The sequence below is a fragment of the Nuphar pumila genome, chromosome 10, assembly GCF_984573655.1.
Source record: "Nuphar pumila chromosome 10, dmNupPumi1.hap1.1, whole genome shotgun sequence".
In the NCBI taxonomy this organism is placed as follows: Eukaryota; Viridiplantae; Streptophyta; class Magnoliopsida; order Nymphaeales; family Nymphaeaceae; genus Nuphar; species Nuphar pumila.
The window spans coordinates 2,338,387-2,410,475 of record NC_143258.1 but is presented as its reverse complement, the minus strand read 5'-3'; the positions used below and the strand labels follow the sequence as shown (position 1 = coordinate 2,410,475).

At 38.5% G+C, this 72,089-nt stretch overlaps 2 protein-coding genes across 3 annotated transcripts; both read right to left on the bottom strand.

Annotated features, from left to right (window-relative positions):
• Nucleotides 1-24,507: 24,507 nt before the first annotated feature.
• LOC149823232 (mannose-1-phosphate guanylyltransferase 1-like) lies at nucleotides 24,508-28,823 on the bottom strand. 2 transcript variants are annotated; one of them, XM_090019993.1, is made up of 5 exons: nucleotides 28,692-28,823; nucleotides 26,248-26,426; nucleotides 26,065-26,127; nucleotides 25,690-25,929; nucleotides 24,508-25,420 (listed from the first exon to the last, which is right to left on the bottom strand). In XM_090019993.1, exons 2-5 carry the CDS (start codon nucleotides 26,356-26,358, stop codon nucleotides 24,749-24,751), a joined length of 1,086 nt encoding a protein of 361 aa, XP_089876119.1. In that variant the 5' UTR covers nucleotides 26,359-26,426; nucleotides 28,692-28,823; the 3' UTR covers nucleotides 24,508-24,748. The 2 variants fall into 2 exon arrangements, with proteins under 2 accessions (XP_089876119.1, XP_089876120.1); XM_090019994.1 differs by lacking the exon at nucleotides 28,692-28,823 and having other exon boundaries at nucleotides 26,248-26,437.
• An 8,050-nt stretch (nucleotides 28,824-36,873) lies between these two features.
• On the bottom strand, nucleotides 36,874-42,517 carry LOC149823231 (uncharacterized). The gene is made up of 5 exons (XM_090018724.1): nucleotides 42,203-42,517; nucleotides 38,410-38,524; nucleotides 38,231-38,320; nucleotides 37,351-37,449; nucleotides 36,874-37,214 (listed from the first exon to the last, which is right to left on the bottom strand). Exons 1-5 carry the CDS (start codon nucleotides 42,268-42,270, stop codon nucleotides 37,116-37,118), a joined length of 471 nt encoding a protein of 156 aa, XP_089874850.1. The 5' UTR covers nucleotides 42,271-42,517; the 3' UTR covers nucleotides 36,874-37,115.
• Between the last annotated feature and the right edge of the window lie 29,572 nt (nucleotides 42,518-72,089).

Sequence of the window (72,089 nt, the reverse complement as noted above, 5' to 3'; positions counted from 1 at the left end):
GCATTGAATGTATGATTGATGTAAAACAAAACAATATTTTTTAAATCCATAGCTTGGTAACCCCTAATCAATTGAATCGTGACTTAGAGATCTCATTGTCTAATATGAAACATTATTTTAGTTGCCATTTCATAAAGAATGTGTTGAAGAAATATCACCTCTAATGAACTAACTGGTGCATGGTCTGAAGAAATATCATCAAATAAACCTAAGGTTTGAATTGATCTCACTTGTTATGGAATTATCATAATCATTACCGATTGTTTCATTTGCACGTAAGACTATGAAACACAAGAGTTAGTTTGAATAATTCTATTCCTATTTCTCCTCTTTAAAAAAGAAATTCTATGCCCATTTTGATCACTAAGCCTCAAAGCAAACAAACTTCTAGATACTGCAATGGATCCTAATGTGGGTATGAGGTCTCTTTCAAGGTGCAATTAATGCACAATGAGGCACCGTTTGTTAGTTCAGCAATAATTGAGGTCCGATAAGCTTTGGTCACAGAAAACTAGGAAGAAGTCTAATTTTTAATGATCATTAAGTGCAAACCTGTCTAACCATTGGTCATTAAGATGGGGCGTTTTTTTCATGCTCTTTCTTATGAAATAGGCTTTCTTTCCTAAGAAGAATGAAACAAACATGTCTACCAGAAATCTTCCAAAGCGGCTTTCTTATGAAATAGGCTCTCTTTCTTAAGAAGAATGAAACAAACATGTGTATGAGAAATATATGGTGTGACCCACATAACAAATGCAAAAAATAGCTTTCCTTTTCAAATGGGTTCATACCTCCCCCCTTGGGAAAACACTTTCCTTCCAAAGTGGCACTTTTAAAAGAAAGAGACTTCCCTTGAGTGCAAACGCCCTGGGGAGTTTGAATGCCTCCAGAGATCCATGGATTTCATCGCTTGAGTTAAGAAGTCATGAGGCCTATGCCAGATCCAACCTTCATGCAAATGGGGGATCTAAGATCCTCCAGTATGAGACCCCAAAATGGCCCAAATGTAGTGGGTCGGACCTGATGCAGAAAACCTTGAGTTGAGATCCTCAGATATGAGATCAAAGGCTCAATCACACCCTAAAAAGTGTGGATTGTTTACCATGGTTGGCTCAGTCTTTTTTTTTTTGAAAGACAAGCTGGGGTTAGGCAGTCTCCTACCAGTTATACAACTACACCATTGGGTTTTAATCCTGCAACTGCCCGACATAAGGTGATGTGCATGAGCTGCTCCTACCAGACAAGCGGAGGCCCGGTTGGTTGGCTCAGTCTTAGAGACTATGTCACAATGATTCATGGACTCGAGAATGCGGGATTTGGATTTGACTCAAAAGTTCAATTTTATTTTTTAAAATGGGACACAAGCACACGGTTTTTTATTTTATTTTCAATCAATAAAAAAACTATTTGTTAAATATTTTAACATTAAAAAATAACTTTTTGAAATAAAATTTAAATATAATAAAATATTAAAATAATATAATCGGTGTCCGAGCTTGTCCGCTCATGTCACCAGAGACATGGAGCCAAAATGGCATGTCCCTGTGACATAACTTAGAATACATTGGCTGGCCTCCAGTTTTTTATTTTTCTTTGAATGACAATGATCCCTCACCGAAGCGAGGAAAACCCCTGGTGCGCTAAAGGCTACGGTTACACTCATGTGCCAGTGTGGTTTGATCCAGTGACCTTATCTCAACACCCTCACAACCACCCCTTTGTCCACCCTCCTGCCCAGAGGCGGAGCTGGGGGGGGGGGCAGGACGGGGTTACAGCCCAGTCCTGCCTCCCGAAACAGTTATATATATATATATAAATATATATATATATATATATATATATTTTAAAAGCCCAGTCCTAGCCCAGCCCTGATTCCATATGAAATAGATTTTTATCCATTTTTTTAGCCCAGTCCTAGCCCAGCCCTGACTGCAGCAAATAGTTTGATTTGTCTATATGAAATAGATTTTTATTAATAATTGTAGCCATTTTTTATTTTATCTCAATTTTTTTTTCGGGGGCTCCGCCCCAGAACCCCCGACTATCACACCATATTTTTTTTTACACCCCTGTTTGCCCACACCCCTGTGATGTCAACCTGGTGACCAGGGGCGTAGCTAGGATTCATGTGAGGGGGGGGGGGGGGGGGCAAACAGGGATGTAGCAAAAACAATTTTATTTGTGCGATAGTCGGGGGCAGCGCCCCGAATTTTTTTATTTTGAGATAAAATAAAAAATGGCTACAATTATTAATAAAAATCTATTTCATATGGACAAATCAAACTATTTGCTGCAGTCAGGGCTGGGCTAGGACTGAACTGGGCTAAAAAAATGGATAAAAATCTATTTCATATGGAATCAGGGCTGGGCTAGGACTGGGCTTTAAAAAAAAAATTAACTGTTTCGGGAGGCTGGACTGGGCTACAGCCCAGTCCTGCCCCCCCCCCCCCTAGCTACGCCCTTGCTGGTGACATTCACGAGTTGCCCTACCAGATGAGAGAAGCCTTGTGGACTGAATCCTGCTATAAGTTTTGAGAGAAGATACAAACAATACTATAAAAAAAGTTAGATATTACTAGAAATTCATAATAAGAGTGCGTACGGGTAACTACGTGCTAGATCGACAACACAATGTTGCTCTTCACAAGAAAAAGATTGGTTGGTATCCCTTTCACATCACCTTGAGAGCCTCAAAGCTTCAAAGCCTCAAAGGGCATACAAAAGAGTATCATTTTGTATTTTGTATGCAAAATAATGTCATATACAAGAAACTAAAATGCACTTCCAATGGATAATTGTATCAGAGGCCTCATCTTCGGACCCCCTTTATCCAAAGAAAGATATGGCAGATGATATGAAGATGGTGGATCACTTCTGTTTGATGGTACTTTTGGAAGGAACACAACTCAAGGATTTTTAGAGATACATCATCTACTCTGTTGGCAATCCATTTCAAAGCCATGAATGACATTTCTGCCTTTGCTTCTATCAAGTGGCCTAACAACGACCTTGCTTGGATCAACAATGCAAACTCTAGGTCAAGAAGATTAACCGGGTCGATCGGTTGAATCTCTGTTTCTCTTTGAAACATTTTTGCTGCATGGTTGATGTCTTATCATCCTTATTCCACTCAATGAAATTTTGCAGTTTCTTCTTAAAAAAACCTAAAATGCACTTACAAGCCAATTCAATTATTGCTGCTGCAATGTTTGGAAGTGTGAACTCAGGGCATTTGGAGCTCATACCAATCCAAAAGCATTGAATTTGCATTCCCATTTCCCAAAAGAAATCTAGAAAATTGACATTTGACCTCATTTAATTTAATGTAACAATCACACATCACAATATAGCATCATTTGAGCAACAACAACAACTACAACTACAACTACAACTACAACTACAACTACGCCTTCATCCCAAAACAATTGGGGTTGGCGATATGAACCAACAAAGAAAATCATTCTGGGTCTTCCACATGAATCCTTCTCCTCCATTCATTTATATCCAATGCCATGTCCTCGGTGAGGTTCAAAGCATTCATATCCTTTCCTATCACCTCCATCCATGTCTTCCTAGGCCTACCCCGACCTCTTTTAACTAATATATTTTCCCATCATTTGAGCATTTATACAAAAATTCCTAGCCCAAAGAAGGTGGTATTCCACATACGCACCTATATTTTATTTCATTCCCATAAGTTTGTTGTACAAAATCTTGAAGTTGCACTTAAATAAGTGACATTCAGACCAAGCTTTCTTCATAAAAATAGAAGATAAGTTGTATCTGTCGGTCTTTGTTCGCAAGTTTGTCTCATGCACCTTTTTTTTTAATTTAATTTTGTGTATGGTACTTCTTCATGGGATGATAGAAAACCAGTGGCTGCAAGAAAGTTTGTAATTACAACAAAAAAACTGTGGGTGCAGTTGAATGCCCTCAGAAATCCACTGATTGGTCGTTCACACAAACAGGGGATCTTAGATCTTGGATCTGAGATCCTCAAGAGCTTTCAAATGTTTGATCAAGGATCTTGAAATGACCTTTGGGATTTTAAATCTTGGATCTTGAATCTTAGATCTTAAATCTGAGAAAAAAACCTTGGATTTGAGATGCTTGGATCTCAGGCGCTCAAATGCATTTCATCTTTTTTTATTAAGCATCACTTTCAGCAGTCACCTCAATCGAGACTCTATCAGGTCAGAGGCACTTTCAGCAATAACATAGTCAGAGGTGCCTTGGATGCAGTTCAACAACCCAAACATCACCATTTTTTCTTTTTTTTTTAGCTGTTCATTTTTGTGCTTTAGATGCCGTCCATCTACAAGATAAATGAATCTGAAATTTTTTGTGGGACCTATATGAGAGGTAAAGTATCTAACCATGGTGTTAGGTTTTGCCGTTCATCACATGGATGAAAGGAATCCAAGGTACCTCTGACCTGATCCTGTCAAACTCAAATTATGGTTATATGGAAGTTGTGATCTAAACCTAAAACTATGTGATTCAGAAGGGATTAAAGCAATACCGAATCCAATGTAGTGGGATGTGGCCTAATATGATCTGGGCTCAGTTGATAAAGTCTGTTACCAGTTGTCTCTTACTGTATCCCAATCCAATTAGCTTACCCGTATTCAGTTTCAGATGTCAACTGGATTTGGATTTAGATATAAAACTTTAAAACTCAATCTGACCCATTAAGTTAAATTGGATCTGGATTGCTTCACCTACTAAATTGCAATCAGTCGGTCAAATATCGGAATCAAACCCGATCCATTGATCTCAAATTTAAGTATGAGTCCAACAATAAAAGACATCCAAATCCATATCCAAGCCCAACCAATACTCACCAAACTCACAAGCTGAACAGATTGTGCACCACAGGGGCGGAGCCAAGAATTTAAACTAGGGTAGGCACAAATGAATAATAATAATAAAATTTCTATGTCAATAAACTATACAAACAACTGCAAAAGAAATTGAGGATTTACATAGTGTCATAGGAACCTTGGTTGAAACTAAACAATATGTTTTAAGAAATAAAGAAAATTATTTAAGAATTATAGAGTATCATAATAACATATACTCCAAAATTTAGCTTTGTTTGATATAAAGACCAAGAAAAATATCTTTCATGAATAATGCAATATGACTAAGCTCAACTTTTGATTTTTAAATGCATTCAACAAGACATGACAAATGAACACAAACATCCTACAAATAAATAACCAATTAATTAGTTAATATTTTAAAAAATATACAAAAGACATAATAAATATTTTATAAATAATTAAAAAAATACAAACCACTCAAAATAAAGAGGAACATAAAAAACATTTAATATATTTTATTCCATTCACCAATTTATCTTTATCATAAGTTCAATAAATGAAAGTACTAATCCAATGAATAGAAGATAATAAAAACAATAAGAAAGTACTAAATTTCTTATCTAAGCTAATTAAAAAAAATCCTAAAATTCTAAGTTCTAACCGAAGTTAAGTATTCATTATTCATATTTAATGATAATTAAAAGAATACATAACACCCAAAAAGCATAATTCAAAATTCATGTCATTTAAATAAATACAAAAGAAAAAATTATGCATTTATGCTAATCAAGCATGTTGAATCATATTTAATATTAATTTAAAAGATTAAAATACCTAAATTTAAAAATAAAATAAAATTTAAATGTTATTTGAATAAAATAAAAGAAAACTTTAAAACCTAATTAAATATTCATGCTATTTAAAAAAACAAAATTAAAACTTCAATCCTAGCAAACATCATTCGTAGTTTTCATACATAAGCTAATTGAAACAAAAAATAAAAACCCTCCAAATTTCTAACTAAATTCAAACATGTGGATCATATATAATGTTAATTAAAAAAATACAAAAATACCTAAATTAAATATTCATCTTATTTAAAAATAAAAAAACTAAATGATATTAAGAAAAAACACAAAAAACTCTAAAGTCTAATTACATATCCATGTTATTAAAAAAATTTAAATGAAAACTTCAGTCCTAGCAAACATCATTCATAGTTTTCATACATAAACTAACTGAAACAAAAAATAACAAAATGCCCAAATTTTTAACTAAAATCAAGCATGCGGATAATGTAAAATGTTGATTCAAAAAAATATAGAAATAACTAATTAATATTCATCTCATTAAAACGTTAAATACTAATTAGGAAAAAAACACAAAGCCCTAAACCCTAGTTATTAAAATGTAACTATTTAAGAAAAGTAAATAAAAGACCTAAATCCTAATGTGAAAGGACAACAATTATAATTTCATATGCAAATTGAAAAAGTCATAATAAAAATGCTAATTAAAAATATTAATCAAAGCATATAGAAATGATAGAGAGAGATGACCTTGCCCTATGCGCACTGCAGTGGCGTCGCACACAGTGTGTTGGATGATCGAAGGCTATCCCAATGCCTTTGGACAATGGCCGATGGGCTTGTGTTGTGCTCTATAGCTATGGGGTCTGGCTGCCGGGGGGGGGGGGGGGAGAGAGAGAGAGAGAGAGAGAGAGAGAGAGAGAGAGAGAGAGAGAGAGAGAGAGAGAGAGAGAGAGAGATGGGGCCCCGGCCCGGTGGTTCCTATAGGCTTGTGGCTATGTCGATGTGGGGTTGTGGGCAAGGGTGGAGGGCAAGAGAGAGTGGGGGGTTGAGGCCCTCTGTGCCTTATGGTTGTGGGGTCACAAGACGGGCCAAAGGGCGAGAGAGGGAGTGGGGGCAATGGGCCTTGTGAGTATGGCGATTGAGCATTGGGCATGTGGTGGTTGTGGGGTCACAGGGAGGGCTGGAGGGCAAGAGGGTTTGTGGGGCCCCTGTGGGCCAGCACAACCTGTGCTGCAGGGTCGTGGGGAGGGCCATAGGGTGAGGGTCTATGCAGTTGCATTGTAGAGAGAGAGAGAGAGAGAGAGAGAGAGAGAGAGAGAGAGAGAGAGAGAGAGAGAGAGAGAGGTTAGGTTAGGGTATCATGAAGAGCCAAAAGGGTAGGGGTCGTCGGCCCCCTTTGGGTTGGGCATGAGTGGCCACCCTGATCCACTATCCCTTAGGAGATTTTTGTGGGTCAGGGTGGGCACAACTAGGCTCTACCCTTGTTTACCACCACTCAATAGTCAAAGTTAGTTAAAAACCAAAATAGACCTAGGTCAAGATCCATTCTTATTGAGGGTAGACTCGTGTTGGACTTGGCTGTATGATGAGTGCTTACCTTTTTGTTGTTGGCTTGACCAAGGGAAAACCCTCTATCACCAATTGTACATTGGCAGACTCTCATTGATCAAACCTTTGACGTCCCCTTGCCCTTTGGGAAACCCATGTGTCATGATATCTTCATATTTGGTCAAAGCTTATCTTACCTCCTTTTTATCTCAATGTTGTCCCCTGCTTTATTTTTTTGGTGACTAGGAACCCTCGTCAAGAATCAAGTCACTTGATGGGCTTGCTCCCTATAAGGTAAACCTTGGGTGGGGTCATCAATACCCAAGCCTTTACGGAGACCATCAATTAAAGGCACTCATGCAATGAGAGTCCAACAGGAGACGAAGGGGGTTGGCCCTTGATTTGTTGGTTGCTTTCTCCTTACTTATTCAAGATACAATCAACTACCTATAATAATTACATAAGCCATAGAACTATATGCATATTGTATAAAACAAGAGGGAGGGAACTGATCCAACAATCCCAATCCTTTCATTTTCATATAGATAAAGAAAAATAGTTATCACTTTTTGTTTTAATATTTACATAGAGAAACCACCCCTTGGGATCAGAGACCTAGGTGCATTGGCTCTACCTGCAATACTTATGATCACTGTCTTGGAAGCGTAAAACTCGTTGGGCTTACCCCTTGCCCTCAAGGAGTCACCACTCTTTGACTTGCGTAAGGGGTGATGCCCATGAGATTTGAACCTAGATCGTCTGCCTAACAGCCTAGGCCCCATCCCACAATGCCAAACCTTTTTTAGGCAGATGAAAAACATTTATCACTTGTTGCTCATAATATGGCAATATATCTATTCTTTTTTTTATAGGCAAGCTAGGGCTAAGTAGACTCCCACTAGTTATAAAATGTACCATTGGGTTTTGAACTTGCAATATCCCAACAAAAGGTGTAGCTCCTACCAAACAAGCTGAGCCTATCTACTTAATAGAAAACATATATGGTGCATGTTAAACATGGTTTAGACTTGAATCTAGGGTCCAACAAAATCCTTATCCAGGTGTGGTCATGCTGATAAAAATATTTGAATGTTAGGAAGATGAGACATACTCGGATTATGCAAAATCCTTTTTCTGAATATGGGGACGCCGTTTGCAAGCTCTGACCATCCTTAGCCTAATAGGAAGGTAAAGATGGGGCATGTTTCTTAATTTTTGTAGCTCTAATCGCGCTGCCATGAATTTCAATATGAAAATAAAAATAAAATGTGTATAAGCACCTAATCCAAAGAATAAATAAATTAAAATAAACATATTAGGGATCTGAAAAATACTTTTTTGGGGTTTGAGGGTATGTTTTATCATTCAAGCTCCTTTTTATCCATTAGTACCTTCACATAGGTATCAATATTCTTCAATAACGTCAAGACAACATGTCGACAAGGCTTGAGTAGACTTTTTTCTTGCATGGTCAACACTTAGGTATTTAATTTCTAGATGATCAGTCTATCTTTGATGATGATAAGGCCTATCTAAGAGAGTTCTCTTGGATAAAACTTGTTCAAGAAGAGTCCTCCCACCCTTGAAGCAGTGCATTCAAAAGAGATAGGGATGAGCTATATGACTTATCCATATATTTAGTACAACAAATGATGAAAGGACTGTGCCATCTCATAGTGGACGATATTCTGTTCTGTCATCCCATAACAAACGATGTTTTGTTCTGCCATCCAGTAATAGACAACAATCGGTTCTGGTGTCCCATAATAGACGGTGGTTCATTTGGCCGTTCGAGTGTGAGGGGTGTCCAATTATCATTAGGTACCTGCAAACACTTGTCTTCAAAAGATATTAACAATTGGGCATCATAAAATTTTTGGGTAAGGCTTGAAACATTAGGCCTGCAAACATGATGTGATTTAATTTATGACAAAGAAGTAGATATTTAAGGCTCAAAACATTCGAATGTCAGGACTAAATTCAGTCCTGCCGAATGAGGTCGAGCTAGTGTTTGAAGAAAAACTGGGTTGTTGAGACTGTGACTGGTCTTGCCGAATGAGGTTGGTGCAAGCATCCAGAAGGAGTTGGACTGTTGAGACTGTTATAGAGATCACTTCGAAGTCAAATCAGTTCGAGGACAACTAGATTGCTAAGACTATTTGATGGTTTTGCCGAACGAGGTTGGTACCAGTGAAGGGATAACTGGATTGCCAAGACTATTTGATGATCTTATCGAGCGAGGTCGGTACTAGTATAAAAAATAAGAAAAAATTGAGATGTGAAGACCGTTGTGGGTCTCGCTGAATGAGATCGGGCTAGTTCAAGAAACACTTTATTTGTATTAGAGAGAAAATGTTGAGCTTTAGACAGGGGTAGCACAAGAGAAATATGACTCACTTTCATGCCTTTTAGGCCCATTTTGATTTTTGATGCCTTATGATGATTTTTTTTAATTCGTAGAGAGTGGGCGTCAAAAGTCTTACACCTCTTGTGGGTTCATAAATACGGTAGAGTTGCCCCAATAAGGCCTGATGGTGAAGATACCCTTCTTAAGATAATCAATTTAAACATAAGACTTCCTGCCCTAGTAAGAAAAATCGGGCATACTTCGATCAGGTAGTATCGAAAAGAGGGCAAATCTTTCTATGTACTCCTCAAACTCAAGATCTCTATGATTAGAATCTTCGATACATATAATAAACTTTTATGATATGTAGTGAGGCTCATACATTTCTAGCAGAGTTGGTAGCCTATGACAGTCATGGATGATTGATTATATAAAGTTAGAGATTTTTGTTTTTTTCTTCATTCTTCAAATTAGAACCTTCCTAACAAGTTGATTCTTGCACTTGAGATTCCTACACTGTAGACTTTCTTCCTCTCAAGTTGGTATAAGATAGCGACACTCAGTTGCACTAAAATTTTTCTCCTCTTATTCTGCATTGATTTTTAAGTAACTAGATGTAGGGATGTAAGTTTAAGTTTCAAGGCATTCTTGATAGGTCTAATAGTCCCCACTAAGACTTGAACTCTAAAGGGCTAGAACTTGATGAGAATGCATTCAAGTACATCTCTTACCCCTAGGTAGGTTTCTTAGAGCCTTTGTCGTTAGCTTGGGGGGACTTTATTCTTCACTTTTGTAATCCTTTGACCTGAGGTCTGACAACCATGGGTCCCATAGCTTCACGGTCCAAGAAGGATGCCACTATTTATCAAATCTTTGCCTCCAAAAGGCCTTCGAAGGAGTCCAGGCTGCCTTATAACTTTTTTTGTCCCAAGTTGAGTCCTTATAGAAGGAGAGTTAGTCCTGTGCTATCTGCTGTACCTGGTCATTTCACTGAGCTTATGATGGTGGCCCTTTTCTTGAGGTGGTATTTTAGGACCTAGGAGAGTTTTTCCTCTTTGTCATTTTCTTGTTTAGGCCCCTTGTAGTCGAGATCCTGAGTTATCATTCTAGGTATGACTGGAAGAGGCTCTCTTATGGCCTTGGGCCTTTTGGAGAGGTTTCTAACTGACACTTGGCTCGAACTGGATAACGCTACATTCACGTATGAGCTCGCCGATGGAGTCATTTTCCACGTTAACTGAATTGTTAGTAGGTCAATTTGCCTGTCAGATTTGGACAACATGGGCTGTATAAGGAGTCTACTCTTTTTTGTAAGGAACTTTTAATGATGGAATGCTAGGGGAGGAACCTTGGTATGATTGTTGTCTGGTAGAATCAGTTCTCTCTTTCTTCATAAGCTCAAACCACTTTTTTTGTGATAAATCATTGTTGCTCATCTTTGATTATTCTTCATTCACCACTAGTTTCTCACTGTTTATGTGGTCTTGGATGATGTGCCTAAGGATACAGTAGTCTTTGACGTCATGACCCACAACTCTATGATTTTTGTAGTTTTTGGCTGGTTTTTTGCCCTTTATCTGTGACAGATCTGACACCTTAGGCAACTTGATTAGGCCATCCTGGAATAGTAGATCCAGGACTTGCGAATGAGGCTATTCGAACTTGGTGAATGTTTAGTCTTTGGTCTACTTGGGATTATGCCTATATCCATTCTCATTCTGCTTTTTTTGGAAGTCTCTCTAGTTATTTGCATTATACTCTTGACTGCCATTTTTCTTGGCCTTTTGTCCCGTAGTCTACACTATGTTGACCTAAACTTTAGATGGGTCTGACTTCCTATATATGTAGTTGTCTTTAATGTTCTTTCGGAACCCATCATATACTCCTCTCTTAATGCGTACCTTGATGGTTGTAGTATTCTTGATGAGTTTAGCATATGTTTTAACCTAAGCCATTATGATCAGACTTCATAACTGCTGAAAGAAGTTGTCTATAACTATGACCTGAGCATGAGAGTCAGAGATCAACTACTTCATCCTACCGACCATGAACTACCATCAGTTTATGGACTCATGGACACCTTTCTATTTCTCCTTCTTTAGATCATACAATTGACTAATGGTAGGAAGGACATCTACATTAAAACAAAACTATTTCATGAACAAGTTGATGATCTGCTTGAATTTTTTAATATTTTGGATGCTTAGAGTGACAAACCATTCCAATGCCTCTCCTTTCATACTCTTGGGGAACCAATTAATTAGTCTTCCATCGTTGTTTCGATATTTAACCATACTTCCCATGAATAGGGACAAGTGAGTCTTTGGGTCTCCCTTTCCGCTGAACTTTAAGAATTTTGGAAGGGTCCCATCATCATCATATTCTTCTGTCAGAAAGTCATCCATGAAGTACTCTTTCTGATCCATATCCATATATCTCATCGTAGAGCTAAGGTTTTGGACCATGCTCTCGAGTAATTTGATCTTTCTATCGAATTCAGACGATATGGTTTAGACTGGATGGGTCAACTTAGATATGTGGACTCTCTTCTCTACATCAAACACTTGGGACTCTCTCCACTAACTGTACTCTTTGTCCTTTTCTAGCTTCGAAGTCCGTTTAGTCCTTCTTCTGGTCTCTCTGTCGGCCCATGCTCTTTCATATTCTGATTCATGGGCTCTTCTAGCTCTTCTTTTAGCTTGTGCTTGTTTTTGTCCCAAACTTTCTTGGATTTCTCTCATTTTCTAATCAATACTTTTCATATTCTGTCTTGCTTGTGCTAACATATCCCTTTCTTCGAATAAAGCTTTAAAGTGTGAGGTCTTAGGGGTTTGTCTCTTGATAGAATCACCTGTGCTAGAGCTATCCGTCTTGTAACATGTATACATGACTTTACAAGACTAATGCAAGTGCTAATTTTCAGACCAAACTTTTAAATATGTGGTCTTGGTGATTCATCTTTTGGTAAACTCATCACTGCTAGAACTACCTGTCTTGTAACCCATGTGAGGGACTTTATGAGACCGATAAGGGTACTGATGTGTGTTGGACTTAGAGAACATCTGGGCATTTTCTCTTTTTTCGGTCGTCTATAGACTCACTAGAAATGTCTATGTGGGTTATTTCTTCAGGATCCTTATCGATTATGATGTTTTGCATCATATGATGTGACATCCCGTTCGTGAGATTCTCTAAAAGTATTTTTTCTGGGATGGATTGGATTTGAAGTTTGCAAGCATTGGATCCAGTATGCATTATACCCCAAATAATTGGTTCACGTAGGCCCAAAACAAATAACAAAAGATTTTCAAAATAATGAGTACTCTAGAAAGTTGTATCCAATGATCCACAAAGTCTCTAAGAGTTTTAAGATTCTCTTCTGAGTTCACACCAATATACCCAAGCTAACAACTTAAGGGTACTAGTGTGAACGATTTGACTCCAATATACCACCATCGATATACGACCCAAGCTAACAACTTAAGGGTACTAGTGGGAGGATAAGAAGATCCAAATTATATGATAGAGTATTTTTCAAATTTTGTAATAAACAGAAGGACTCTTTTCCTAAAGGAGAAGGAGATAGAAAATGAGGAGTATACAATGAAATCAAACAATGTTTCAAACAAATCCTAACTTGCTTGAGGTTGTATTTTTTTTTCTATGTAACATGCAAGTCTCTAATAAGACTTTCTAAAATGTAATAAGCCTAAAATAATGTTATGCATGAATTTAATGAAAATGATCTTATTCACGAGATAAATCATCTAAGAAAAATTAAACATAAGATTTAACAAAAAGAAGCAAAAGAAATTTTTGATGCAAACACAAGGGTCTGCATAGGACGCGAGGGTCTGTAGACGGTGCAGACGACATTGCCTGTCAGCAGACATTGTTTGAGAGATGAAAGTGATAAGATTTATCCACTAAACTTATTATTTGCAAACCAACTATTTCAATCCTATGTTCTAAGTAAACTATATTACGTACAATATATCTAAAATGTATTTTTTGTTTCTTAACGAGTTCATACGAGTTGAGCCAAGCTGAATACCTATTGTTTATGTTCAACTTGCTGAGCCTATTTTATCAAGTTTTTTTTTGGATTTATAACCCAAAGAAACCAAACTCGATACAAAGACCTGGTCGTGTTGGCTCAGCCTATCATACTTACAGTCGTCGTGCCAACAACGTAAAACTCCAAGGCTAGGACCCTTGCCCCTTATGCCTATGCTACGCGTTGGCTTGCTCAGAGGGGCGACTCCCATGAGAATCAAACTTTGACTGCCCATCTAGCAGCCCCACCCACTATGCCAACCCCCCTTGGGGCCTATTTTATGAGTTTGAACCAGCTTTTTAAGAATTGAACATAAGCCGCTCAGCTTGTTTCTCAGCCCTACCTACACCAGTCTGGGTACCTGACGCCTAACCTAGGCCACTGGATCATGGTAGATACAAATCTGAATCCCAATATTAGACACCATGTCCAACTAAATCCCAAACTGAACTGCATCGGGTTTATTAGAATTGGATTTGAATCTGAATTTCAAATGTTAATACTGGATCTGGCAAGGGAAAAAGTGCAAATGTACTGGCTTGGATAAGGATCTGAATGTAGATCCTATACAATACGAATATATACTTTCAAGTCTTCTTTTAACATCCATATATGTAATAATGTGTTGGATTTGGATTGGAGGTCCAACCCATATGAACCATTTGCACAGATAATAGCTAGGATCCATTCAAATATCAACCTGGATCTGGGTATAGGTTAGAAATGGATCTGGACCCACCTTAATACAACTAGGATCCAATCAGTTTGCAGCTTGATATGCATATGAATTATGGAGCCAGCATGTGAAATAGATAAAATGGGTCAGGTTAGACCCAGTTTTGATTCAGTTCCGAATCTATTTATTTCACCCCACTAAACCTGCCGTTATATGTTTCAAATCCAAACCTTTTGAAAAACAGATTCTACCTTTATGTACTGTATCCACTCAAAAACAGTGGATCAGGTCAGATATTTGATCCGGACCCGGCCCACTTGTACCCCAACGTATGGTTGGTGAGTTCATCAATTTTCAGAATGGAAAATTTAGGATAAAAGGAAGCGATTGAAGCCTACGTCACAGTGACATGTCATTTAGTGAGCGTACCATGGGTGACACTAGTAGGACACGTTAACATGATTCTGACATGTGTGGATGTTATTTTTAATAAATTTAATATTATTGCTATATTTTTTTAATATTTTGGTCAAAAAATACATAATTTATATAATATATAACAAAAGTTAGTTTTTAACCGATTGAAAATAAAAAATCTGTATTCTTGTATTTTTTTTTTAAAAACAAATTCTTGAACTCACGTGTCAAACTCCAGTCATGTGTTGAGTTCTAGCCGTATCTTTGTGACATATATTGAAGCATAATGGAGAGAACCAACCAAGTTAAAAAGCGAAAAGTTGGAATACACTTTACCCTTTGCCCAAGCAAACTCAAAGAGGTGTCTATTTCCACCGAGGCAGAGTTTATACTTATTGTGTTTGATGCTACTCACTTTTGTTTGTCCTGATAAAGAGGAGACAACCATTGTCAGCCTTTGGCTTCTATATCTCTGTCACATGGTAGGCCAGACTACCCATGTGCTATGAGAGAGAGAGAGAGAGAGAGAGAGAGAGAGAGAGAGAGAGATGAGCAGATCCCGTAGGCCTGCCTACTCTTGTTTTTTCTTGTAGTCTCACTTCAAATTTTATATATGACAAGGGGATGATCCACGGACTGAATGGTTTACCCTTGTCCTTTCTTTCAAAATCTGTATGTTAGATATATTTTTAGTAAATCAGACAATATAGATGTAATCTCCAACATATGATTAAATTCTTGGATCAAAGTTTTTTGATGTGTAGAAAATTTTAAAAATGTTAGAACCATTGAATTTTAGATCATTGTAAAATTTCATCTATACATAAAAAAAAGTTTGACTCAAGAGAATTTTACGTGTGTTTTCATCCTATATGCCCCCCCTCTCTCTCTCTCTCTATATATATATATATATATATATATATATATATATATATATATAACTAAAGCAAATGAATAAAGGGGAGTATTGATTTAAAAATCATTTCTTTCAGACTTCGGTGTCTGTTTAGTTTCTTTAAGACTCCTCCTCGGTCCGGCAACACCTCCATGCAAGTACAATCATTGTTGCAACGATTTAGGCAAGACCTCCACTTAGGTATGATAGTTTAAGAATCAAGGTGAGAGAAGGTCACAGTGAAGGCAAGACTAGGGTAGGCATTCTTTCTAAGACCAACAATTAAACATGAGATTTTTCTTATTTAGGCTATAAGAATGAGCCTTTATATAGAAACCTTGAATGAAATATAAATTAAGGGTTTTGTGGATCTGAATCCAATCCAAATGCATCCATGCCTATCTAAATGAGGGATAAGGGTCATCCAAAAGATGAATCTAGTTTCTAGTTTGAACTTGGACACGCCTCTTCTTGAAACGTATCCATTTGGCCGACATATTAAACAACAAAGGGAGTTGGCCATCCGAGAGTGGGATAACAAAGAGGAGTGTCATCCCAATGTGGGACAACACTATGAGACTGTCGTCATGCACCACAATAGGGCTCTTTTGGTTTCTTTTTGAAGGGATTCTTTCCCCAAGTTCGAGGGCTTGCTGCCTTTGGAGCCTTGTGAAAATTTTGGGTGTCTACAAATCTCTAAATAAATCTCATAGGTGCGAGTTTGATTTGATGAATCTAACTCCACATATGCATTCACCATGGTCTATTTGTCAGGAAACACACTTTGGACCAATCAATTTAGACAAAAAAACATGATTTATTAATCATGAAATTTTGATGCTTCATGAACCATTGAATTTTGCATCCCTAAAAAAATTCAGCTTACACAACCCGATTGGTTGACCTAAAGCATGTTTTGTATTAAGCAAACCATATTGATCATATTTGGGTTTGATTCACAAAAACATCATGAGCATGTCAAGGAATGGGTGGTTTGTACTAGAGTGTGTGGTGCACTTCAGAGTAGTCAATAATTATCACATATATATATATATATATATATATATATATATATAGTCACTGAAATATGAGACCAAAAATAAGAGAATTAGAAAGTGAATTAGGCATTTTTTTTTTCACATCCCACCTTGCATATGCATTTAGCATGGTCCATTTTTGATAAAAAAAAGTATGATTTTTGGATGTTTGAATGTTTACTAAAATTATTAACTGTTGATTTTTAAGCCTTTAAAAACCTTGTTTATACATCACAATTGGATGATTCAAGAGTTGGTCCCTTTAAAACAAAAACTGTAGATCACATCCATATAGTCAGATTTAAAGAAAAAAATCCAATGAAAATGTAGGTTTACACTTTAGTTGTGTATTTTCAATTTTCATATTTTGGTGACATATATATAATCTAACATTAAATTAGTTGTATTTAACATTATATGGATTCAACCTTATTAAAATAACTAAAATATCCTTAAAAAATGATATTTTTTTAAATTTTATAATTACTTTTTTGAATATTATAGGTCTTTTGAACATGAAGGGAATTGAAATGTCAACACATTTTTCAAAAAAAATAACTTTAACTATAAAAGCAACTTTATGAAACTACGAAAGTTATTTTTTTACCTCAAAAAATAATCTTACATTTTAAAAAATATTATTATTTTAAAAGTATTTTAATTATTTTCATAAGGTTGAATCCATCTACGGTTAAAAACAACAAGATTAATATTAGATTAACCTATATATATATATATAGAGAGAGAGAGAGAAAGAGGTTCATACTAAATAAAATATGCTAGATGAAACATGTTAAATGGGGTTTTCTGCTCTCTCAGTGTTTTTTTCGCAGTTCTGACCCTATAAATGTGTTGGGCATGATCATTTTACGTGGAATCCATACCTGAATCATGTCATTTCAATGAAAAAAATGATATTTAGAGCCTAAAAAATTTACAAAGATTTTGGACCGTTGATTTTTTGAACACTATAAAAACCCACTAATGTGTTGGAATCAAACACTTCAAGGACAGATCCCTATAAAATCAAGTACATAGATCATATCTACCGTCAGAATTAAAAAATAAAAAACCTGAAAAACTCATTTAGGACATACCCATTAACCCCCCCCTCTCTCTCTCTCTCTATATATATATATATATATATGGAGAGAGACACCCACTCGGCCGGAGTGGCAGCAAGCTTGGAGAAAATGTACTGATCCCTTCTTCCCATGTTCAACTCCCACCAGATGTGTGGGTGCCTTTAATGGTAGGCTCAGTAAGGGTTTGAGTGTCGGTGACCCCACTTGGGGTTTTATCTTGCTGGGAGATAGGCTCATTGAGTGACCCTGATAAAAATATATATGGAGAGAGAGAGAGAGAGAGAGATGGCACATGCTGATGCTAATAATGGAGAAAAGAAAAGGTCTTGGTGGCCTTTCCTAAGGGAAGTTGATATGTTGTCGGTTGGGTGGGAATCTGTCATTCTACATTTGACATGGCATTCTCCTATTAGATCTTTAGTTTTGGAGCAAAAGGAACCCATCTGCCAAATTTAGTGCCTTGACGTGTTTAGACTTACCTGGATCCAGTGAGTGATTCTACACAAGATCTACAAGATGAATAGCTTTTCTTTTGAGGAATACGAATGATGGGGGAGAAGTCCAGGTGGACTTCTCTATAGAAAAACTATAGTTGGATTAAAGGGTTAACAATATCTTCAAACACTTCCATATGATCCCTTTCTATGTTCTTCCTTCTATTCATATACTTTCCTCTCATAAAAGCAACTTGGATCCGAGCATCCTTATAAACATAGCCAATATTTTGAAAATATCACGATTTTAACACAATAATGTATTTGTCACATGCCCATTTCTTTCAATGGGCCAGCGCGACGCGACGGTCTACTTGTCAGCTCGCTTGCCAGTCACGAAAGCTTGTAATCAGAATGCAATACAGCAAGAGAGAATAGAGGGAGAAGAATTGCAATCACAAAAATCAATCACAACGAGGGTGAACAAAAGAAAGCTCGACGCATTTAATTCATTCACAATTTTGTCCGCAGGAAATTATAGTTCAAGTATACGGACTGCCCATTTGGGGTATTGTAAGTCGCAAGGAAACATGCTCCGCCCTTTAAATCATGTGCCGTCCTCGACGCCATATGTTTCGTGCTAAGCCCTGACTTCAGTTGGATAGCGGTTGTTCATTCAGAATGCAGGCTCCTATGTTGGTTTCACTGTTTCCTCCTACTACAATAAGTATTTCTTTGCTTTCCCCAAGTAGTGCGAATGATCTGACTGAGGTGCTTCTCGGCCCGTTGTGCTGCCAGGGCCCTCTGCATGATGGAAGCGCGTTGTGGCACCCTGCGTTCCGAGTCTCTATCATCTGGATGAAACTGCTTGAGGATGCACACGTGGAACACCAGGTGCACCTTGAAGTATGGGGGTAACTCCAGCTTGCCCACCTTCTTTGTGATGGTGAAGGGTCCTTCATACTTTCTGAGTAGTCCGCGGTGCCGCCCGCGGAAGATGCCTGTGCGACCAGGATATAGTTTCACCAACACTTGGTCCCCAACTTGGAACCCCGCGGGCCAACGATGCTTGTCCGCCCACTTCTTCATTTTCTTTGCTGCCTTGTGTAAGAATGCTTTCGCCAACTCATTCTGCTCGTGCCAGTCACGAATAAACTGATAGGCGAAGGATGACCTTCTCTTTTCTTGTGCGGCAAGAGTGTGCGGGGTCAGTGGATGCTGCCCCGTGGCCATCTCAAACGAGCTGTGGCCTGAATACTCGCTCTTCTGCAGATTGTAACAAAATTGTGCCACATCAAGGAGCTTTACCCAATTTTTTTGATTGGCACTAATAAAGTGCCTAAGGTACTGCTCAAGTATCCTGTTGATGCGCTCTGTCTGCGGATCGAAGTTTGTTGAAAACAACAAATCAGAGCCAAGTACCCGAAATACTTCACGCCATAACTTGCCCGTGAAGCGAGCATCGCGATCACTCACAATGCTCTTTGGTATGCCCCAGTGCTTCACTACATGCTTTACGAACAACTCTGCAGTCTTCTCTATAGGGCACTCCTTGGAAGCTGGGATGAATGTGACATACTTTAAAAAATGATCCACCACAACCAAAATAAAGCGGAGACCCTCTACCTTTGGCAGACTAACAATAAAGTCCATGGAGATTCTATCCAAAGGACGTTCTGAAATTTGTAGAGGCTCAAGGAGACCGACAACTTTCTGGTTTGTCCTCTTATGTTGTTGGCAGATGGGGCATGTTCACACATACCCCTCAACGTCGTCTCTCATCTGCGGCCAATAGTAGCCGCACTCAAGGAGTGCTAAGGTTCGCTCCTGACCAGGATGACCAGCCTATAGTGTATTATGGTTCTCGACGAAGGCTTCCCCACCGCAACACAAAGATGCATCCTCCTTTTGTTACGAGGAGGCCATCCTGTAACCAAAATCATCGAATCTTTCCTGCCTGCGCCAGAGAAAAAAGGTATTGTGCAGTCAGATCCTACTGTGTACCTTCACGAATATCACTAAACAATGCATCCTCCAAGTGCACTTTAGAAGGCTCTGCGCGCGCAGCTGCTAGTTCAGCCCTACGGCTCAGAGCATCCGCCACAACATTGGTCTTTCCAACCTTGTACTCCAAGGCAAAGTCGAGCTCAGCTAAAAACATCTACCACCGAGCTTGTTTAGGCGCCAACTTATTTTGCGTTTGAAAATAGCTCGTAGCCACATTGTCTGTCTTGGCGATGAACTCAACACCCAAGAGGTAGTGCCGCCAGGTCCTGAGGCAATACACAATGGCGGTCATCTCACGTTCATGCATTGTGTAACGTCTCTTTGCATCCTTCAGCTTGCGACTCTCATATGCGATCGGATGACCATCTTGCATAATAACTCCGCCAATGGCAAAGTCTGAGGCATCCGTGTGGACTTCAATGAGTCTTGAATGGTCATGCAGTCACAACACTGACTCCCTCACTAAGGCTTTCTTTAAGCTATCGAAGGCATCTTGGCATGCTCCTATCCAAAGCCATACCCAATTCTTCTTTAACAAATCTGTGAGAGGCACAACAATGAGAGAATAACCTTCGATGAAGCGCCGATAATAGTTTGTCAAACCAAGGAATGACTGCAATTCTAACACTTTGCTTGGCGGAACCCATTCCTGGATGACCCTTATCTTCTACCCATCCATACGCAACACACCACGCCCCACAACGTGGCCAAGGAAGCTGATCTCCTCCTGCCCGAAGAGACACTTCTCCCGTTTGACATAGAGGTCATTCTTATTCAACACCTGAAACAATGTTCGCAAGTGCCTGACATGTTCCTCCATGTTGCTGCTCTAGATCACGATATCATCCAGATAGACTACCACGAACTTGTCTAAGTAAGGGTATAAAATCTGGTTCATTAAAGTCGTGAACGTGGCTAAAGCATTTGTCAACCCGAATGACATTACTAAAAATTTATAAGCACCATAGCGGGTGATGCAAGTTGTTTTCGGCTCATCACCTTCAGCAATTCTCACCTGCCAGTAACTCGATCACAAATCTAGCTTGGAAAAGATACGGGCACTGCCTAGCGGATCGAACAAGTCCGTTATCAGTGGCAATGGGTACTTGTTCTTTACTGTGACCTTGTTCAAAGCACGATAATCCACACATAACCATTTAGAGCCATCATGTTTTATATGAAAAAGGACTGGGGCACCAAATAGGGCTTTCGATGGACGAACAATGCTTGCATCCAACATCTCGTCTAGCTGCCTGCGCAGCTCCTTCAGCTCAGCTGGCCCCATACGGTATGAAACCATTGCAGAAGCCTTCGCTCCCAGGGTCAACTCAATATTGTGGTCGACCTCATGTCTTAACGGAAGACGCTTCAGCAATTCTGGAGGCATCACCCCCTGAAACTTCTCTAATAGTGGGGCTAGGTTCAGTGACACTACTGCTTTTACCTTCCCTTCTTCTGCGTGTACTGCAACTAAGAATGTTTGCACCCCATGCTTGACACACTTCTTCAGTTGCATTGCCGATAGCATTGAAGACTTGCCTTTCTGCATAAGGCACTGCACTGTGTGGGACAGGTCTGACCCCATGATCGTCAATACGTTAAACTTTGGCAACATCATAATATTATGGCTTCGCAGAAACTCCATACCCAAAATCACCTTGAAATCGTCCAGGGATACCATAGAGAAGTTGACTTTGTCGACCCAACTCCCCACTTGAATAACCACATCTCTTGCTTCACCAAGGATGTGTTTGGCCTCAGAGTTTACCGTTTTGATGGTCCTCTGCTTTGGCCCAGGCTTCAAGCCCAACCGCTCTGCCTCTTTTCGCGAGATAAAGTTATGTGTGACCCCGAAGTCTATCATTGCTGAAGTAGACTTTCCATTCATCATGACTTCCAAGTACATAAGTTCCTTACTAACCTACATGTTCTTAGCCGTGCAACTTCTAGCTGCGTTAATCGATCGCATGACCCCCATCCTTGGTTGCATCGTCTCACTGTCACTGCATTCAGTATCATTGCATTCTTTCTGTGCAGCGTTGGCTTGCCCGTCGTCCTTCACGAGGCGCTTTGGGCACTGCCTAGCGATGTGTCTATCACCACAGAACCAACATGTCACAACTGCACCCTTGTTGATGTTGTTATGCTTTATGTAGTTCTGTTTCTTTTCAGATTTATGGCGTGTCGACGCCTCACCTTTATCATCGCGCCACTTATCCTTCTTGCTTCCGTAGTCAGGCTTCTTCTCAACTTTGGTTAATGGAATGAAAGGCTTGTAGTGAGTGTCAACTAAGCGCTCAACCGTCACATATGCATCTTCTAAAATATGGGGGTTGCTTATTTCCACTTCAGACTCTACCAATGGCTGAAGTCCCACAATAAACCAGTTGAGCTTGTCATCTTCTAGCATGTTAGGTATCTCCAGCATAAGCTTCTGGAATGTTCTAACATAGTCTTGCAACGAACCAGAGTGTTTGAGCTCGCGAACCATCAGGTATGCCTGCCTCTACGCGTTTCTTGGCATGAAGTAGTTGTGTAACTCCATTTTGAAGTCGTCAAAGGTGTCTATCACGCATTGACCCTTCTTCATGCCACTGCGCTTCCGCCTCCACCAAGCAATAGCATCTCCATCAAGTAAGGCCGTTGTAGCCTTAATCCTCAGATCTTCAACGATCACATTTTGGATATCCAAGTAGTCTTCTACTTGGAACAAGAAATTTTCAATGGCCTTGTTGTCACGAGAACCATTAAATTTTGCGGGTCTTGGCACATTAATCCTTGATGGCCTCTCACCATTTCTACCATTTAGGATCACCGTCCGTTGCAACGTACGGTTCTTCAACTGAAGCGCCCCTACTTCAGTCTGCAAGTTAGCACTGTTGTTGTCAACGAAGTGATCTGCCTCATCTGTAAGTTCACCTGCTCTTGCAGACTCACCACCATATCATTCAGTCCACCAAATGATTCAACTGCGCGTGAGATCACTTCTTCGTGCGAAGTCACATCTTCCACCAGGCTATTGACAGTTGCAGCCAACTCCTCTTGGCCCCGTGGTGAACCCATCTCCTCAGCTTCAGCAACTGCCTTGCCTTTGGTGTTGCTCAAGTTTTGATAAGGCGTCACGATGTCTTGCTCACAAATCGCAGTTTGTCGGCGTGTCTGTCGACACTGACTCCGACGGCCCTTTCTCAGCATGAGAACGAGCTCTAGTACCACTTGTCCCAGGCCTATTTCTTTCAATGGGCCAGCGCGGCGCGACGGTCCTTCCTTACCGCCGCAAGCCTACTTGTCAGCTCGCTTGCCAGTCGCGGAAGCTTGTAATCAGAGTGCAAGAGAGCAAGAGAGAATAGAGGGAGAAAAATTGCAATCACAAGAAGCAATTACAACGAGGGTGAACAAAAGAAAACGCAACACATTTAATTCATTCATAATTTTGCTTGCTCGCAGGCCATTACAGTTCAAGTATACGGGCTTCCCATTCGAGGTATTGATTCACCTGAACCGGGCAACTTACACCAGACTCAACAAAAGCAAAACAGACTCTAAGTGCAACTGTATAATGTAAGTCACAAGGAAACAATATTAATCATTTTGAAAAACATGATGTATACACACATCGAGAGAAGGGAAACAACCACCACCACCATTATTAAGAAAAAGGCTACGACAACAAAAGGCCCTAAAGAACCCTCCCCAGCCTCCCTCCATGATGATGGAGAGTGGGGGGCAGAGGAGCACCCACCATCGCACTTGTGGGGAAGTTCGCCATCAACGCCCATCGTTCAGGTCATTAGTTCATCCCACATACCCGAGGATACTTGGGCAAAATGGTTAGTCACCCTTTTTGACATTAGAAGAACAAAAGACCCGTGGGATAAACTAATGCCAATCGACTGTAAGCTTGGTTGATCGAACACGTGTTACCATAATAGCAAGAGAGGCCAGGAGGTGAGACCCAAGGGTTTGGTGCGGTAGGATGGGGCGTAGACCGTTTGATGGGCAGTCTAGGTTCAAATCTCATGGGCATCACCCCCTGCGTAAGCCGAAGCTGGCGACTCCCTGGGGTCGAGGGGTAAGTCCTCAAAGTTTTAAGCTAACATGGTCAGAGACCATAAGTACGGCAGACTGAGCCAACACGGCTAGGTCTATGCGCATGGCAAGGTTTCTCCGAGCAAGAAAAAATAGAGAGGCCAGGAGGTGACTCACTCCTCACATGCCTTTCCATAGTCATTGCTTAGGGACCTTAGTGTTTCCCTCTCAAATAGTTGGGTTTGCTTATTTTGAATTTATAGATGCATTATACATAGCTAACTTAGTAAAAGATGTGTTTTCTAGAGCAAAAGATAAACTCATATTGTACCATCACTTTGATGATAAACAAAATCAAATTTTCTGATTAACTTTATTCTCCCACACGACAGTGAAAGGAACAGTAGCATCACTCACTCTTAACAAAAGAACCACTCATTCTTTACATCCAGCAAAATCCAAAAACACGCTCGAGTACCCCCTAATCATAAATACTATTACTTTACAAATGACGAGAAAAAAAGAAAAGAAATGAAAACCATGCTTAACTACAAATTGAGTGAGTTACCCTTGCCTTGTCACATGACGATTTCTGGCTTCAGAATATTCGATTTGATCTCCTTGTGGGGGAGGACAACACCTCCATTGCTGTAGATCTCATCCGAGACATGGACATCCTCCCCAAGTATGGTCATGTTCTCAATCCGCGCCCACTGGCCAACGGTTGAATGCCAGCCAACTATGCTGCTGGAAATGCAAGAATGCTGCTTGATGCGCGCTCCGCGCATCAGAGTGCAGCGTGAGAGCCTGACTCCGGACTCGACCACGCAGCCAGGTCCAATAGCCACGTCTGGGCCGATCAGACAACCTTCGCCGATCCGTGCAGTCTCATCAACCAAAACATTTCCCACTATATGAGAGCCAAAGGCAAGTTTATTAGAAGATTTCTTCCGAAGAGAGTCCAGATAGAGTCTCAGGCCGGTGATGTAATCCTTTGGCTGCCCGATATCCATCCAGAAGCCTGGCAAGACCATGGCGTAGAGTTTCTTCTTCTCTGCAATCTTGGGGAAGACTTCTTTCTCGATCGAGGTGGGCCTTAACTGAATCCAATCTAGAACTGAAGGATTGAGTAGGTAGATCCCAGCGTTGATCTTGTTTCCCACGAAAAGTTTCGGTTTCTCCACAAATTTCTCTACTTTTCCCGTCTGTTCATCAAGAACCACAACTCCATATTTGGAAGGCTCATCAACCTGACCAAGAGGAACATTCTTCAGTCAAATGATTTTAAGAAAAAATGGCATTAATGTCAAACTAGTGGGTGAACAATTTTTTAACATCTAAACAATAAATAGATCCAAGAAGACTGTCAAACAATTTCTCATGCGATGGAACTGAGTATTTCTTTTCTCAGCATATCCCAGTGAAAAGAAATGGAAAATCTAGATAAACGGTAGTGATAAATGAGCAAATATAATATGCAGGCAGCAATGAACTGAAAAAGGAAAATATACAAGGATACCTTGGTGACCATAATGGATGCCTCGCCACCATGTGATTTGTGGAATTCAATCATTTCATTCAACGGGTACTCACAGATAACGTCGCTGTTGAGGACGAAAAATGGCTCTCCAGACTCGTCAATCAGCTTGTCCCTTGCTAGGGCCAATGGCCCAGCAGTGCCTAGTGGCTCAGTCTCCTGTGAACAGGTGATCTTGATGCCAAGCTTGGACTCAAAGTCTTTCAAGAAGTTCAGCATCACCTAAACAGAGTTTCCAGCATTTAAGTATGCTGCCTAAACAAACGTATAGCTTCGAGAGAGAGAGAGAGAGAGAGAGAGAGAGAGAGAGAGAGAGAGAGAGAGAGAGAGAGAGAGAGGTTTATGGGGTGTGCTTACATCCGGTTGGTAGTTGATGGCTAATACAACTTCAGTCACTCCAACAGCTTTTAGAGCTTCAATCTATAAGCATGTTCAGCAAGATAATCTCATTTCATCAGAGATTTCAAGAGGAAGCACCAGTGAGAAAAAGAAAAACAAAAGAACCTAGAACTGAAACACAGTTTCCGATTCCCAATATACCTGATGAAGAATCATGGGTTTATTGGCGAAGTCCACAAGAGGTTTTGGGAAACTGAGAGTGAGTGGGCGCAGACGAGTTCCAAAACCTCCTACAAGAATGAGGGCCTTCATCGTGATACTCTGCTTTTTCGTGCAATAAGACTGATGATTTTCCACCAAGGAGATTGCAATTTAAAGACCTACGAAAGGAAAATGGTAGGTAGGAAGTCAGAACCACTTTCATTCAATAGTTACAAGCAAGCCATCTGAACCTCTGAAAGCTCAAGACTCAAAACCCAAAGAAGTAGAGACATGAATTGTGATTGAAAGATCACGCGCACTGGATAAGATGAAAGCTGTCAAAGCTAATAGCCGAATGTTGATGCATGGATTCAAATTTCAAAGATGGGAAGAGGTGATTGGGAATTCCATATGGGAAAAATGAGGACGAAAGAGACAGAAATCTGACTCATCGCTGGAATTGAAGGGAATCTGTGGTCAAGTGTTGGAGAAGAGCTTGAAAGAATAAAACCAGGTGTTAAGAGAAGCTGAAAAAAAGGAATCTGGAAGAAACAGTGGAACTTCATTGAAGCAGAAAATGCTGTACAGAAGGACAAAGATATACATTACATACAAAAAGAAAAAAACAGTCGAATACAAATATAAAGGAAAATGGAAGCTTCCATGGGTTATTAAGATGTAAACAGAAGCTGCAAGTCCCATACATGTAAACTTCAAATGGAATAATAATCTAATTTCTAATAAATATAAGCATCACAATTCAGTTTTGTATCTTATTGAACTAATGGAACACACCAAACTAACAGCTGTTAGAAAGAAGGAAGCAAAGGGAAACTAGTAGAAGTGTCCAAAGGATGATGAAACGCTCAAAGAGAAAAGAATACAGCCCTTCTCACCAAAGAGGAAATGATTCATTCATTCTCAGCTAAAAAATAAAAAAATGATAACTAAAGAAAAAGAAAAGAAAAAAGGAAAACAACAAATCAAATATGAGGAGACCAAATAAATTGATTTAATGATCCTAGCAAGAAACCAAAAAACTTAGCATACAGAGTATGTGGATCATTGTCATTATACACATTACAGATGCAAATCACAAGTATCATTATACAAATTAAACAAGACATAATGAAAAATCTCCACCAGGATCTGACCGGATGGATAAAAGAAAAGCCAAAATGATAAACGAGTGTAGCTGTAAAGTTAATTCAACCAACGTGAAAAACGCATAAACAAATGTTAACGAATGCAGAGTCCCTAGGTACTCAGAAATCAAGCAGTTAATTCATCAGATTCTTTCCTTCAAAAAAATAAATCATCAGATTCTAAAAATTATTCAAAAAAATTGGGAATTCAATATTGGATACAAGCATAAAATCCGTTCACGGCCAACAAATAAAAGCACAAAGAAACGAGAGAAAAATGGCTAGGTATCTAAAGCAGATAGAAGAAAACCTTGTTTGGGGGTTTATAGGAGAAAAAAACACTGAAAGAGCAGAATACCGAAATGATCGTTGCGGTTACACATCAAATTCTATTAACTAATGAATCTTTTCCAAGCAAGAGGAGTAATTGAGACCAGATCCGAGACTCAAAGACGTCTTCGGTTCCAGAAAACTTATAAGAGCCAAAAATAGGCTGAAAACGCTCCATAAGAAACCGACGCAGAAACAAAAAAGAAACCGACTTCAAAACAACGAACACTAATGAAGAAATTTAGGAAGGAAGATACAGGAAAATCAACTACTTGAGATATCCTTCCTGTCTATCCCACTTTGCTCCAAATGAGCATAAAAAACGCTCTCATACGTGCCAAGAGAAGCAGAAAGGCATAAAACACCAGGAAGTCTGACGAAATTGGTGAAAAAAAGTAACGAGCTCAACTAAAAAATTCTATAAACCAAGACCAAGGATGTTCCAAAAGAATCAAGTCCTAAGCACTAATTAACCGCATTCCCGAAAATTCAAAGAAAATAGCAATAAATTACAACAATTAGATCCAGAAAATAGTACAAAAAAATCCAGACCAAAAGATCCAGAACTGCATTTCGAAAACTAAAATAAAAGAAAAAAAACGCAAATTTCGTGAAGGAGCCCGGGAAAATTAAAACCACGACGTTTAGAAGACAGATCTGGGCGGAATTTTGCGAGAAGGGCCAGGAATTAACAGAAAAAAAAACGTCAGAAGACGGCATCATAATGCTATAATTCCCGCAACTTCGACGACACATAATGAAAACAGCAAAAAAGGCCAGATCAAAAGGTCCAAAACTGCATTGCAAGAATTATTAACAAAAAAAACCGCAAATTCCCTGAAGAGGTCCGGGAAAACTCATATCACGAAGATTAGAAGGCAGATCCGCCGGAATCTCGCGAAAACGGCCGGAAATTCCCCCCAAAACGCCGGAAGACGGCTTCTAGAGGGTCATCTGTCGGATTCTTACCGAGAGGACGATAGACACGAGCGAGGAACCGAGATCTCCGCTGCGAATCCGGGTGCTAATCGTCGGAAGAGTACGGCGGAGAGGCTTTTCCCCGCGCGAATCGTCAATCGAGTCGGCAGGGTGCGATCTGAAACGGGCAACACCGGCGCTCGCTTTTTAAGCGCGTCGGCGGATCTCAAACCGCTCGTTTTTCTGTTGAGCGATCGTTTCGAGTCCGCTCACGGCAAGGCTTTTTTCTTACCCCTGGCCAAGGTCGAGTCCAAGTCAACCACCAGCCTACTTTTTTTTGGACCCCTTTCCTGGAACCAGATCCGGATCCGAAACACGAGAAAGGCTGAAAACGAATCGGATTGGGACCGGATCTCATCAGATCTGAATATGAATCCAAAATGTAAACCGCAGATCCAAATCTATATCCGGATCCAAAACAGATCCGATGAGGTAAGGTTGAATCCAAATCCAAAATACACATGGCAACGCTTGATCCAGAAAAAAGGAACAAAACAAGTTATTTACACGTAAAAAACTGCAATCGGGTTGGATTTTGATTCTGATCAATTATAGATCCAGCTTAAAATGTTGATCTAAATCCAACCTGAATCTGAAAGTTATCAGATTGAATAGATCTGAATCCAATCCAAATGCACATTCGGACTTTACTTAAAGGATCCAAATCTGAAAATAACGTGTTGGACTTGGATCGGATATCCGACCAATGCGATCTGTTTGCAGCCCTAGGTGCTGCTACCAGAGATGTAAACATTCTGGATTCGATTGGGATGTAGACATTACTAAATCCATTACGATCGGTTATAGCCTAATGGGATTCAGAGGCAAATTAGGATTTAAATGCATAAAGTTATTACTGAATCCTATCCAATTAGATTTATTAAGCTAATCCGATATGCATAACAGTTGTAATTTAGTTTGGATGTTATTCAGATTCATATTAAGAAATAAAACTTCAGATGAACCCGGATATGAGAAGTAATAGGATGTCATATGTCTTATTGGATCCGGCTAAATAAATTTGGTTGCGGTTGGATATCTCACCCAAACCTAGACTGTTGATATCCTTACTTGGTCCATAGCTAAACTCATCTTTGTATATCTCAGCTTTTGTTTTTCATTTATCCAATGAACTGATAAAACGGGTTGGAGTGAGTTGATATTGGATCCAATTGGGTTTTTGACACGATTAATGCTACCTGGTTGCACTGGTCGCGAAAAACTTTCTGAGACAGATAATCTGGTCCAAACCCAACACGTGTGAAAACTCGCACCAGCTGTGCCCCATGATTAGGGGTGGCAAAATCTGACCCGACCCGCCAACCCGCTTCTTAGCCTGGTTAGGGTTTGGCTCAAACGGGTTCGTGTCGTAAACTGGTCGACCAACCTAACCCGTTTATTAAACAGGCCGTGTTCATGTTAGGGGTATGCCAACCCGTTTGACCGTTTAATAAACGGGTTAGGTGGGCGGGTCAACCTGTTTACACGAACCGGTCAACCCGCAATCAGTTTATATATATACATAAACTTATCTAACCCTAACTCCTAACTTTACACTTTAGTCACCCACCTAACTCCTTCCTACCCAGCCGCAGACGAGAGCTCGTGACCTCTCTTCTAATTGCAGATTTGCAGAAAAAAAGTATGATATGTATTTTTTTTTTGTTTCTAATTGTGTTATTCGGGTTAGATAGGTTATTAGGGTTACTCGGGTCGGTTATCGTGTCTATGTTATCGGGTCGACCCATTTAATAAACGGGTCGCCGTGTCGTGTAATTGTGTCGTGTCGGGTTAACCGTGTCGTGTTGGGTTACCCATTTAATAAATGGGTTGTGTTCGTGTTTGCCACATCCGACCCGTTTAATAAATGGGTCGTGTTCGTGTTGAGGTATTCTGACCCGTTAGCCCGACCCACCCACCCTATTGCCAGCCCTACCCATGATTGTTATAAAACGATGTGAAATTTAGGCTTTTCGTCGCGCTTTATGCGCGGGACGCACCATCAAACATGCCCTGAACGCTCAAGAGTCTCTAATCACAGTGTACGACAATCCATCCTCATATTATAAATTGGTTCTTCAACTAAGGAAATAGTGACATTCATAAGTTCTCTCCGACACGATTAGAGGTGTCGAGGGTCAGACCCCCAGCAAAAATGGGTGGGTCCAGATCTGGATCCAGCTAAGAGGTGTCAGTTTCAGGTCTGGATTAATTATACCATAAGCTGGATTGACCTTAGATGCTTAGGGTTCTAACATATAACAAGTTGTATTATTATTATACAAGAAATGAATTTGATTGTGTTACCAGAAACATTGGATTTGTTTAATGCAAAAATCTTATGCCATGTAGTAAGCGGGGTCCTGTGTCAAGCTGAAGGTCAAAGGATCGAATCGCTCTGCCATGTGGGGGCGGTTGTTGTTCTGGTAGCGGTCCGCTTAACCCCAGCTTGCCTTTAAAAAAAAAATCTTATGAGGCTTTAGCGACAAATTTTAGCTAGATTAGTTACGATAAAACATAGTAGAATTTGGAAAGATAAACCTCCGGACTGGGATCACCATGATTTATAATCCATTTTTTCTCAACTTTAATCTACAGATGAGATCTGCTTAACCCCAACTTGACTATCAAAAAGCTAAAAAAAGAAAGCATTGAATTTGTATATTACAAACATACAAAGTTTTTAAATTTGTGAACCAGGTCATATTTCTAATGAAGCCACAATGTATCTTTCAACAATTTCAATCAAATTTAGAAGGCAAAATTTCACATGGAGTTAATGTCAGAGGGTGTGGAATCTCTTTCTTACTTGAATATAAATTCTTAATTTTTGCGGATCTCAATCAATTTTTTTATAAGTTTAGAGGGTAGTCTTATAATTTTACCTTAAATTCCTCGTAGAATTGAACTAAGTCTAGTAGACTCCTTGTAACACTCATAGACTCCTATTTAAAGAAGCCAAATTCCTCTATTGCGGATGTGTGGTATCTCAAATTTTTTTTTTTGAATTTACAACCCGAACAAACAGCACCCGACACGAAGACCTGGTCGCGGTGGCTCAGCCTGCCATGCTTATGGTCATTGTGCCCGCAGCATAAAACTCCAAGACTAAATAAGAAATTTGAGTGTAGCCATGGACGTAGGCAACTCTTGTCAAACCATGTAAAATCTTTGTTTTTAATATGTGGTTTGATTCCTTCTTTTGCTTCTTCCATTTTTTTGTTTGTAGATTGTTTGGTAGGGTGTCGTTCCCAACAGTTAACTTTTAATTAAAAAGATTTATGATAATAAATCATAATTAATAAAGTGAGGTGTACTTTTTTTATATAATAACAGCAAACAATCATGCAAAGACAAGGCCAACTGATGTTCAACGTTCTCCAATTGAATGACTTCCTGATCTAAGATGTAATATCCATACCTTTCAATCTTAGCTATGGTTTTTTATGGAATAATCACCAGTCTTTAAAAAAAATTTGGTACCCACAAGATCAGTGACAAATATCGCGAGAAATTGCCTGAAAGATTAAAACGGCAATTTCTCTTGAGATTTTCAAAATATCACTAGATTTATGTGAAAACATAAATACTGTGATTTAAACATGATATCAATGTTTTAAATGGCTATTTATCATGAAAAACCATGTTTTTTTTATTTTTAAATAATTTTTATTAATATTATCTTATAAAAAACATTATATATATTTAAATTATTTTTTATTGCAAAAAAAAAACACAAGATTTATGAAAAATTTTCAATTTCTTGCGAGTCTTTGGAAAACGAGATTTTGCTGAAAAAAACGTTTGTCACTATGCGTACAAGATCCAAAAAATATGAAATGAGAGAGATTTTTTACCTGTCTCCATTGGCACAACCAAGTGGAAAAAATCACCAAAACGTGCCAAGCTTCTCTCAGAAATAGACAAGTCAAATTTTGCCCCTCACATATGAGAAATGATATAGTGAACATACCATGACCCAAATGGGTCCATAAGCCTTTGTACTCCAATCAGGCTGAAGGGTTCCAAGTTCATTCAGACCTGGACCTGGTTTGGATGATAACCAGGTCCGATGTAACCTATGCAGATCTAAATCCAGCCTATTTCTTGCCTATTTGCATGTAAATCTGAAAAACAGACCCTCGGTATCATACGCCCGGGTTCCCGAGTCCCGACCAACATAATTGGGTCGGTTTTGACAATCCAGTTCAATCTTCACATCCTTGATCCAAACCGTGTGGTAAGGTTGCATGGTATCCCCTAAGCAAGTCCAAGCAGGGACTTGAATTAGGGATGGCAGTGGACCGGGGGAAAGCGGGGCCCCGCCCCGCCTCGCCCCGTTTGGACCGGGGATGAAGGGTATGAAACGGGGATGGAGGCGGGGGTGGAGGATAAAATCCATCCCCGCCGCGGAGGCGGGGCGGGGGTGGACGTGCACTTTTCCCCGCCCTGCCCCGTCCCCGCCCCAGCCCCGCCCCGACCACTTTTCCCCGCAATATCCCCGCCCCGCCTCATCCCCGTTTGGACCAGGGATGAAGGGTATGAAACGGGGATGGAGGCGGGGGTGGAGGATAAAATCCATCCCCGCCGCGGAGGCGGGGCGGGGGTGGAGGATAAAATTTTGAGGCGGGGCGGGGGTGGAAACCTTGTCCCCCGCCCCGCCCCGCCCCACTGCCATCCCTAACTTGAATGTGTCAGATAAGGTGGACCCAATCGGGTCGGTTTTGAATACCCAGTTCAATCTTCACATCCCAGATCCAAACCGTGTGGTAAGGTCAAATGGTATCCCCTAAGCAACCCCAAGCAGGGGTTTGAATGGGTCAGATATTGTGTGCACCTACACATAACATCTAAGATCCGGGTCAGCCACATGCTTTGACATACCTAACCTAAACTATGTTGACAGAAAAACCAGAAAGATATTACATGGTAGCCATAGGAATTATCTTTATGGGAAAATACCAAACATACCAAAAGTTTTACTTGGACAATTGTGCTGAAATAAGTTGACCAACAGAGAAGTTTTTTTTCAATACCTGTGATTCACTTCATTCCTCCTCTGCCCCTTGTTTAGCACCCCTTGGTTACGGCTTCAGCAGTTGCCAACTCGAGCTGAATAAAAAAATGCTAGTTTAATCCTGATGTTTCAATGGCTTTCCTTTAAAGAATTTTTTTTATTGAAAACTAAAAATATTTTTTGAAAGTATCACAAAAATAGTTTCACAAGGCAAGTTTTTTTCATTAATAAAATCATCACAAATATTTTTCAAAAATGTAGGTGCCTAAAATAACTGACATCTAAAGGATTTTGAACACAAGAAAAAATGTTTGGCAGGCCAGAACTGTTTTCAATTTTCGATTATCAGGGTGTTGCAAATATTTTTTGAAAGTGTTGGTACTTTATTAATTTGGATTTTTAAAAGATTTTAATGGTATACATTTTCATTTCAAATGTGATTGTTCAAATTTTGGTCTTTCATTCAAGCACTTGAAAATGTTTTAAATGCAAATAATAAAGGATGCCAATGAATCAAATTTTATCTAATATCCCACCGAATTTGATTTTGTAGTTGCATTTGATAAGCCAAAACAATATATGAGTATCATTGGATGCGGATATGGTTTTGATTTTTTGCTATGGAATTTGAGAAATATCCAAATTTAATGGATATTCAAATTCATTTACATGTAAAAAAGTAGATCTGATATGAGCTTGTCACCATCAGTTTAGCCAACATCCGATTAGTTAATATGGTATTGGCAACACCTGCTCTGAATATGAACCGTTTACATCTTTAAGTTAAACTCATATTTTTAATTCTAAAAGAAAAAACAAAGAAGAAGAAAAGGCCATTCCTGATGTGGACCTGTATTTTGAGCTGCTGGAAAAGATTTGAGGGACTGATTGGACTTGTTCCTAACTTTCTACTTTTTAGTATGAAAGGAAAACGTCTTCAGTTGCTAGGAGTGGATATTGGGATGGCTTGGCTTGGCCTGGCCTGATCTAGATCCATCCTACCAAAAGCTCTACTTAACCCTTGTCGGGTTTGTGTCGGGCCTGGATCTTATCTAACTGTGTTTTAGGTGGATCGGGTTGAGGCTTTCAATTCTGAGTAGTAAATGGATCAGACTACGAAATGACAAATTTCCCCTAACTAGACCCAGCCAGTTTACTAATTGGACTGGATTGGACCGTTATCGGGCTTTGGGCAGCACAAGGGAATCCAATCGGGGACCAGCATGGGTTGGATACCCGACCCGCCCGATGTCCACTCCTAATTCCCACGCTTGAGATGTGGAACACTTCACGGTTGCACCAATCAATGACACTCATTTTAATTAAAGAAAATGCCAGTTATAATTAGCAAATTATCAATACATGGGCTCAAGCCAACTTCAGTTGCCTTATCAGAGAGGATGGGGTAAAGATCCAGCCGCTATTTGGACTTCAAAATGGTGCAATAGCATTTTGTCAATACCATCAGTCATCAGAGGTACCTTGGATGCAGTTCATCTTGAGATGAACGGTGAAAAATCGCCATCGGTGGGATGCCCGGTCCCTTGAAATTCTACTTGTCTTCTAACCATGTAGCAACTAAGTCTGGATACCTCAAAATTTTTGAAGAAAGTGGGAAAGTGATGCACCGGCAAAGCAGCTAGATACAAGGAGGCCCACTAAGGCTCTGTTTGGAATCTGGCATCTGGGGATGGGTGGTAGATACATGGTCAAACTACCTTGGTGGTGGGTGTTCGGAAACTGGTAGTTGGGATGGGAGTTTATGCAATTGGGAGAGGAAGTGAGTCTGTCTCACCTTTATATTTGCAATAAAGAGTGGATTTGGTAGCTACCAAACTCCCTCGGACTACCAATTTCCAAACAGAGCAAAAGAAGAAGAATAAGAAGGTCGAGGGCCACAAACCTTGGTTACAAAAGCGGCAACCAAGGTCGACACCCTTGGTGAAAATCTTCCCCACCCATCGCATACATGAAACAAACCACCACCAATGGGGGCTCCGGTTGTCTGATAGGAGCAGTGAGTGCATATAGTTTTTTTTTTTGGACGGAGGGCTGGGTTAGGCGGGACTCCTACCCGTTTATTAGCAGAAATCTAAAAGGAAATTACAATGGGAGAGTAGATAGGCTGTTCCTCCAGAAATACTGAGACTAAACTAATCAGGATGGATTCTTCCTTCCATCCTTCTATTGATCAGAGCAATCATTTCAGCTTCCGGAAACAATATGCTAGAAGATGAGAGGCTGGGCAGTGATGTTGAAGAAACAGGGAGCAAATCCACAACCCATGGACTTAACAAGCTGAGCAAGGTTAGAGACTAACAATTTAAAAAAAAACCCAGGTATCTAAGTCCAGCTACAAGCCTACGACCTACGCAGTTGGTGCAAAAACAACTAAAAAACTACAGCCTAAGAGGGATGCAATTATTGTCCATATAAATATGCTACAGGCAGCCCCAATGGGTTTGGCGCAGTGGGAGGCAGCCTTGGCCACTATACAGGCAGCCCCAAGGGGTTTGGTGCAATGGGAGGCAGCTTTGGCCACTATACTGGTGGTAGGGGTTCTATTTCCATGGGGGGCAGTCCCTTGCATACAAGAAGGGTCAAGAGCATTATGTCCCTTGGTCTTGACGAAGCAAAGTGACTCCCTTGAAACAAAGGATGTGCCACAGGTTTACACCTCGAGGAAGACGACCGTAGGTTTAGCCAATGCGACTAGGTCTCTGATCCTGAAGGTGGTTTCCCCATTCCTCATGGAAAAAACAAAATTAAGCTACAAGAGCAAATGGCACACATGGCTATTTTATGTACCTTACACAAATTTCTTATGAAGAACAAGAGTGATATGATTAAATTAAATGCCTACTTTGTGAAAAAAATAAACAAAGACGGTCTGTCACAGATGAGGATAGCTCTCTGTAATGTAATTGTTAATTGATAGAAAGTACAGAGAAGGTGCAGCGGCACTTTCAGACTACTCAGAGACTTGAGTAACCCCATCATCTCACTAAAATCCTTCAAATTTTTTCTCAAACTTCAGCTCATGTTTTTTAAGGCCCACAGTCTTGATTCGCAGAGAGTTTGGAGGGAGATCTACAGAACATCTTAAACATTCTGGATGTCAGTGGGCCAAGTTTATCATCCCTAAGATTAAGAAATGTGAAATCAAGGCAAATAAGTATTATATAACAGGCAGGCAGAAAGACTGCATGATTTAAGGCAATGGGCCAGTTCCTGCTTGCCAAACTAGCATAAAAAAGCAAACAAGCAAAAAAAGGTTCACCTCGAAAGAGAAACCTGATACATTTTCCTAGTTCAAACCCTATGTGACGAATCTTACCTAAAACATTACAAAACAGAAATGAAAGAATACAACTCTGCTTTTGCATGCCCCACGCCTGCTAGTTGATCTTTGTCTTGATTACCTTCTTCTTGGGCTTCTTCGGGAATGAGTTCTTCATTCCAAGGAAGAATACCAATGCACCAAAGAGAGCCAAGTTCTGTAAATTCAAAATAAACAGAAAAAAGGGGATTAACAGGCATTCAAAGTTGCATATAACCAATAAATAAAAAAAACCAGAGCAAGCAAAGTGTTTGGTACCAGGGAGAAGATCGTCATAAAAACAAGAAGCTTACCTGAACAAATTCAGAAAATGCAGGCAAGAATTGGGGCTTTTCAACGTCATAGTTGTAGAAATCATGAAGAATGGGTGTCGCAATCGCCAGATAAATAAGCTGTAGCAGTACCAGAGATTAAAAAGTGATCAAAAAATCTAACACATTAATTAACATTTCTAGGTAGCAATATTCATAACATTTAACAATTCATCAGAAAATCTAAGGACATAATAGTTGTGATTTTTTTCCAGCAATATTCATAACATTTAACGATCCATCAGAAAATCTAAGGACACAATAGTTGTGATTTTGGTGCAGCAATATTCATAACATTCTATGTTATAAAGGTAAATGATTATTGCAACAAATACAAACAAAAAACTTCCTTTTGTTACATCTTTACAAATTGAGAAAGTCAAACATATTGAGAAAAAAATTTGCATTTATAACACACAAACACAGGCAATTCCTCCATCCTATTTATTTAAACAAAGAAAGTGCAGATGTTCATAGGAATATAACCATTTCAAAATCCTGACAAAATCAATTACCACAAGTACCCAATGAACAAGACTTGCAATGACAACTTTAATTTGTGAAATTTAAGCGCATAAAAACATCCAAAAGCACAAGCACCTACAGGTGTGGCATACATGATACATTAATTTAGCAATTTCCAATTACCAAATATACTTATCAAATTAGCTATGCTAAGCAGGAAGAAATTCCTGCCCAGCAAGTTGGAAAAAATATGGACCTAGAAGAAAATCCAGAATTATCCCAAGAGCAACAACCAAATTGTGTTGATAAATTGCCTTCCAATTTTACACGGTGAAATTTTCTAAGGAAAACAAAATCAACTTAATGTGAAAATGAAATATGACAAGAAAATTTCTACCAGAAGAGATGCTCCAAAAGTGTTGCCAAAGATAAAGAGAATGCCACCGATTCCTTTCAAAGCAATAGCTGCAGCAACCAGATGTTTAATCTGCAAAATATAAATGAGAAGCTTATTATCAAACAACATACAGCAAACATCGTCAAGGGCTTATAGTGATTTTGAGGAATGTATTTCACCTCAATGTGTGGAACTTCAACTCCAAGGGATTTTGTAACATGGCTTTTGAACAAGTTGTACTTTGGTGCAAATTGCTTGACCGCAGGCCCACCATCAGTGCCAAAGTCATTGAACCTGAAAAAGATATTACTCTCAAGTCTCAAAATCCAGAGACAGATGTACAAAACTTGAAGGCTATATAAACATCTTTCTTTTCTTTTCTTGATAACCAAGGCAAGAACATTATGTTTGTATATCATCACTTGACATGCAATCTCCATCCCAAGTATCCCACAACCAGCTTGATCATACAAGAATACCACTGTGCAGTAACATTTATCACAAATTCTGTCAAAATAACAATTGGATATTATTTGATTGGACAATATACCAGTCATCACGATGGCCCAGTATATAAATATGATCCAGTGCTATGGATCTGGTTAATCAACTCAGACTAGACATACCACGATAGATAAATTTGGACAACATAACCACAAGCAAGTAGCTTCCATACTCATTGTTTTCCCGGCCATACAGCAGAAACTGTTTTCTTATCTATTACAAAAAAGTAAAAATTGTATGCTGGTGATACATTAAGGCATATGCTTTACCAAAGATCATATACTATGTAGTCAAAAGCCCCGACCAAGCACCAACTAGTCCGCCTAGTCGGTTTAGGCATAAGCTATGTCACATGGGTGTGGGTGCGGCACTTTCAAAAAACCAAGGTGCGGGGGTGGGGGTGCGGCAAAAAAAAAAAAAAAAAAATATATATATATATATATATATATATAGTCCAAAAGTTGGACATAAATGACCCTGGATGCGTTGACTGCACCCAGGGTCAGGTTGACCGCATTGGGTGTGGGTGCGACGGGTGCGGCACCTAGTTGGAGAATCCCCGTGACATATAGGGCAAAAAAAATTTCTTGGCAAATTTGGCACCAGGTTTACCACACCCGGTGCCGCACCCGCGTCGACGCGGGTGCGGCACCCTGCTAGCCGAATCCCTATGACATAGGGCATAAGTAAAATGTCTAGGCTTTGCAATTCCCATGTGTGTACCTTAAAAGGTACCAATTTTGCAGACTAGGCATCGACTAAGGTGCCTAGTTGGCAACTAAGCTGACTCCCCCTAGGCATGAACGCAGTTTAGTCATTTATTATTCTTATATTTTTGTTATTTTTTGTATATACATATAATTATATTTATGTGCACGTGTTTGTGTGATTTTTCTGTGAAATCATGAAAACATGCTTAGTTAGTGCTGGGCGCCACCCAGCTCGACTAGGCGAGCTACCTAGTCGGTTCAGTATATATATCTATATCTATACTGATACTGTTAGTTTATATATTGTTTATACATACTGTTATATATGTATTGTTTATATATTGTTATATATATTGTGTATGTTTTGTTTATCTACTTTATTGATTAATAATAGTTTGTTTTGAAATGTTTAGTTAGAACAATGGAAGATGCAAACCCAAGTAATATTAATTGTTTGTTTAATGTCATTCACTCTTATGTTTTGACCCTTTAATATTAATTGTTATGCTTCATACATGCTTTATTTATCTCAATATTGTGTAGTTTATCTTTTTCTACATTGTTTGTTTTTAATTTTTTTTGCCCGCCTAGTCCGCTGCCTAGGCCTTTTCGAAGGTCCACCGACTAGCCCCGCCTAGCGCTTTTGACAACATAAGTTATTATATATATATATATATATATATATGTGTGTGTGTGTGTGTGTGTGTGTGGGCGCTACTTTGCTTTTGGGAATTTTTCTGTGAAACATTGAAAGCATGCACAATTAATTTTAATTGATTATGTTTTTTTATATATGTATGTGTTACTTTGTTTCTGGTAATTTTTTCTATAAAAGCATGTTTAGTATTATGAATTATGTAATATATATATATATATATATATATATATATATATATATATATATATATAAAATGTGTGTGTGTATGTATGTGTGTGGTTCTGTGAAAGGTTGAAAGCATAGTTTGTTGATTATACTGAATATGTTATGAATAATTGAATAAATATATATTTTTATTTGTGTGCACAATTATATATATGTATATTCTGGTTATGTATATTAATATATTTTGTGAAAGCATGTGTAATTTTGTACTTGTGTAATGAAAACATCTTATTAGTAAAAGACCTGAACATATTTTTATGTATATTTTGTGTATTTTTTTATATTTTAATTTTTAATTGGAGTACTGACTAGTCCAAGTGGTCCTGCCTAGTCCTCAACTAGTCTTTTTAGGGTCTACTGACTAGGCACCGCATAGCGCTTTTGACTACATAGATCACATCCCTCATCACAAACACCCTCTTCAAGACCACATGCTACATCCAATAGCCTTTTACATGGTTAGGATGGCATAGTTGTTTCCCCCTTATGATCCAACTCATATATTAAATATGCATAATCCATGGAATAAATAAAATACCAACAATGTGGAAGACATGTCTCGGATCCACTTCAAGCACATGTCAATTTCCATATGTTCTTGGAGGACCTCCAGCAAAAATATAAAATGATCAACTGCCTCATCCCGCTATTTAATTTCTTGTTACAATCCTTAGTAGATCATGAAAGCTACAAACAAAATTCATCACCTGCATGCCCCTATAATTTCTTATTGTACAACCGCTTCGTTTTTCATCATCATTCGTTATTAAAAAAAGAATCACTTTCCTTCAATATATACTTTGTATTCCTTAGACGTTGGTCCCTTATTGTTTTACTTTCGACAAAATTATGTCTCGACTCTTGAGCTCCTAAAATATCAAACTATGTATTTAAATCATCTCTTTCGTGAAGAATAAAACTCATTCCTTGGCAAAAAAAAAGAAAGAGAAATTTCAAAGAGAGGTTCGCAAGACACAGTTTATACTCCACCAGTTTAGTCATACTGAGCCCCCTTGCAACCATTATTTCCCGACCTCCGCTTTACCATTCTCCTGTTAAAATAAACACGTCTCGCCAAACAACCTGAACTTCACAGACACCAAAACCCAGAACTCCCTTCCAAACAAACTCGTCAGAAGATAACGCCAAAGTAACAGGCATTTCACAAACAAAAAGGAAGACAAACGATAATTCCAAAAACAGGATAACACCGCCAAGAACATCACAACACCACATCAACAGGCTAGCTAACACAAAAAGGAACAAGATTTCTCCCAAATCAAGCTGCTAAAACGTTACAAATCTGCATAACTTCAAGATTTCTAGTGAAAAACAGTGAAAAGGAAAAACAAAGCCCAGAAAAGACCAAAAGAAAAAGATGAGATCTTCCGCAGCCGATAACACTACCAAGCACGTCATGTAATCAAATCAACAAGCTACTTAGCACAGAAAGGATCCATTTTTTCCTCTCAAATCAAACTGTCGAAACATGAAAAGCTTCAAGATAGCATAAAAAACATAACTTCAAGATTTCTCACGAAAAAAAATGAAAAGGAAAAGCAAAGCCTGGAAAAGAGCCAAAAAAAAAAGAAAAAAAATGCGATCTTCCTCACATCATAACACTGCGGAGCACGTGAAGTAACCAAATCAACAAGCTTACTTAGCACAAAAACGAACAATTTTCTCACAAATCAAGCTGCTAAAAACATGCAAAACCTACAAGCTTCAATATTACTACCGAATCAAACAGTGAAAAGGAAAAGAAAACCCGGAAAAGAGCAAAAGAAAAGCAAAATCAGATCTGATCTTCCGATTCACGAGAGAGAGAGAGAGAGAGAGAGAGAGAGAGAGAGAGAGAGAGAGAGAGAGGCTCACATCTGCCACGCCGAGAGGATGAACACGGACGAGAATAGAACTCGTCCGAAGAAGGAAGCGAATCCCATGTCTTACGGTCGGAGCGTCGCTGAGAGATCCGCCGGAGAAGGAGAGATCTGGCCCGAATCTGACTCCGGATCTAGGGATCTACGGCGAGGGATTCCTCTTTAGATCGATCCCTAGAGGAGGAGCCGAGAAACGCTGCGGCTAGGGCTCCGCTGGAAGCCTCTGCTTCTCGCTCTCTCTCTAGAGTCTAGAGAGAGAAGTATGCTCCCCTTGAAAAGTCTAGACTCTGGATCTCCAACAAGTCACTTCGGAGTCCGTCCATTTTATAGGTCAGCTTTTTCTTGCCGTGGAGTTTGCCATCTCCACCGTTGATCGCCCCGGCAGGCATGACGCATCCGACGGCCCCGTTCTCGCTGTATTAATACTCCGTGGCAGGTGACGTGTACCTCTCTGGTGACTCAGACGCAAACCTTATTCAAATTTTAAATTTATAAAAATATTTACAAAAAAAGAACTCACTTTTAGCCTATTTTCAAAAAAACGGCTTAAAATTTGAAATATTAGTTACCTAGGCGTGCATTCGTAATATCTCAAAAGTTAGACGACTTTGTAAATAAGCAAAAAAATTAAGCAAATTTTTGTAATTTTTCTAAAAAAAATAAGCGAGACAAATGCGCTGACAAGAGTAGCACGTAAATATCAAGCCAACCGGATTCACTCCATGCGGGTAAAGATAGCAGTGGACCGGGGTCTCCACCCCCCGCCCCATCTCAAAATCTGGACCTCCATCCCCGCATGGGTTTAGATTTTAACCTCCATCCTTGCCTTCATGTCCAAACAGGGTGAGACAGGACGGGACCCGTTTCTCCTCGGTCCATTGCCATCCCTAAAAAGGATTGAGGGTGGGGTGGGGTGGGGCAAGGCGAGGATCGGGACAAGGATGGGGTGGGGCGGGAGAAAGCGTAAGTCCATCCCCCCATGGGTTTTGATTTTAACCTCCATCCTCAGTCCAAACGGGATGAGACGGGATGGGCTCCGTTTCCCCCCGCTCCACTACCATCCCTACATGCGAGGATGTCGATGGATCGGATTTGGTTGGATATCTGATCGAATCAAACCCTTGGATATGGCAAGTAATATCTGATTAATAGTCGGATTCGGATTCATGTGCAGTCTTACATCCGACTCCAGATCCAAAGGAATCCAAATCTGATGGATAAACGGAATCTGTTATATATCCCGTTAGCTTAGTTGGACCTGGTCTTGGTATCTACTTTTCCATCTAACTTTGGATCTGATTAGGCAATATCCGATTTTGTTGAATCAGTAAACCAAATAGGATCAGACATAATCATATCTAGCCTAATCTGATCCAGATAGTGATGAAAAAAACTATTGCAAATCCAGATCCAATTAGCATTCAAGCAAATCAAATACACTACTCCATCTCGATATTTTTGTGGTGGTTAGTTGGATTTTGGTTAAAACTTAGGTTAGGATGTATAATCCTAAAATTGAATTCAAACTGCTTTGTTAATCGGATACATATTGCTTTATGGAATTCGACTAAATAATCGGTTAGTTGAATATCCGAACCGAAAAAGATCCGATGACATTCCTAAGTAGTTGGAGGAATATTTTTTGGAAATGAAGGGATAAATTTGAAAATGGCAGAAACATTTTAAGCGACTTTGTCTTTAAATGCATCAAGGCTAGGGTTTGCTTTTCTATTAACTAGTAAAGAATTAGAAGAAATATGGTGGTGATAATTCATCCTAAAAAAAAAAGGGGTGATAGTAAAATTAATATTCAATGTGAGGGTTAGAGTCAATTTTTTTTTTTAAAAGCAAGCTGTGATTAGGCAGACCCCCACGATGAGTACTGGGTTTTGAACCTGCAACGTCCTTTCACAACCAGACGTGCACTGACAGCTCCTACCAACCACGCGGAGCAAAGCAACGGCAGCCCCCATGCACCAGCAGGATTAGAACCTGAGCCTTTAGCTTGACACAGGACCCAATTGACCAAATGGGTAACCACTGGAGTGGTGGGTCAGAGACAGAATGAAAACAAACAGTGATAATTATAAAAAGATGAGACATTAAAGTTTATAATTTATACTAAAAGACATGGGGGTTTGATGTTGAGTGGTTAGGTCTGTTAGCTGGTCAGGTATATGGTCTATCATTGTGCTCTAAAACCCATCTACATGACAAGCATTTGGGTTCAGGTTATGTCAAGTAGAGAAGGTAGAATCCCAAACTAGGGCTGGTAAATGAGCGAAACAAACCCAGCTTGAAGTCTTCAAGGAGGGCTCATTCTTGTGGCGAGTCAAGCCAAGTTCAAGCTCATAGTAAGTCCACATTAAACTATCTGAGTTGACTTGTTCAAGTTCATAAAATCTGTTTTTTTATTGATCATGTGAGTCTCACGCTATATATATATATATTTTAAAAGGCAAGTTGGGGTTAAGCAGGCCCCTACCAAATATCTCTTAAGCCCCATGTAGAAGAGGGATTGGAGCTTGGCACTAGACCCTGTTTACCACATGGGATACCACTATATATTTTTTCATAAACATGTTTGTTTCACCCTTTGTAGTAAGGAAGGCCCCTAATGGAGAGCAAATTATTGTACTATCCTCGTGTTCAAAGACCTAAGAGTGAGCAACCACAAATCTTCTTTAAAAGGAAGACACTAGTTTCAACAAATGCCTCATTGTATGCCCCAAAGGCGCTTGGCGTAGTAGGATGGGAGCTAGGCCGCTAGGCAGGTGGTATAGGTTCAAATTTTATGGGTGTTACCCTTTACACAAGCCGAAGCGTGGTGACTCCTTGGAGGCAAGGGGAAAAACCCATGGAGTTTTACAGTGTCAGGTCAACAACCTTAAGTATGGCAAACAAAACCAACTGTTCTTGGGGATGATTATGTTGGTATATGGCCATGATCCATATCCTTCTTGTATCTCATAATCATGGGTGGGCCTACTCACGGTTATGAGTTAAAACAACTAGCTTAGTTAAATACCAATACTATTTAATGCATGAGTGCTTGATTGAACCTAAATTTTTTCGTGCATATTGATTTAAAAAGAGAAACATAGTAAGTTTTCTTTAAACAAAACAAAATAAAACAGAAATAAGCTCTTCATTAAATTATACCTAATTTTGTTGAAACTTTAATCCTTCTGGATTTTTGTCTGTTGATTTTTTTATTCTGTTGAGAGATCTTTTTTTTGAGCTTTCAGATTCCCTAAGTTTTACTGTTCCTGAAGAAACACACACACACACACACTGGGGAGGAGACCATCGAAAAAGAGTCATTAGACTCTTTCGTCTCAGATCCTAAAAGCGGCACATAAGCCAGGGTCTTCTTTGTAGAAAACTTCATCTGCTCCTCGGTGGTCTCCTATGACTGCCGGCTGTGATCGGTGGTTTCAGCCTTACGACAAAGATTCATCGCACTTGGGAATAGCAGCGGCCAGAAACACCCTCTGCAGGCGTTGTCACCGGCCCAACAACAAGCCCTCCAATAGCCGAGTACCCATTAAAGCCAACCAATTTAAAAGAAAGGGTAATAAAAATAGCAAGTTCAACAGAGGTCAAAATGCAGGTTTTCGAAGGCCTCAAGGGAACAACGGATCTCAAGTGAAGTGTTATAAATGTGGAAAGCTGGGACATATCCTGAAAATTTGTAGGACAAAGTTCCCCAACAATGGAAACCATGAAAATTATGGGTACAATGGGAGAAACAACAACAACAACAAGAGAAGAAATGACAACAAAAAAGTCATCTGTGTAGTGTCTGACCGCTTATTTGCAAATGAAGAGCTGTCTGGATGGTGGGTAGATTACTGGAGCTACTCGACATATATCCAAGACCACAGAAGGGGCAGTAGATATGAAAGAGCTTGGTCCTGATGAACATAAAGTGTATATGGGAAATCATTCCTACTATGATGTAATGGGTATTGGGTCTTATAGACTCAATGTGGGGGGCACTAGTGTTTTATTAAATGAGGTTTTGTATGTACCCTCAATGAGAAGGAACCTAGTGTCTGTATTCGCTTTGACTGGTAAAGGTTTTGAAGTAAGGTTTGTCCCGGGTAAGGTCATAGTAGGAAAGCATGGCAGGGTCTTTTTCGAAGGAAAATTTATAAAAGAACATAGTATGTTCAAGTTATGTGACAATAAATGATCTGTTTCTGCTTATATTGACTATGCATTTAATGTTGGGGTCTGGCATAAAAGGCTAGGACATATAAGTATAAAGAAAATGAAGAAATTAGCACAACAAGGAATAATACTTGCCTTTAATAAAACTCACTTTGAAAAATATGAGTCATGTATTTATGGTAAGATGACTCCATCCAATGTGATGCATGCTACTGATTTATTAGAAATTATCCATACAAATATTTGTGGACCATTTAGAGTCCAAACCCATAGTGGAATGTTATATTTTATAACGTTTATTGATGATTTTTCAAGATATAGATATTTGTATCTAATCAGACAAAAGTCTGAGGCTTTTGAGAAATTCAAGGAATATAAAAGTGAAGTCGAAAGACAACTCAGAAGATATATTAAAGTAATAAGGTCTGATAGAGGAGGTGAATACACCTCAAATGAATTTTATGAATATTGTAAGGATCTTGGGATAAATAGACAAAGAACAATGCCTAGAATACCACAACAAAATGGTGTTGCTGAGAGGTATAATTGAACCCTCTTAAGCATGGTGAGATCCATGTTGGCAGGAGCACAATTACCCAGGGTATTTCGGGGGAAAGCTGTAAACACAACTATATATACGTTAAATAGAGTGCCCTGCAAAGCAGTCCCAACTACCCCTTATGAAAGATGAACTGGTGTGAAACCAGATCTGTGTCATCTCAGGAGATGGGGATCTGTAGCACATGTGAAGATCTTAGATCCAAAGATGGATCAATTGGATAATAGATCTGTAAGATGTATATTTATTGGATACCCAAAATGATCCAAAGTCTACAAATTATACCATCAACATATGAGATTGATTGAGAGTAGATATGTAGAGTTCCTAGAAGAACTCAATAATGAATCCATTGATTCAGTGGAAGACCAATTTGATTTACTGGATGATCTTGATGATCTAAATGAACAGTTAGGCAATGAACCAACTGTAGAACAGTTAGGCAATGAACCAACTGATTTCAATGCCTCTACTTCTCATTATCGGGGTGGTCATAAAAGGTCTAGAGCTCCCCCGTCCTATTTGGATGATTACTATGTTTATTTAACTGAGGAGCTTTGTTATTCTGTAGACCTAGATGAAATGACTAATAATCTGACATACAATGATGCAATAAATTCACATAAATCGTTAGATTAGAAGGAAACCATAGATGAAGAAATTAAATCCATTGAAAAGAACCAAGTTTGGGAGTTAACAAACCTTCCTGATTGAAGAAAACCAGTTGGTTGTAAATGGGTTCTAAAGGAAAAGTATAAAGCTGATGAAACAATTGATAAATTCAAAGCAAGACTGGTAGCAAAAGGTTTCTCTCAAAAAGAAGGTATTGACTATACAAAAACCTATTCACCAGTAGCTAAATTTGCCTCCATCATGATAATTCTTTCCATAGCAGCTTTCTATAATTTAGATATATGGCAGATAGATGTAAAAACTGCCTTCCTGAATGGTGACTTAAAGAAAATAATATATATGGAACAACCTGAGAGATATATTATTGATAAAGACAAAGTGTACAAGTTGAAAAAATCCTTATACGGGCTAAAACAATCACCAAAATAGTGATATTTGGTTTCTACAAAGCTATCACAAAGATTGGATATGTAGCCAATCAATTAGACCATTGTGTATATGTTTGAAAAAGTGGGAGTCATTTTTGCATTCTGTCTCTATGTTGATAACATATTATTGACAGAAAATGACGATGACATGATAACTAAGACCAAGCATTGGTTGAACACCAATTTTGAAATGAAAGATATGGGTGAAGCATCCTACATTTTAGGAATTAAAATCACCCATGACAGATCCTTAGTCTTAGTCAAGAAAAATATATTGATTATATTTTGAAGAAATTTCGGATGCATGACTCTAAGCCGATTGAAACTCTTGTAGCTAAAGGAGTTAATCTAAGTAGGAGTGATTGTCCAGATGAAGGACAACGGAAGCTAAACGTACCTTATGCTCAAGTTGTTGGCAGCTTGATGTACGTGATGCTGTGTACAAGACCTGATATAAGTTTTGCAGTAGGTCTTGTCAGTCGATATTAGAGAAATCCTGGGTGGCCTCACTGGCAATCTACTAAAAGAATATCCCAACATTTAAAAGGGTCGAAAGGACTTCAATTGTGTTTTCAGGCTGATGAGCTGGAATTGGTCGGATATTCTGATGTTGACTTTGCTGGATGCAAAGATGATAGCAAGTCTACCTCTGGCTATATCTTTTTGTTTGGAGGTAAAGCTGTTGCTTGGTCATGTAAGAAACAAGGATGTGTTGCTAAGCACACCCAAGAGGCTGAGTATATCGCTTGTAATGTTGCCACCACTTTTGCTATCTGGATTAACAGGTTTCTAAAAGAACTAAAATTGAAAATCGTAAAAGAACCTGTTCAATTATATTGTGATAATCAAGCAACAATCTCATTAATGAAAAGTGGAGCTGATAGCTCGAAAAGTAAACATATAATGATAAAATATCATCATGTACATGAAATGATTGAGAAAGGTGAGATAAATGTTGACTATTTGCCGATATTAGATATGGTGGCTGACCCTTTGACTAAAGGGATCTCAGAGGAACTGTTTACTAAGCATGTAGCCCATATGGAGCTAAGATATCTGTGAATGAATTACGATGAAAACCATGATATGGAATGCTCGTAATCTTTGTTGGGAAGCCCATGAAAGTGGGAGCAAACCAGCAGTCTCATGGTCAAGTGGGAGATGTTGGTATATGGCCATGATCCATATCCTTCTTGTATCTCATAATCGTGGGTGGGCTCGCTCACGGTTATGAGTTTTACAGATCTTTTAAAAAGATAATTCAAAATCAAAATTTTTGTTTTATAAAACTGTTTTAATAGAGATCATGTGCCGCTTTTCTCTCAATGGCCTAACTGCCAAGACTGGGCAGTAGGGAATCTAAGAGTGTATACATATATGCCCAACACATATACAAAAATATGAGATACTACACAATACTCTTGAAGCAAACCTACAGAAGGCATATACCTTCATATTCCTCTTCTACTCTCCATCTTCTATCATTGTAGCTGCTGAATTGAATCCTGGTTACTGCTCATTCTGCTGAGCCATCAGGTTTCTCTGTGTAAATATCAAAAAAAGATGTCTCATTGTCTTTGTGAGCTTGCTTATGAGTTTGCTTGCTTCAAGTTAATCATATCTCGGGTAACCTTGCAAGGCTGGTGACCTTTCAATAGGATTGTATTTGGAAAGATAAGCCTCAGGATTGGTTCCCTATTTTGTTTTGTAGTAGGACTTGATATAGTGTAACTGGTTGGGTCTGCCTAACTCCTGATTGCCAATCTAAAAAAAGACTGAAGAGTGAGAATCAATTGGATGGCCCGGCCGGCTTAACAGACCCGGTCCACTTTGGGCTGCATTTGGTGGAGTTTTAGGTTCTGATCTGTTATTGTGCTAGATTTGGTCCCGGCCCATTTAATAATGGGTCACATTTGGGTCAACCCGTGACCTACCAGACTGACCCAATGGTCCTTAAAATTAAATCATGGATGTCCTATATGTGCAGTACATTGGCTTTTCAATATATACAAATTGTACATATGGTTGCCCGACCCGAATGTCTCATTATGGCTGCATTTCCAACCCGAGCTCATAAAGAACTGAGCTGGTACTCGGCCCATCAATAAATAGGTCAGATCACCTATAAAACCTGGTGTCTAAGATAAATAGGCTTGATGGATTCGGATCATCCTGATTCCTGCCCCCAATCACGAGACCTGATATTCAATAGATGACCAGCTACTGCATCAACCAGAGTGGTTGCCTACTGATAGGGATGTAAACAGGTCGAACTTGGTTCAGATCCATGCATTACTGCGTCCGACCTAATCACATCTAGCATATCGGATTCAGATTCATAATCAAATGGGCATCAGCTAGAACCCAGTCCAAATCTGACTGGCTTAAACTCTGTCATTTATATATATTCGGGTTTGTATTTTAGTTGTATTCAGGGTGGTATTTTAGTTGTATTCAGATTTTACTAGAATTCAAATGCAAAACTTGTTTTTTTTTTTCAACAGAGAAAGCTAGGGTTAGGCAGACCCCTACCAGTTATACAACCTAGGGATGGCAGTGGACCGGGGGGGGGGGCGGACCCTGCTTGCCTCACCCATTTGGACGGGGGACGGAGGACATTTCATGGGGATGGATGTGGGGATGAAGGTTAAAATCAAAACCCATGTGGAGATGGATGCGGGGATGGACTTACGCTTTCTCTCCGCTCCGTCCCGCCATCCTGATCCCCGCCTTGCCCCGCCCCGCCCCGCCCCATCCCATTCCATCCCATCCCCAATCCTTCAAAGGATGACAATGGACATAGGAAAAAAGGGGCTTGCCTGCCTCGCCCTGTTTGGACCGGAGATGGAGGACATGAAACAGAGATGAAGGCAGGGATGGAGGTTAAAATCCAAACCTGTGGGAGGATGGAGGCAGGGAGGTTAAAATCCAAACCTGTGGGAGGATGGAGGCAGGGATGGAGGTCCAAATTTTGAGACGGGGCGAGGGTGGAGACCTTGTCCCCCGCCCCATCCCTAATACAACCATACCATTGAGATTTGAACTTGTAACGTCCCAACAAAAGGTGGCATACACTAACTGCTCCTGCCAGACAAGCTAAGCCCCATTGTTAAATGCACAAAACTTTGTTATCGAGTCTGGATGTGATTATTAATAGGATCCAACTTTAGCTACCGAATCTGACTAAATGGATATGTTGAATATCCAGTATGAGTCCAAACCATTTACTTCCCTGTCCAGTAAGCCATATACTCCACTCAAAGAGTCCGGATAGGGTGCAATATGATTGCACAAAAATTATGCATTAGGCACCTGATCGCCCTCCATCAGGTCTTGAGCTCCATACCTGACAGTCCGTGTCCCCAAGATGAAGGGTGATCAGGTCCTTAATGCACAAATATTTGTGCAATCATGTTGCACCTGATTTTTTTCACCCACACAAACGATGCGTGCTGTAATCTTCCACATCTTATAATTAAGGTTAATTTGATTGTTGGATTTTTCAAGTCAAAACTTTCATCGAAACATAAGCTTTGAAATGTGGTGATTTTTTATACTTAATCAATCTATCAATTTTTTTATTACTAATTAATCCATCAAATATTCTTCATCACTAATATATAATTCACATAATCTCTTTTTTTTTTCTCCTAACTGGGTCACAGGAAGACACAAATCTCTAGTTGGTAGATCCCTACGAATGCTCATAGATTTTGAACTTGTGATATCCGGTCGACTTGGTGACATTTACAAGCTGACCCACCACATGAGTAAAGCTCTTATGATATATATATATATATATATATATATATATATATATATATATATATATATATATATATATATATATATATATATATATATATATATATATATATATATATATATATATATTTACAAAGTCTTACTGACTTTTGATATAAAAGGAACACTTACTAACCTTTGAGAGAATACACCAATCGGCCTTTGTTTGGTAGGAGCAGCTAGTGCACGTTACCTTGTTTTGAGAGGTTGCAAGTTCAAACCCCAATGGTATAGTATACATTTTAAAATCATATTTAAAATTATCAATATAAAATATATATTTTATTAAATTATCAATATAAATTTACATGTCCACTAACATGGTCTAGTTCAAGGGAGAAACTACAAGCCTTCAATTGGTAAAATCCATGAGGTCCCCTCTGCTCGACAGTGTACACTCAATTTCGACCTTGTGACCGGGACAACCCTCATGGGTTTTGAACTTGTAGTATCCCATAACTTGGTGACGTCCATTAGTCACTCCTACCAGTGGCGGAGCCAGAAGTTTTTCAGTGGGTGGGCAGACTTTGGGTGGTGATGACCGACCTCTATCGGTGGCGCAATGGCTCGAAGCCTCCGTGGTGGTGAAGATCATAGATCGAGATCGAAAGCATGTTTCGGTAGTTGAGCCACCTCCTTCTCGGTGGTGATCCAGCAGCAAGCCGAAGGTCTTCCAACTGAGGTGCCTCCTCAGCTCCCTCTCGGAGGGGACGGTCCTCGCCACAGCATGAGATGGAGCAACTCCCTCGGCTGGCTCCATCCCATGTCCACCGTCTCCTGCGTCTGGGTGCCATAGGCCATAGGGTACTCTGTATCGCAGGGAGGCTTGATCTCCACTCCTGTACCACCCTGTTCTGATCTTCTTCGACAAGCATTCACAAGGAAATAATGCAATCACCAAATCGTGCAGAATGAAGAACACCTGAGTCGTATCATATTTCGACTCGGTTTCTAATTCTGGGGTGGGCGACCCATGCCCACCCCTGGCTCCGCCACTGACTCCTACCAGATGACTGAAGCCCTTGTGGGCAATATGATACGACCTTTGCCCAAAAATATTGCTGAAAAAGCTTTACATCTTCTAGAATGAGATATTTAGGTTGCACTCCAATCAGGTGCAACCTCATTATGGGTGTCAACCGGGTTTTATCCGACCTGACCAGGACCAAACCCTATATGGTCCAGGTATGGTGGCAAATAAGAAGACCCGATTAAGACACGAGTATAGGTTCTGAAATTTTATATCAGACCTGGACCCAACCCGAGTTCCAATTAAGACCTGCAATTTTTCAATGTAAAAATGATAAAAAGTATTATTTTACTAGTTTATGTAGTTTCTATTGGGTCTGGATATAGTTTCTCTTATAGTAAACCTGATTAGACCCGAGTCCATATCTGATACCATACCCCAAAATCTAGTACAAGTCTGGTTCTACCTGAGTCCTAACCAAACCAGACCCGTTGACACCCCTAAATGTAATTGCACATTTTTAGTCTACTGATCATGTCAGGTACAACAGCACACTAAAAATGTGCAATTACATTGCACCTGATCCTCGTAAAGAGAGAGTCCTTCATATGGTAGGGTAAAAGTAGTTTTTTTTTTAATGATTAAGATGCACTTTTTGATGCATAAAAATTAGAGGTGCAAACCGATCAGATAGGATTTGGATTGGATCTTGTTAGATCTTAATGTGAAATGTAAGCTGCAGAACCGAATCAAAATCCATATCCAAATCAGAACCAATATGTTAGATATTGATCCAAATACATATGGTAATACTGGACCAGTAAAATTCGATAAAAGACAAGCTCTTCGCATGTAAAAAGAGAATATGGGATCAGACATTTTATCTGAATCTGAACCAGTTCTGAACTAAAATACAGATCTGAATTCTACACAAATCCAAATTATCAAATCTGAATCTACATCCAGATCTTAATTTAAGGATCTGAATCCAGAAATCCTGTCAGATTCATATTGGATATTCAATTGTATTCAATTCTTTTGAAGACCTAATGGTAATATGCTCAAGAGTACTATTATCAAGAGCTTCCCCTTCATCACTAAAGCTATTTGAAATTGCGAAAGACGCAAATTTAATGAGTGAGGAACATGATCATATGTTTAAGTTAATTTGCAATCCATGCTTGTTACAATCAATGTTGTCAGTATCGGTGCATATCATCTCGTATCGGCCGAAAATCATAAGCATCACTCCTGAATCAGTTATTTTTAATAGATATAAAAATACAAAAAATTAAAATTTTAATATTTTTAAATATTATTTTAATGGTTTTAACATGTGTCACATTGACACATAATGTTTTTTTATTATTTTTTGACCAATACAGAACAATTCACTTGAGTATCAGTATCGGCCAATACAACTGAATCATTGGTCAAACGATTCAGGGCCGACACCGATACTGACAACATTGGTTACAATAATAAAAAAAAAGTTATAGAAGGCTTTTTTGTTTCATTCCTATGAAAAGGAAAGACCTTTAATGAAAAAAAATAAATGAATTCTAAAAAAAACCTGATGGTGCAATATTTTCAAGAGAATGCCTTTATATTGAAAAGTATGGAATGATAAAGTGGTAGGCAGTGACACTTTCTCATCATCATTGATGATTTAATGTTTGTTTGGCTCATTATGGAAAAGAGAGAGAAAGTATACCAACTCAACAATTTTGCATAAAAATTACATGAAACAAAGGGATAAAAAGAAATTCTTTGAGTGATATATACCACTGAGTTTTTCAACCACTTGGTCTGAAGCATGCACTAAAACTACTTTTGGATCTATCAACCAACAAGAAAGTTTTGTGGCTTTGCCTCCAAATCAAGTTGCAAAGAGAAGGATGTGAGTAAAGTAACCATTTCAAACTCCCAACTAGGCAGATAGGGCTAGGGGTGGCAAAACCTGACACGACCCGCCAACCCGCCTCTTAGGCGGGTTCGGGTTTGGAAAAAAACAAACTCATTTAATAAACAAGTCGACCTGCCTAACCTGTTTATTAAACGGGTCGGGTTCGTGTTAGGGGTATGCCAACCCGCCAACCCGGCTGATCCGTTTAATAAACGGGTTAGGCAGGTGGGTCAACCTGCCAACCCGACCCGCCAACCCGACACGCCAACCCGATCCTCCAACCCGACCTGCCAACCTGACGCGCGAACCCGTTTACCCGACCCAACCCATTTATTAAATGGGTTGGCGGGTCGTGTCGGGTTACCCATTTATTAAACGGGTCGGGTTCATGTTTGCCACATCCGACCCGTTTAATAAACGGGTCGGGTTCGGGTTGAGGTATGCTGACCCGCCAACCCGTCGGGTCACCCCTAGATAGGGCCATGAAAAATATGACCCAAATGGCATTTAGGTTGAGCAAATTTTAGTTTGAGTTGGCTTCAACTATAGTTTGTATCCAACCCGAACTAATCAATACTAACTATCTTCTACTAACGGGCTCTGCATGGTTGGTAGGAGATGTCAGTGCTGGTCTCCATGTGGTGGGATGTTGCAGGTTCAAAACCCTAATAGTACGATTGAATAGTAACTTGTGGGGGTCTGCCTAACCCCACCTTGCCTTTAAAAAAAAAATACTAACTATATTTTACTTAGGTTTATAATATTATATATATATATAAAAAGTGGTTGCTGCGCAACACTTAGGTGCTTTAATGCAAACTCTATTATTGTTCTAGCTAGGCCCACGGCTTGTTGCAACTTGACCATCTTGCAGACCTTTTGATTCCATTGGTATGGCAGATGATAACTTCTCCATCCATGCAGGATGGTAAAAACAGATGGGCCGTACGGTTGGAGAGAGTATTGGGAAGAGGGGGAGGAGGGGGCGAAATATTAGAGAGAGATATATATATATATATAGAGAGAGAGGGGCTTGTGTTGGCAAGGGGAGAATATATATGATAACATTTAGTAATGTCGACCTGACCGTCCGAGTTGTGTTGACCCCATCTGACCTCATGGATGGATTCAATATGATCCAAATTTTAGGATCGAGCTTTTAGATCATGTGCTTTCTATGATTTTATGAGACGAGCCAATATCACACATTGTAAGCTATTGATTTCAGGCTCATAAAATCATGATTACTTACGGTAATATTCAAAAGTTGATTCCCACTAATCAAAACATGTGGATCACTTGTAAAGATATATAGTTTCATGAAAATCATACAAAAGAAAAAAGAAACACAAAACTCATTCGGATGTCTTGGGGACCTGAACAAATGTAATCTCTATTTGGATCTAGAATCTACCAATTGGGGTCCAAAATCCTCCAATAAACTTATAAATAAGGGTCATTTTCTTTCCTTTTTAGCATTTATGATCGTTAATCTAGAGTTTGGAGCAGTGTTGTGAAAAGCGTTGAGGCGTAGCGAGGCGCTCCACCAAAATCCAAGGCAAGGCGTAAAGCGTAAGCCTCAAATTTTTTTTTAAACTTAAAAAAACTATAAAAATTATCTAAAATTATAAATAAATAAAAAAATATTGATAGTTGGGGCTACTTTTGGCAACAATTCAGGGCCATTGCTAGTGGGTCAATTTGTTGTAGTGAATCTAGAGATAGACCCCTTCCTGATGAAAAGGCAAGGTCACAAATTTCCAGAATTCTCCACTGAACCTACTACAATTTCAAATCATATTCAAAATATCGCCACAATATATGCAATATTTATGAAAATATCATGAAATTATCATGTGGTATAATAAAAAAAAAGATCTGGAAAAAAAAGTTGAAAACATTTCTAAAATACCCTGATATTTATCACTATATTTACAATTTTTTTCCTTGCTTATGCTTTCTATATCTTAAATACAAGTACTTTAGTTTCTATTTTTATTTTTAAGAGATTTTCCGTGTTCTCTTTACATTATTGAAAAGAAAATTACTGAAACCAACTTATTTTACAATTATTGTTATATTGTATTTTTTAGTACAAAGATTTTTGCCAAGATTTATCTAAAAGCTTATAATATCCCAAGAACAAAGATTTTACCTACAACCAAGACATGACTATGACTGAAAGTTACCCCCCCCCCAAAAAAAAAAGATTTAAACTGTGATAATGGTTTCAGAAAGAATAAATGGACAAATAGTTAGTCATATAACACAATAATATTCATCAATCATTAAATCCATACTACATAAATTGTAATAATCTGCAAAGTAAATATTCAATAGTGCATACTAATTTGTATTTCATCAATCAACTGACTCATTTGTACTGATTAAGCAACATGAAGGCAGACAAATGACAAGTTCTCATTTTGCATTGCCAACAGAAAAAGTTCAAAATTTGGAGGAATAAAAAGGCAAAAAAATGAGTGATAAGGGTAGCTATAGAGTTCACATAATCTGACTTTCTTGAATGAATCAGGCTATTACCAGTCTAATACATATTTTTCTTATGATATTGACTAAATTGCAAGTGTGTAACGTTAGAAACTTTAAGCTTTTGTTGCATCATTTCATATTTAAGGAAAAGCAGGGTAAATTTATGAAGCACCAGATTCAGAACAAAATTGCAAAGCACAATCATCAACATGTGTGAAAAAAAAAATGAGATAAGCTCATCGAGAGACGAGAGAGGTTGCGTGAGAGACGAGAGAGAGAGAGGGCTGAGTGAGAGATCTACCAACAAAATAAAAGGGTTTAAGTCCTAAATTTTGGTCAAATAAGGGTTTTGACCCTTATTTGACCAAAAGCAATGAGGCATATGCGCCTCATCTTGAGGCACGCCTTGCCTCGAGGTGTGCGCCTCAAGGCCTATGAGGCGCACGCATCAGAGCTTTTATGCCTTATACTTGCGCCTCAAGGCATAAAGCCCCTCACCTTGAGGCGAGGTGCGCTTTTTGCGCCTTGAGGCACGTTTTTAATAACACTGCAAAGTGCAAGCATTTCCTTCTCAGTCTTCTGGTTATTGACAGTTGTTGTGAAGGACTTCTTGGCTTGTTCCATACTTTCCATTTCAAGAAAGACAATGAACAAGGAATTATGACTCGATAGTCACGTGTGTAATGTTTCCTAACCATTTTCCTTTTTTTTCTATTTTGATAAGCAACCATTTTCTTTGAATAATAAACAAGAGTTGAATCAATTTGAGATAGAGAATACTAACATTTAGGGTTCCCTTACAGAGAATCTACTCTGTTGTGGATGGCATGCTTCACTATTATTACAGTATATTTTCCATAGTTCAATTGTACTATAAAATAAACATCAGTAAGCACTTTTCTACCTCGACAGTTAAACCCCAAAGCAGCAGTTATTTCATTAATGAAGTTCCAAAACTTCTATGCAATAGTGGAATATATCTTATAAAATCCTGCAGCACAATGAAATAAGATGATACAACCAAGCGAAAACATCCTCACATTCTGGAGGATGTGTTGTCTGCAGTGTTGTGAAAAGCGTTGAGGCGTAGCGAAGGGCTCCACCAAAATCTGAGGCGAGGCATAAGCCTCGAGGCATGAGGCGTAAAGCGTAAGCCTAAAAAAAAAAATTAAAACTTAAAAAAACTATAAAAAATATCTAAAATTATAAATAAATAAAAAAAATATTGACAGTTGGGGATACTTTTGGCAACGATTCAGGGCCATTGCTACTGGGTCAATTTGTTGTAGTGAATCTAGTGATACCCCTTCTTGATGAAAAGGCAAGGTTACAAATTTCCAGAATTCTCCACTGAGCCTAATACAATTTCAAATCATATTCAAAATATCACCACAATATATGCAGTATTTCTAAAAATATCATGAAATTATCATGTGGTATAATTAAAAAAAAAAGATCTCAAAAAAAAGTTGAAAACATTTCTAAAATACCCTGATATTTATCACTATATTTACAAAACTTTTCCTTGCTTATGCTTTCTATATCTTAAATACAAGTACTTTAGTTTCTATTTTTTTAAGAGATTTTCCGTGTTCTCTTTACATTATTGAAAAGAAAATTACTGAAACCTACTTATTTTACTATTATTGCTATATTGTATTTTTTAGTACAAAGATTTTTGCCAAGATTTATCTAAAAGCTTATAATATCCCAAGAACAAAGATTTTACCTACAACCAAGACATGACTATGACTGAAAGTTACCACCCCAAAAAAGATTTAAACTGTGATAATGGTTTTAGAAAGAATAAACAGACAAATAGTCAGTCATATAACACAATAATATTCATCAATCATTAAATCCATACTACATAAATTGTAATAATCTGCAAAGTAAATATTCAATAGTGCATACTAATTTGTATTTCATCAATCAACTGACCCATTTTTACTGCTTAAGCAGCATGAAGGCAGACAAATGACAAGTTCTCATTTTGCATTGCCAACAGAAAAAGTTCAAAATTTGGAGGAATAAAAAGGCAAAAAAATGAGTGATAAGGGTAGCTATAGAGTTCACATAATCTGACTTTCTTGAATGGAACAAGCTATTACCAGTCTAATACATATTTTTCTTGTGAAATTGATTAAATTGGAAGTGTGTAACGTTAGAAACTTTAAGCTTTTGTTGCATCATTACATATTTAAGGAAAAGCAGGGTAAATTTACGAAGCACCAGATTCAGAACAAAATTGCAAAGCACAATCATCAACATGTGTGAAAAAAAATGAGATAAGCTGAGCGAGAGACGAGAGAGAGAGGGCCGAGTGAGAGATCTACCAACAAAATAAAAGGGTTTAAGCCCTAAATTTTGGTCAAATAAGGGTTTTGACCCTTATTTGACCAAAATCAATGAGGCATATGTGCCTCATCTTGAGGTGCGCCTCAAGGCCTATGAGGCGCATGCCTCGAGGCTTTTACGCCGCCTAGGGGCTTTTACGCCTTATACTTGCACCTTAAGGCATAATGCTCCTCGCCTTGAGGCGATGCACGTTTTTTCGCCTTGAGGCGCATTTTTAATAACATTGGTTTGGAGTATCTATAAGAATATTGTTGTGAGAGATCATGCTAGCCTTGCGCACTCACCCTACTGAGCTCTATCTAACCATTACTTAGGTCTAGATCAACTACCTCCACCAAGTCCACTCTGTCAGGCTCAAACCTTTTGATAGTCTTGATCCTGCGAAACCTCTGTCAGATTCATCTCATGCTTGTTAAAGTCATTAAAAGGGCTACCTAGGCTCGTGGTAATATTTTTTCATTGATTTTATTTTATTTTAATTATCGAGTCATGTTTATCTCTAATTTTTGCATTTCTATCATTTTCTCATGCTTTTCAAGCATTTTTGGTGCCTCACACCATCAACCTCATTTTTTTTAGATCGAATTGAGGTATGTTGGATTGCATGCCAGAACTTGTAAGACGAAAAGAAATACTCTTGAATTGGTTGATCCATGCTCTCCGAAAGAAGAAAGATACATATTCTTGAAGAACAAAACCCTTGTTTCTCAAAGTCTAAACTTGGATCCATTTTAAATCATTTTTTTCAAAATCTTTCCAAAAATAAGGATCCATAACAGTCAAATTTAAGGAAAAATATGAAAACCCCCCTCCAAAAATCTAGTTAGTTAGAAAAGTGGTTAGCAAATGCCACCTTCTCTCTCTCTCTCTCTATATATATATATTTATTTGTATATAGTGGGAAGTAGGTGCCTACCATGAGCAAAGAAGAGTTTTTAATGTGTTTTTCACAAATTTGACCTCATAAATGCATTCAACATGACCAATTTGCTAGAAAATGACCGTGTTTTCTTGAATGAAAAAAATATGAAATTTTCATCTTTAATATTTCAATTTTCAAACCTAATAAAAACCTATCCATGTGTCAGAATTGGATGATCCAAGAGTTCGTTCCTATAAAATCAAGAATATATGGTCAGATTTGAGAAAAACATGAAAAAAATAATATTAGCCTTCAAAAGCTTGGAAAGTTGGCGGTAGGCACAAATTGGAGTAGGCAGCTATCCCCTATATACATAAACCCCTGTCCAACTTTTTACAAATTTTAATATTATTGTACCTCTTATGCACTTCTCGTACATATATATTGATAAAAATATTTGAATGTTGAGAAAGATGGAACTTACCCAGATTGCACAAAATCCTCTTTGAAATTATGAGGATGCCGTTTACAAGCTTTGACTGTCCTTCATTAGACAAAAAGGTAAAGACAAGGTAGGTTTCTCAACCTCCATAGCTCGAATCGTGCCACTCTGGATTCCAATATGCACTCAAAGATAAAAACGTGTATAATCTCTCAATCGAAAGATTAAAAAAAATGAAATAAATAGAATGGGGATCTGGGAAAATACCTTTTTCAGACTCGAAGTTATGTTTTATCATTGAAGCTCTCTTGTCCATTGACATGTAGATATGAGCGTTCTTCAATGATGTCCAGACATCGTACCAGCTAGGCTTAGGGTAGACTTGATCATACAAGGCCATCACATAGGTATTTAGTTTCTAGATTTTCTTATAATTTTTAGATGTTCAAGGTATAGGGGTGAACCCCTATTTATAGAGTTCAACATGAGATATAGATTACTCATCCAAGAAGAGTCCTCACACCTTGAAAGACGTGCAAGGCAAATTGGGATGAGATAGAGATAAGCCTCAAAGTTAATTCATGTGTTCGATATAACGGACAATGAAAGGACTGTGCCGTTTAATAGCGAACGATGTTTCATGTTCTTTCATCATGTGACAAACGGCATTCCCGTTCTGCCATCCAACAATGGACGACATTCCCATTCTGTTGTCTACTAATGGATGACGGTCCATTATGCCATCCTGTGACGGACAATGGTTTGTTCTGCAATTCCGTGATGGTCAACAGTTCGTTCTACCCTCTATGTGAGGGTTTATAATTCTTGTTGGGTACCTGCAAACACTTGTCTTCAAAAGATGTTAACAATTGTGCATCATAAAATTTTGGTGTCTAAAGATGCCCCTCTTTATCTTTAATCGATGTGATTCGATTTGTGACAAAGAAGTAGACACTCAAGGCTTAAAACACTAGGTCATCGGTACTGGATTCAGTTCTACCAAATAAGGTCGGGTTAGTGTTTGAAGGAAAACTGGACTACTGAAACCGTGATTAATTTCACCGAACAAGGTCGACGTAAGCATCCAAAGGGAAAAGTTGGAGTTGGATTGTCGAGACCGTTATGGGTCTCACCGAGTGAGGTCGGATTTGTCCGAGAACAACTGAATTGCCAAGACCATTTTGGTGGTCTTCCTGAGCAAGGTTAGTGGCAGTGTCAAAAGGTGAACTGGGTTTTCAAGACCGTTTGTGGTCTTTCCAAGCGAGGTCGGGTCAGTTTGTATATGACTTGATTGCCAAGGACATTTGATAGTCTTGCCAAGCGAGGTCAGCGCTAGTGCCATGAAAACATTTTATTTATAGTAGAAAGATAAAATGTGAGGCTTCAGGTTAGAATAACATAAAATAAATGTAGCTCTCTTTCATGCCTTTTAAGCTCATTTTGATTTTTTATGTATTTTGTGAACAATTTTTTTTTTTTTTGAGAATTTATAAGAAAAAACATCAAGAGTCCTATACCTCTTGTGGGTTCATTAATAAGGTGGAGTTATCCTACTAATGTCTTAGGATGAAGATATCCTTCCTGGGATGATGAATAAGGCTCGACTCTTCAATGCATTATGATGCATGAAATAAACTTTTATGATATACAGTGAGACGTATGCATTTGTAGTAGCTATGAATGATCAATTATATAAAGTTATGGATTTTTGTTCTTTTTACTCTTCTCTAAATTATAACCTTCCTAATAAGTTGATTTCTGCATTTGAGATTCTTACACCTTAGACATTTATCCTCTCAGGTTGGTATGAGATAGCGATACTCAACTTCACGAATATTTTTTCTCTTCTAATTCAGCCTTGGTTTCAAGTGACTAGTTACAGGGACATGAGATTAAGTTTGAAGGCATTCTTATTGGGTCTAATAGTTTTCTCTAAAGCTTGAACTCTGAAGGACTATAACTTGATGAGAGTGCATTCAAGTGCACCTCTTGCCCCTTGGTGAATTTTTGAGAGTCTTTGTCGTTAGCTCAGAGGGGCTTTATTCTTTACTTTTGCCATCCTTTGACCTGATACCTGACAACTATAGATACTTTTCAACTAAAGAGGGATGCCCTTAGTGATTCAACCTTTGTGCCCTTAACGATTCAACCTCTATTTTCAAAGGCCATATGAGAGCCTGTCAGCTTGCCATAGGTTTAAAGGTAAGTATTGGCTTTCTCCTAGCTCTCATTTTTTTTTCATTTCAACTTTTGCCTATGAGGCAATCATATGACTAGAGCCTGCCACCACGCCATAGATTCAGAGGTAAGTATTTTTTTTTGCCTTTTTCCATTGAGATAAAGAAAAAGACTCCTTAGGAGGCTAACTTATGAAGCTCATTAACATCAAACGTATTCAACATCGTACCCTTTTTCTGGAGAGTTGGTTATCTTGGTGGGTTTTTATTAGATTTACATTCATGCATTGATAATAATCTCATCTATAATTATTCCTTATATGATCATGGGCTAGAATTATTGAATTAAAATACCTTAACCTCACTGTATTGTTGCCTTATCTTTTCCTAAGAACTAAATGTCTTATGTAGTAGACACTTGGGTGTAGAAACCTACTTGAGGTGTAAGACCTATAAAATTTCGATAATTATTTAATAGATAAATGGGAACTTTATTTTAATTTTTAAATTTTAATAATTTAATTTTATAAAAAAAATAAAAAATTAAAAAGTATCAATTTGATTGAAATTAAAGGCTTCAAGGAATTTAAAACTTAAAATTTAAGTTCACATTTTAAAATATATTTAGATTTGGATTTTTGGATCTGAATGTCAGATAGATCCATAATTCATCATCAAAGGTAGTTGAATCTAATATTTAGATCTGGATCTCTAAAAGATTCAAAATCTACTAAGTGAAGGTAATCGAGTTTGGTATTAGTATTTGGATCCCAAGAGGATCCAAAATCCACTTTGAATTTGAATATGGTTTGAGATTGATTTGATCCAAATAGAATCTAATCCAATATGGATCCAAGATCCGATAAAAAATATAAATCAAGGTTTATATTAATTATTTAGTATTAGATAGTATATTTATTTAATATTGGGTAAGGACTAACAAGCTATGTTAATAAATTGTATTCCTAAAGTTAGTCAAGGATATTAAATAGTCAAAACTTAACTAATGATAAAACAATAAACAAAGTAAGAAATAAAGAAATAGTGGGTCGCCCCTCACTAGTGGGCCCCACCTTTAATAAATGTTGATCCAAGGGGAATAATGATGAGAGGAAGAGGCAAGGGGGGGTCAACCTTCCCTCTTATCTAAAGGATTATAACTATTAAATAAATAAAATAATAATAATAGAACATAATACTTAAATAAGAAATTACGAATGTAATAAGTAGCGAGGGGTTCCAAAAGTCAAAATTACTGACTTTGAAGGAGAAGAGATGCATAAGTGATGGGCTCTTGCCCTCCCTTCCCATTTAATGAGCTTCCTATAAATGGAGAGTCTCATACACGGGCTGGGAGCTCATCTCTCTTTTCCAATTCTCTATCATCTCTCTTACTTTTCTCCCTCTTCTCTCACATCTTTCTCTATCTCAAATCCTCAGGTAAGAGCTTGGCTCAAAATCGTTCACATCCAATCTCTTGTTGATTCAATCAACACTAGAGGTAGGGTTCTTTTACCAACATGTGTGGGTGATGGGCCATCATGTAGGATCATGCTGAAACTCACAACCTTATGTGCATCGATTCCCCCTTAATTGGTGAGATCGATAGCTTAATGTTTGTAAATCGAAGCCACATTGTGTGAGTGTGATTCAATTTAAATAAAAGAACCAGATGAAAAAAAAACAAAGTCTTATTACCTATAATATGTCAATGTTGTATGATGTCAATGAAATTCGAAAATCTGCATAAATTTTGATTCACGACTATTATTTCATTATGTTAAATTGTGCATGTCTGATTGGATTATCTTTATGGTGTGGAATTTAATCAAATGCCATGATCTTGTATTAGACATGATTTATTTTCTTGTATTTGGGTTCAAGAAAATGCAGTAACTAAATTTTTTTTAGCCTTTTGATTCTTTGTGCTATGATTAAATTTTCTCACATTACCATTTTATCTTTATTGGATCTATTTTTTTAAAGACCTTTCAAAGCCACGATGAAGGAACATTTATGTTCTAGTGGATTGTATCTGTAGTCACTTAGGTTTTTCATTGCATTGAACACTGGCTTTGCAAAGAATAGGTTAGTTGGCTATTTCTTAGTTTTATGACATATATGCATAAATCTGTAAATTTTTATTGAAAATAAATTTTTATAATGGTAAATTATGTGTTCCTAAATTCAATTGGGATTAGGTCCTAAGAGATTGCTCAGTTAGTGCAAGTCACATTGCGATTGGGATGTCACAAGTTTGAATCCTATGGTATAGTTGTGTGGCACGTAGGGGTCTGCCTAACCCCAACAAAACAAAATACAACAGACCGGATGGGGTCTGCCGACTGCCAGCCGACTGCCTTTTTTGGTTGAGTAGCAAGGCATTAAACCCTTGAGTAGGGTGCAGGATGGGTGCAATCTGACCCAGTCTGTCTGCCATGAACCAGTGTGACCATTAAGGTGCGTCACCTTGCTGGTGCACCATAGGTTGACTGAAAATGTTGCAGGCATGCCACAGGTTGTAGCTGCAATATATATATATAGTTGTATGCTTGATTTTCTAAATAATGACCATTCTTTCACTCTTCATACACAAGAATGACATGCATGCTTGGGCACTCACATGCACCCACTTGGTAACATCACACCCACTCTCATTTAGGTAGTCATCAAATTCTCATGCTATAGAATTATTTTACTCCATTATACTTACAAATCCTGATATAACTTATGGGCATATAGTATGCTTGGTCATATACATTATATTAGAGTAAAGATACTCATAAAAACTTGAAAAAAATTTAGTGCATGGTTGTTCTCATTTCATGTATGCGAGGATTTCATGTTCAATCTTCAAGATTTGATCATATTCATGGCTGAGTTGTTTGTTTTTGAAACTCGAAAAGAAAATTATGTTAACTTTGGTTATTTCATGCTTTCTGGCTATTATATTATGAAAAAATGTGTACATGAATATATCTTTGCATAAGTTGCAATCTTTATCGTTTATGCATAAAAAGATTGAGATATCTCTACTGAACTTTGTGAAATACATGGGATGCTAATTGTATTTATTATTTTGCATGAAAGTGCAATATGTTTTGCATATAAATGTCATGACCATGGATCCAAATATGGACTGTATATTGTTAAATGCATGTATTGATAATTTGTATCATTATAGAAATATGCATGGTCCATGATTGTCTAAAAGCTCGAAAGATGAGCATAAGGTTTCACAGAACCTTTGGAGTGCCACATGAGTACTCTTGACAATTTGTGTGTGTGTTGCCAAAAATTGGGTAGATGGTTAAACAAGATCAACGAGGTACAAAGCGTATACTCAAGTTATTCAATTAAATAATTATATACACACAAACCTAAGTAAATGCCTAGCCGATTTAAATGTACTGGGGCATTCTTTCGGAACTCGCTGATAAATACACCACGAGCTCACTTGATGGTGATACGAATGTACCAAAAATACAACAACAACTACGCCTTTATCCCAAAACAATTGGGGTCGGCAATATGAACCAACAAAGAAAATCATTATGGGTCTTCCACATGAATCCTTCTCCTCCATTCATTTTTATCAAATGCCATGTCCTCGGTGAGGTTCAAAGCATTCATATCCTTTCTTATCACCTCCATCCATGTCTTCCTAGGCCTACCCCGACCTCTTTTAACTAATATATTTTCCCATTTCTCCATCCTTCTAACTGGAGCATCATTAGGCCTTCGTCGAATATGTCCAAACCACCGTAAACGATTCTCTCTCATCTTATTTTCAATGGGTGCAACGCCTACCTTCTTACGTATCTCCTCGTTCCGAATCTTATCTTTTATTGTATTTCCACACATCCATCTCAGCATACGCATCTCAGCTACACTCATTTTTTGAATATGATGTCTCTTGGCAGCCCAACATTCCGTACTATATAGTAAAGCGGGCCTAATAGTCATCCTATAAAACTTTCCCTTCAACCGCAATGGCATTCTACGATCGCACAACACTCCAGTTGCACTCTTCCATTTCATCCACCCAACCTTTATCCTATGATTTACATCTCCATCAATTTCTCCATACTTTTGAATGATAGATCCCAAATATTTGAAAGAATCATCCACCGGTATTTCGTGCTCACCAAGCTTCACTACACTCTCATCACTACTTCGTTGCTTACTAAATCGACATTCCATGTATTCTGTCTTACTCTTACTCAACTTAAAACCTCTTTCTTCCATTGTTTGTCTCCATAATTCTAACTTAGCATTAACCCCAGCTCTAGACTCATCAATCAAAACAATATCATCAGCAAACAACATACACCACAGCACATTTTCTTGAATTGATCTCGTAAGCTCATCCATCACTATAGCAAATAGGAAAGGGCTTAAAGCAGATCCTTGATGTAACCCAACCGTTATAGGAAAATTGGTTGTCACCCCTCCACAAGTGCGGACATTGGTTACTACTCCTTCATACATATCTTTAATTATACTAATGTACTTGAGAGAAACACCTTTCTTCATCATTGTCCACCAGAGAACGTCCCTAGGTACTCTATCGTAAGCCTTCTCCAAATCAATAAAAACCATATGCAAATCGTTGTTCCTCTCTCTATTTCTCTCAATAAGTTGTCTAAGAAGATGTATTGCTTCCATAGTTGATCTTCCAGTTATAAAACCAAATTGATTCTTCGATATCATGACAATCTTCCTCAACCTAGACTCAATCACCCTCTCCCAAAGTTTCATAGTATGACTCATGAATTTTATACCACGATAGTTTGTGCAATCTTGTATATCACCCTTATTCTTATATAGATGCACCAAAGTACTCTTCCTCTACTCATTAGGCATCTTATTTGTCCGCCAAATCTTGTTAAAAAGATTTGTCAACCATTCTAAACCTTTCTCTCCCAAGCATTTCCAAGCCTTGATAGGTATACCATCTGGGCCAACTGCCCTTCTTGATTTCATTTTCTTTAAAGCCTTTGCAATTTCTTTCTTTTGAATCTTGCGCATGAAGTCACGATTCATCTCATGAAAAGGAATTGAAAAGTCTCCAAGATCCTGAGCATGACTTTCATTAAATAGCTTATCAAAATAATCTTTCCATCTCTCCTTACTCTCCTCATCTTTGACTAAAACCCTTTGCGTTTCATCTTTGATACATCTAACCATACCCAGATCCCTCGATTTCCTATCTCTCATCTTTGCAAGCCTATAAATATCCTTCTCACTCTCTTTGGTATCCAACTTGTCATAAACCTCCTTATATACCTTATCCCTCGCGTTCCGAATGTACCAAAAATAAATGTAATATTCTCGATTACACCTTTTATGTAGTTTGCATTCTGTCATTTCATGTTGATAAGATTGTGTACCCTAAAACGGTACTCAGGTTCTTGAAACCCTGGTTTGCCCAAGAGAGGTAGGTACAAAAAATTTGAATAAGTCAAATTAAAAAAAGAAAAGAAATGGATACCCATCCAGCATCGGGCTACCTTAGAGATGGTAGATGGTACAAACTTTATTGAGCTATTGTTATTGAAACATACAACATTTGTTATTATACTACGAGCGACAATAACTTGATAGTCCTTCGCCGATAGAGTTAGGAGACCTAGATTACTCAATCTTTGTCTTAGGCGAGTGAGTTCTATGACTTCTGCATGAGTTAGATGTATTTTATTTATCTCGGCCTTTAGGGATTATCTCTCGATCATTATACCACTTTTTTAAGAATCTAATTCAGATAGTCATTCATGGTATTAAAACACTCATGCATAATAAACCTTTAGATGGTCTCATCTGTCTTGACGTATACGAACTGCGCGTACCAGCAAGGGGTTAATAATATAAATTTTAACTGTACAACTTTTTGTTTCTGTAATTGGTTGCTTGTGAATGTACTTAATTATTTTGATGCACTATGATTACTTTAAATGTGCTCTAAGACATGTTCTGATATTAATTGTATTTCTTTTGAATACTAAAATATTAAATTCAGTATGCTTTTATATGCCTGATTCTTTGCTTACGTACCTTGGGAATAGATTCTCTACTGAGACTTGTGAAGTTCGAGTCTCAATATTAACAATTTTACAGATCAAGATGAATGATCAATGTGAGTTGCTGTGGGAGGTTTGGCTGGAGTTGTGAAGATTATATCATTCCTTGCCGATTTGGAATTTTGCCTTGATTATTCCAAACATTTTCACTTAGTTTTATTTTGAGGTATGTAGTAACTCTTTAAATTTTAATTAAATGGTATTTATATCAATGCTTTTGTCAAATGCAAAATTATATGTAATTACCCAAGATTTTTTAACTTCACTTTGAATATTTCTGTTGTGTGTTTAAAAAAATTTGCCTAAAAAAGTAGATAAATTTTGAGGCGTCACATAAGAAAATGACCATTTTGATGAGAGTTGAACTCGTTTTGAGACAAGATCTCTGACCTTTAATGATTTTTTAATGATATGCCTAACATCATGATGAAACTTTATCATTTTTCTATGACTATTGGAGTCAAGGTGAACTGGATTGTCAAGACCGTTATGGGTTCTGCCAAACGAAGTTGGATTAATTCAAGGACGACTGAGGTGTGGAGACTATTATGTGGTCTCGTCGAATGAGGTCGGGACATTGTCTGAGACAATTGAGATGTGAAGACCCTTATGGGTTCTAGCGAACAGGGTCGAGCCAGTGTGCAGAGATAAACCTAGCTTTCGAGACCATTGGAGTCTCACAAAGATTTATATTTTAGATACTTCCAAATGCTTCAATAATTTCTAGGCCTACATTTAGTTAGCTTATGAGCACGCCACAAACAATTTATGTGTCAGGTGTATTAAGGATTACTTGCTATGTTTTAGCTGCTATGCAGTATATAGGGGTGGGCATCAGGTCTACTTGGGCTTGGGAATATAATTTTAGCCCGACTCGGCCCAAACCGGCTTGGCCCATGGCCTAGATCGGCTTGTGTATATATATATATATATAATACATTATGTATAACATAATATATATTATATTACATTTTATATATAACATAATATATAATATAATATATTACATTTTATATAATATAATATATATTATATAATAGGCCCGACCTGACCTGATTAGGCCCATGGGCTGGGGGTTTTCCCAACACCCCGGTCCATTAGCTGGTCAGCCCGGGCTGATGCCCAATATGCACTATGCCTACTCTTCACATTATCATCTCCATTGAACTTAAGGCATATTTGCTCTTAATGACTTGGGTGACTTGCATTTCTTTTTGGTTATGAATCTATTTTTACTTCTGATGGGATGTTTCTGTCTCAGCAAAAATATGTGATTAACACCGACAAGCAAGTAATGGTGAGAAGCAAATCTAACTGCATAGGCAATTTGAGTACTAGATTTCACATTGACTGATCCATCTAAAGATTAAGCTCACATAGATTAGGAGGTGGCCAAGGGGTTGGTGCCAAACCGTACTTAATCAAATTTTTAACAAAAGGCAAGAATTGTTGGTCCTGTGAAAGCTTAAGTCTCCAAACCTTGTTTGTAATTGCTGAGATGGTGTAACATGCTTGATCATGACAAATATTGTTGCAAACAAACCATATCTTTCATGGAAGAAAATGAAAAATTTGGTTTCGACTGCATGGAAGCCAAGAGAAAAAATAATAGAAAACGAGCACTGAAGTTCATGAAGAAATGGACCGGAGGGATAACAGCACGTCCTGAACTTGGAGTCTTCCAAACGGCAACAACTGTAGGACAATTAATGAATAGGTGTTGCACTGATTCCTATTTTTTACACAAATAGCAACAATTTGGTAAATAAAATCCCAAACGTTTCAAGTAGTCTTGAGTAGTGGTGTCAATGGGTCAGGTTTGGTTCAAACCCATGTAGAACCAAACCCAAACCTGACTTGAGATGATGGTATTGGGTCCGAACCCAAGTCTAATTTGATCCACCATAAGAGAAACCATACCCATATCCTATCAAGATTACATGATCAAGACCCAGAATATACTCAGTAAAATAATAATTTTTTTTATCATTTTATATTAAAAAATCATGAATCTTAATCAGAACTTGAGTCAGGCTCTTAAAGACTTGGGTGCAACCGAAAAATGCCAGTGAGATACAAAGTTTTCTCGGACTAGCAGGGAATTACAAGCAATTCATATAAGACTTTTCTTGAATCACTATGCCTATGATGAAACTCCTAAGAAAAGGAGTGAAATTTGAATGGAACGAAAAAAGTGAAGAGAGCTTCTAGATTCTTAAGGCAAAGTTCACAACAACACTGCTACTAGCCTTGCCATCAGAAAGTAGTGGATTTGTGGTATATACAGATGCTTCTGGTACTGAGTTAGGTTGCGTACTGATGCAATACGACAAAGTTATTGCCTATGCATCGCGACAGCTGAAGACCCATGAAAGAAATTATCCAACTCATGATCTAGAGCTAGCGGCAGTTGTCTTCACCTTAAAGTTTTGAAGGCACTACTTGTATGGAGAACAATTCGAAGTCTTCATCGACCACAAGAGTTTGAAGTACATGTTATCATAGAAGGAGCTTAATATGCGACAAAAAATAGGACTTGAATTCATAAAAGACTATGAGTTCACTATCTCTTACCATCTCAAAAAAGCAAATGTGGCCGTTGATGCCCTTAGTCGCAAGGCTGAAGAAAATTTGGCTAATTTGGTAAACATAGGATGAAAGATGATTACTGAATTCACAAAGAGGAAGCCTTTCTCAGATGATCGAGGCAAAATCAAGATGTCAAGCCTGACGACACGATCAGAATTGCGAGAGAAAATCATCGTTAAACAAAAGGAGGACTCGCAGTATGGAAAGATGGAGGCACTGGCACTGCAGGAGGACACACCATTCTAACGCAAGGAGGACAGAAGCATATGGTTTAAGGATCGACTGTGGGTGCCAAATGATCCAGAACTAAGAGAGAAATTATTGGCAGAGGCACACAAAAGCAAGTATACCATCCACCCGAGCAGTACCAAGATGTTTAAAGATCAACAACGCGAGTACTAGTGG

Bases quoted from the DNA above. Each gene is read 5' to 3' on its own strand.
- LOC149823232 (XM_090019993.1), bottom strand. From the start codon at position 26,358: ATGAAGGCCCTCATTCTTGTAGGAGGTTTTGGAACTCGTCTGCGCCCA. The intron at 26,128-26,247 runs GTATATTGGGAA...ACATGCTTATAG, and splicing joins AACCCATGATTCTTCATCAG to ATTGAAGCTCTAAAAGCTGT. The intron at 25,930-26,064 runs GTAAGCACACCC...AACTCTGTTTAG, and splicing joins CCATCAACTACCAACCGGAT to GTGATGCTGAACTTCTTGAA.
- LOC149823231 (XM_090018724.1), bottom strand. From the start codon at position 42,270: ATGGGATTCGCTTCCTTCTTCGGACGAGTTCTATTCTCGTCCGTGTTC. The intron at 38,525-42,202 runs GTGAGCCTCTCT...TATCTTTTTCAG, and splicing joins ATCCTCTCGGCGTGGCAGAT to GTTCAATGACTTTGGCACTG. The intron at 37,450-38,230 runs GTAGAAATTTTC...GTACTGCTACAG, and splicing joins CTTTTGGAGCATCTCTTCTG to CTTATTTATCTGGCGATTGC.